Below are 72089 nucleotides of genomic sequence, written 5' to 3' on the forward strand. Positions count from 1 at the left end.
GACCTACAAAGACTTAGACTCTGATGCAATAATAGTAGGAGACTTTAATATCCCACCTTGAACTCAGCTCTGAACCAAGTGGACCTAATAGACATCTACAGAACTGTCCACCCCAAATCAACAGAATATACATTCTTCTCAGTGCCACATGGCACTTATTCTAAAATCAACCACATAATTGGTAGTAAAACACTCCTCAGCAAATGCAAAAGAACTGAAATAATAACAAACAGTCTCTCAGACTACAGTGCAATCAAATTAGAACTCAGGATTAAGAAATTCACTCAAAACCACACAATTACATGGAAATGGAGCAACCTGCTCCTGAATGACTCCTGGGTGAATAATGAAATTAAGGGAGAAAACAAGAAGTTCTTTGAAACTAATTAAAACAAAGAGAAAACCTACCAGAATTTCTGGGACACAGCCAAAGCAGTGTTAAGATGGAAATTTGTAGCACTAAATGCCCACATTAGAAAGCTAGAAAGATCTCAAATCAACACCCAGACATCACAATCTAAAAAAGCTAGAGAGGCAAGAGCAAACTAATTCAAAAGCTAGCAGAAGACAAGAAACAATTAAGATCAGAGCAGAATTGAAGTAGATAGAGACAGAAAAAAGCTCCAAAAAATCAATGAATCCTGGAGCTGCTTTTTTTTGAAAAAGTTAACAAAATACATAGACCACTAGCTAGACTAATAAAGAAAAAAAAGAGAAAAATCAAATAGACAGTGTAAAAAATGATAAAGGGAATATCACCAGTGACCCCACAGAAATACAAACTACCATCAGAGAATTCTATAAACACCTCTATGCAAATAAAATAGAAAGTCTAGAATAAATAGATAAATTTTTGAATACATACACCCTCCCAAGACTAACCCATGAAGAAGTCAAATCCTTGAATAGACCTATAATGAGTTCTGAAATTGAGGCTGTATAATAAATAAAATAAAGGGTATTCAAATAGGAAGAGAGCCTACCAAGCAAAAAAAGCCCGCGACCAGACGGATTCATAGCTGAATTCTACCAGAGGTACAAAGAAGAGCTGTTACCATTCCTTCTGAAACTATTCCAAATAATTGAAAAGGAGGGACTTCTTCCTAACTCATTTTGTAAAGCCAGCATCATCCTGATACTAAAACTGGGCAGAGACACAACAAAAAAAGAAAACTTCAGGCCAATATCCCTAATAAACATTGATACAAAAATCCCCAGTGAAATACTGGCACACTGAATCCAGCAGCACATCAACAAACTAATCCACCTTGTTCAAGTTGGCCTCATCCCTGGGATGCAAGGCTGGTTCAACATATGCAAATCAATAAACGTAATCCATCATATAAACAGAACCAAAGACAAAAACCACATGATTATCTCAATAGGTGCAGAAAAGGCCTTTGATAAAATTCAACATCCCTTCATGTTAAAAACTCTCAATTAACTAGTTATTGATGGAACATACCTCAAAATAATAAGAACTGTTTATGACAAACCCACAGCCAATATCATATTGAATGGGCAAAAGCTAGAAGCATTCCCTTTGAAAACCAGCACAAGACAAGGATGCCCTCTCTCATCACTCCTATTCCACATAGTATTGTAAGTTCTGGCCAGAGCAATCAGGCAAGAGAAAGAAATAAATGGTATTCATATAGGAAGAGGGAAGTCAAATTGTCCCTGTTTGCTAAGGACATGATTATATATTTAGAAAATGCCATTGTCTCAGCCCAAAAGCTTCTTAAGCAGACAAGAAACTTCAGCAAAGTCTCAGGAAACAAAATCAATATGCAAAATCACAAGCATTTTTTTTTTACACCAACAATAGAAAAGCAGAGAGCCAAATCATGAATGAACTCCCATTCATGATCACTACAAAAAGAATAAAATACCTAGGAATAGAGCTAACAAGGGATGTGAAGGACCTCTTCAAAGAGAACTACAAACTACTGCTCAAAGAAATAAGAGAGGGCACAAACAAATGGAAAACCATTCCATGCTCATGGATAGGAAGAATCAATATCATGAAAATGGTCATACTGCCCAAAATAATTTATAGATTCAGTGCTATTCACATCAAACTACCATTGATATTCTTCACCAGAATTGGAAAAACCTACTTCAAATTTTATATGAAATCAAAGAAGACTCCCATATAGCCAAGACAATCCTAAGCAAAAAGAACAAAGCCAGAGGCATCATGCTATCTGATTTCAAACTATACTACAAGGCTACAGTAACCAAAACAGCATGGTATTGGTATCAAAACAGACATATAGACCAATGACACAGAACAGAGGTCTCAGAAATAACACCGCACATCTACAACCACCTGATCTTCAACAAACCTGACAAAAACAAGCAATAAGGAAAGGATTTCCTATTTAATAAATGGTGCTGGGAAAACTGGTTAGCCATATGCAAAAAACTGAAACTGGACCCCATTCCTTATACCTTATACAAAAATTAACTCAAGATGGATTAAAGACTTAAATGTAAACTCTAAAATAATAAAAACTCTAGAAAAAAACATAGGTAATACCATTCAGGACATAGGCATGGACATAACTTTATGACAAAAACACAAAAAGTAATGACAACAAAAGCCAAAATTGACAAATGAGATCTAATTAAACTAAAGAGCTTCTGTACAGCAAAAGAAACTGTCATCAGTGAACAGGCAACCTAGAGAATGGGAGAAAATTTTTGCAACCTACCTATCTGACAAAGGTCTAATATTCAGAATTTACAAGGAACTTAACACATTTACAAGAAAAAACAACATCCCCATCAAAAAGTGGACAAAGGATATGAACAGATGCTTCTAAAAAGAAGACATTTACACAGCCAACAAAAACATATGAGAAAAGCTCAATAGAACTGATCATTAGAGAAATGCAAATAAAAACCACAATGAGATACCATCTCATGCCAGTTAGAATGGTGATTATTAAAATGTCAAGAGACAAGGTGGATGGCAAGATGGTCGAATAGAAACAGCTCTGATCTTCAGCTCCCAGTGAGATCAATGCAGAAGGCCAGTGATTTCTGCATTTCCAACTCAGGTGTCCAGCTCATCTCATTGGGACTGGTTAGGCAGTGGGTGCCGCCCATGGAGGGTGAACAAAAGTAGGGTGGGGCCTTGTCTCACCAGAGAAGCACAAGGGGTCGGGGAACTCCCTTCCCCTAGCCAAGGGAAGCTGTGAGGGACTGTGCCATGAGGAATAGTGTACTCCAGCCCAGAAACTATGCTTTTCTCAAGATCCTTGCAACCCACAGAGCAGGAGATTCCCTCTGGTGCCTACTCCACCAGGGTCCTGGGTTTCAAACACAAAACTGGGCAGTTGTTTGGGTGGACACCTAGCTAGCTGCAGGAGATTCTTTTCATACCTCTGTGGCATCTGGAATGCTAGGGAGACAGAACTGTTTACTCCCCTGGAAAGGGGGCTGAAGACAGGAAGCCAAGTGGTCTAGCTCAGCGGATCCCACCCCCATGGAGCTCAGCAAGCTAAGATCCACTGGCTTGAAATTCTTGGTACCAGCATAGCAGTCTGACATCAACCTGGTACACTTGAGCTTGGTTGGGAGAGGAGTGTCCACTATTACTGTGGCTTGAGTAGACAGTTTTCCCCTCACAGTGTGAACAAAGCTGCCAGGAGGTTTGAACTAGGTGCAGAACCCACCACAGCTGGGCAAAGCTGCTGTAGCCAGACTGCCTCCGTAGATTCCACCTCTCTGGGCAGGGCATCTCTGAAAGAAAGGCAGCAGCCCCAGTCAGGGGCCTATAGATCAAACTCCTATCTCCCTGGGACAGAGCACCTGGGGGAAGGGGCGGTTGTGAGGCTGCTTCAGCAGACTTAAATGTTCCTGCCTGCTGTCTCTGAAGGGAGCAGTGCATCCCCAGCACAGCAATTGAGCTCTGCTAAAGAACAGACTGCATCCTCAAGTGGGTCCCTGACCACCATGCCTCCTGACTGGGAGGCACCTCCTAGCAGGGGTCGACAGACACCTCATACAGGAGAGTTCTGGTTGGCATCTGGCAGGTGCCCCTCTGGGATGAAGCTTCCAGAAGAAGGAACAGGCAGCAATCTTTGCTGTTCTGCAGCCTCTGCTGGTGATACAGGCAAACATCGTGTGGAGTGGACCTCTAGCAAACCCCAGCAGACCTGCAGAAGAGGAGCCTGACTGTTAGATGGAAAACTAACAAACAGAAAGGAATAGAATCAAAATCAACAAAAAGGATGTCCACACAGGAACTCCATCTGAAGCTAACCAACATCAAAGACCAAGGTAGATAAATCCATAAAGATGAGGAAAAACCAGTGCAAAAAGGCATAACATTCCAAAAACCAGAATGCCTCTTTTCCTCCAAAGGAATACAACTCCACACCAGCAAGGGAACAAAACTGGACAAAGAATGAGTTTGACAAATTGACAGAAGTAGGCTTCAGAAGGTGGGTAATAACAAACTCCACTGAGCTAAAGGAGCATGTTCTAACCCAATGCAGGGAAGCTAAGGACATTGAAAAAATGTTAGACAAATGAAAAAATTGCTAACTAGAATAACCAGTTTAGAGAAGAACATAAATGACCTGATGGAGCTGAAAAACACAGCACGAGAACTTTGTGAAGAATACACAAGTATCAATAGCTGAATCGATCAAGTGGAAGAAAGCATATCAGAGATTGAAGATCAACTTAATGAAATAAAGCATGAAGACAAGATTAGAAAAAAAAAAAGAATGAAAAGAAATGAACAAAGCCTCCAAGAAATATGGGACTGCATGAAAAGACCAAACCTACGTTTGATTGGTGTACCCAAAAGTGACGGGGAGAATGGAACCAAATTGGAAAACACTCTTCTGGATGTTAACCAGGAGAACTTCCCCAACCTAGCAAAACAGGCCAACATTCAAATTCAGGAAATACAGAGAACATCACAAAGATACTCCTCGAGAAGTGCCATCCCAAGACACATAATAGTGAGATTCACCAAGGTTGACTTGAAGGAAAAAATGTGAAAGGCAGCCAGAGAGAAAGGTTAGGTTACCCACAAAGGGAAACCCATCAGACTAACAGTGGATCTCTCTGAAGAAACCCTCCAAGCAAGAAGAGAGTGGGGGCCAATATTTAACATTCTTAAAGAAAAGAATTTTCAACCCACAATTTCATATCCAGCAAAACAAATCTTCATAGGTGAAGGAGAAATAAAATCCTTTACAGACAGGAAATGCTGAGAGATTTGTCACCACCAGGCCTGCCTTACAAGAGCTCCTGAAGGAAGCACTAAACATGGAAAGGAACAACCAGTACCAGCTGCTGCAACAACGTACCAAATTGTGAAGACCATTGATGCTATGAAGAAACTGCATTAATTAAAGGGCAAAGTAACCAGCTAGCATCATAATGACAGGATCAAATACACACATAACAATATTAACCTTAAATGTAAACGAGCTAAATGCCCCCATTAAAAGACACAGACTGCCAAATTGGATAAAGGGTCAGTAGCCATCGGTGTGCTGCATTCAGAAGATGCATCATACATGCAAATACATGCAAAGGCTGAAAATAAAGGGATGGAGGAATATTTATCAAGCAAATGGAAAGCAAAAAAAGCAGGGATTGTAATCCTAGTCTCTAATAAAACAGACTTTAAACCAACAAAGATAAAAAAAGACAAAGAAGGGCATTACATAATGGTAAAGGGATCAATGCAACAAGAGGAGCTAACTATTCTAAATATATATGCACCCAATAAAGGTACCCAGATTCATAAAGCGAGTTCTTAGAAACCTACAAAGAGACTTAGACTCCCAAACAATAATAGTGGGAGACTTTAACAGCCCACTGTCAATATTAGATAGATCAATAAGACAGAAAATTAACAAGGATATTCAGGACTTGAACTCAGCATTGGACCAAGCAGACCTAATAGGCATCTACAGAACTCTCCACCCCAAATCAACAAAATATACATTCTTCTCAGCACCACATCACACTTATTCTAAAATTGACCACATAATTGGAAGTAAAACACTCCTCAGCAAATGCAAAAGAAAGGAAATCATAACAAACAGTCTCTCAGACCACACTGCAATCAAATTAGAATTCAGGATCAAGAAACTCATTCAAAACCACACAATTACACGGAAATTAAACAACCTGCTCCTGAATGATGACTGGGTAAATAACGAAATGAAGGCAGAAATAAGTAAGTTCTTTGAAACCAGTGAGAACAAAGACACAATGTACCAGAATCTGTGGGACACAGCCAAAGCAATATTTAGAAGAAAATTTATAGCACCAAATGCTCACAGGAGAAAGAAGAAAAGATCTAAAATTGACACCCTAACATCACAACTAAAAGAACTAGAGAAGCAAGAGCAAAAAATTCAAAAGCTAGAAAAGATGAGAAATAACTAAGATCAGAACAGAACTGAAGGAGACAGAGATACGAAAGACCCTTCAAAAAATCAAAGGATCCAGGAGCTAGCCAGACTAATAAGAAAAAAGAGAAGAATCAAATAGGTACAATAAAAAATGATAAAGGGGATATCACCACTGACCCCAAAGAAATACAAACTGCCATCAGAGAATACTATAGATATCTCTATGCAAATAAAATAGAAAATCTAGAATAAATGGATAAATTCCTGGAAACATATACCCTCCCAATATTGGTCTATTCAGGGATTCGACCATGAAGAAGTCGAATCCCCGAATAGACCAATAATGAGTTCTGAAATTGAGGCAGTAATTAATGGCCTACCAAGCAAAAAAAGCCCAGACCAGACAGATTCACAGCTGAAGTCTACCAGAGGTACAAAGAAGAGCTGGTACCATTCCTTCTGAAACTATTCCAAACAATAGAAAAAGAGGGACTCCTCCCTAACTCATTTTGTGAGGCCAGCATCATCCTGATACCAGAACTTGGCAGAGACACAACAAAAAAAGGAATTTCAGGCTAATATCCATGATAAACATCAATGTGAAAATCCTCAATAAAATGGCAAACCGAATCCAGCAGCACATCAAAAAGCTTATCCACCATTATCAAGTTGACGTCATCCTTGGGATGCAAGACTGGTACAACATATGTAAATCAATAAACGTAATCCATCGCATAAACAGAACAATGACAAAACCACACGATTGTCTCAATAGCTGCAGAAGAGGCCTTCAATAAAATTCAACACCCCTTCATGCTAAAAGCTCTCAATAAACTAGGTATTGATGGAACATATTTATGACAAATCCACAGCCAATTTCACACTGAATGGGAAAAAGCTGGAAACATTCCCTTTGAAAACCAACACAAGACAAGGATGTCCTCTCTCCCGACTCCTATTCAACATAGTATTGGAAGTTCTGGCCAGGACAATCAGGTAAGAGAAAAAATTAAAGCTATTCAAATAGGAAGAGAGGAAGTCATATTGTCTCTATTTGTAGATGACATGATTGTATATTTAGAAAACCTCATTGTCTCAGCCCAAAATCTCCTTAAGCTGATAAGCAACTTCAGCAGTCTCTGGATACAACATCAGTGTGCAAAACTCACAAGCATTCCTTTACACCAATAATAGACACACAGACAGCCAAATCATGAGTGAACTCCCATTCACAATTGCTACAAAGACAATAAAATACCTAGCAATACAGCTTACAAGGGATGTGAAGGACCTCTTCAAAGAAAACTACAAACCACTGCTCAAGGAAGTAAAAGAGGATATAAACAAATGGAAAACATTCCATGTTCATAGATAGGAAGAATCAATATCATGAAAATGGTCATACTGCCAAAGTAATATATAGATTCAATGCTATCCACAGCAAGCTACCATTGACTTTATTCACATAATTAGAAAAAGCTACTTTAAATTTCATATGGAACCAAAGAAGAGCCCATATAGCCAAGACAATCCTAAGCAAAAAGAGCAAAGCTGGAGGCATTGCACTACCTGACTTCAAACTATACTACAAGGCTACAGGAACCAAAACAGCATGGTATTGGTATCAAAAACATATATATACCAATGGAACAGAACAGAGGCCTCAGAAATAACTCCACACATCTACAACCATCTGACCTTTGACAAACTTGACAAAAACAAGCAATGGGGAAAGGATTCCCTGTTTGATAAATGGTGTTGGGAAAACTGGTTAGCCATATGCAGAAAACTGAAGCTGGATCCCTTCCTTACACCTTATACAAAAATTAACTCAAGATGGATTAGACTTAAATGTAAAAGCTAAAACCATAAAACCCTAGTAGAAAACCTAGGGAATACCATTCAGGACATAGGCATGGGCAAAGAATTCATGACCTAAACACCAAAAGCAATGACAACAAAAGCCAAAATTGACAAATGGGACCTAATTAAACCAAAGAGCTTTTGCACAGCAAAAGATATTATCATCAGAGTGATGATAGTTTTTTTGCAATCTATCCATCTGACAAAGGGCTAATATCCAGAATCTACAAAGAACTTAAACAAATTTACAAGAAAAAAACAACCCCATGAAAAAGTGGATGAACGATATGAACGACACTTCTCAGAAGAAGATATTTGTGCAGCCAACAAACATATGAAAAAAAGCTCATTATCACTGGTCATTAGAGAAATGCAAATCAAACCACAATGAGATACCACCTCATGCCAGTTAGAATGGCGATCATCAAAACGTCAGGAAACAAGAGATGCTGGAGAGGATGTGGAGAAATAGGAACGTTTTTACGCTGTTGGTGGCAGTGTAAATTAGTTCAACCATTGTGGAGGACAGCGTGGTGATTTCTCAAGAATCTAGACCCAGAAATACCATTTGACCCAGCAATCCCATTACTGGGTATATACCCAAAGGATAATAAATCATTCTACTCTAAAGACACATGCACAAGTATGTTTATTGCAGCACTGTTCACAATAGCAAAGACTTGGAACCAACCCAGATGCCCATCAATAATGGACTGGATAAAGAAGATGTGGCACATATACACCATGGAATACTGTGCAGCCATAACAAAGGATGAGTTCATGTCATTTGCAGGGACATGGATGAAGCTGGAAACCATCATTCTCAGCAAACTAACACAAGAACAGAAAACCAAACACCGCATGTTCTCACTCATAAGTGGGAGTTGAACAATGTGAACACATGGACACAGGGAGTGGCACACCACACATCAGGGCCTGTGGGGGTGTGGGGGGCTTGGGAATGGATGGATTTAGGAGAAATACCTAATGTAGATGACGGGTTGACCACCATGGCACGTGTACACCTATCTAACAAACCTGCATGTTCTGCACATGTACCTCAGAACTTAAAGCATAATAATAAAAAAATAAAAAGTAAAATAAAATATTAATGGCCTTCAAAGAAAAAAAAAGTCAAGAAACAATAGATACTGGCTAGGCTGTGGAGAAATAGGAATGCTTTTACACTGTTGGTGGGAATGCAAACTAGTTCAACCATTATGGAAGACAGTATGGTGATTCCTCAAGGATCTAGAACCAGAAATAACATTTGATCCAGCAATCTCATTACTGGGTATATACCCAAAGGATTACAAACCATTTTACTATGAAAACACATGCACACGTATGTTTACGGCAGCACTGTTTACAATAGCAAAGTCATAGAACCAACCCAAATGCCCATCAATGATAGACTGGATAAAGGAAATGTGGTACATATGCACCATGGAATACTATACAGCCATAAAAAGGAATGAGATCATGTCCTTTGCAGGGACATGGATGAACTGGGAAGCTACCCTCAGCAAACTAGCACAGGAACAGAAAACCAAACACCTCATGTTTTCACTTATAAATGGGAGCTGAACAATGAGAACACATGGACACAGGGAGGGGAACAACATGCACCAGGGCCTGTTAGCGGGTGGTGGGCAGGGGCAGGGAACTTAGAGGACAGGTCAATAGGTGCAAAAATTACATGTTTTTTAAAAAAGAAAAAAACTATATATGCACTCACATATTTTAAAAAAGGAAAGAACAGTACTCTGTGTTATATTTTCAGCATAGCTTATCACATAATTGTTCCTTGGATACTGTCCATTCATGTATAATATTTCTCTAGTAACCAGGTTATCTAACCAAAATGTTTAATTCCCTCACCATAATTGAGTAACAGTTTAGTTTACAAGTTATGATCATATTATTTTTAAAAATTTCAGTATCCAGCACAGGGGAAACCTGCAATCATTCTTTTCTACAGTTAATGGCTAATTTATTTTATCCCACTTTTTCATTTTTTGATCCCTTCCAATTTCCAGGAATTTAGAGGTTCGTTTTGATTTTAGAACGGAGAAACAGAGTTCATTTCCATGTGGTATTGATTTTTCACATAGGTAGTGGCAACATTTTACTACAATAAAAAGAGCAAAAGTCAGTAATAGATTCACGTAAGTGTTTAGCTAGAAAAATGAGACACAGCTAATGGGTATGTGTCGAAGCAATATTAGATAAAAGCAATTACAGAATAAAATGGTTCAAATCATAATTCCTAATGAAAAAATAGATTACTTCATCATAAATGTATCTCCACGAAATTTATTAGATGTACATCTCTTGGAGTATACATATCACTAGAAATTCTCTCTCCAGTGGACTTCTAAGATCGCTGAAATGTTACTAATCCCTTATCTGCCGGTGTTGTTCAAGAAGGCATCTCACCCCTTTTCCTTTTCACATTCCTTAGAAAGCTGGAAACAGTCCCAGTCCTCTGTGTGACAGTGAACCCTAAGGCTGCGAGTGTTTTCATTTACTGGGCTTGAATACCTGTTTTTAACTCCCTGGAGATATTTGCCACAAAATTCTCCCTCAAACACACAACCTCTTTCTACCTGGTTTCTTTATGCTTTTCGAGCTGGACTTGGAATGAATTGTCTGCAAGCCACCATCTGACAGCCTAACACACCATCTTAGGGTTTCCTCGGCTCCCCAGACTGTTGTCCTGCATCCTCAGAGATGGCTTGGGGATAAAAATGAGTTTAAAACAAAACTTTCTTTAGCTGGTCCAGCGGCTAAGAGCAGCTCTGATGCATCCAAGCACGCTGCCCTCTTCTCTTCCACTTCTGCTCTGTGCCCATGGAAAAGGGGGCGGAGGCGAGAGAGAAGACGAAGAGGCGGAGGTCACTCGTGCGCCCCATCCTTCCCAGGCTGCCAGCGCAGCTAGGTGCAGAGGGATCCCAGGAGCCGAGCGCGCCCGGCAGGTTCCGCGCTAAGGGAACGAGTGCGCGCAGGGGACGAGCGGCAGGACCACAGCTGGCGCCCGAGCAGGATCCCCGCACTGGGCTCGGTGGAACGAGGTGGCGGCGGCCCAGGGCGCCATGGCTCACCGAGCGGCTCAGTCTTCTCCGCAGAGAGCCCGGCTGGCGGCCTGGGATGACAAGGTACCACCTCTCCAGAGGCTGATCGCAACGCATGGGCCTCCGTATGATATCCAGTCCCAGGTTTAACCAACTCACCCCCTGGGACACCCGGCCGCCAGCTTCTGCCGGCTGCGCCTGACACTGAGTTTGGACCAGATTCCCCAAGCTAGGGAGACGCGTAGAGAAAGAAGGGTACTCGGGCTAACCCGTCCCCATTCTGAGCTGCTCGGGTGGGGACCTGGTAGAAAGGGTCTCAGAAGAGGGAAATCGGCAGAGATCCCGCTTCTTGCCGCTCGCTGCAGGGTTCCCTGCGGGCGGCACTTCGAGTTTCTCACCCGGGGACCTCCTCACGCCCCGTGCCAGGATGAAGGAGAAAACAGCCCTTTGGCGTTTGAGCAATGGCAGAAAGTTTCAGCGAGTTTGTTAGTTTGGAGAGGATGTTGTGAGACCAGGCCAAAGGGCGGCGGGGGTAGTAACGGGCGAAAGTCGAACTGTGAGTAAGACCTGGAGGAGGTGACCGTCCTGGGGTCAGCCTAGGCAGTCCCACTCCGGCTGGGCGCAGGAAAGGCTGGCTCCGGAATTCCCAGCCTCCGGGAAAGCTAGCTGCTCGGGAAACGCCAATCGAATTAGCTCGGAGCAGAGTGGCTGTGGCCATGTATATCCAGTGTCTGTGACTCAGGCTTCAGCCCCCTAGGGGAAAGAGCGACAAATAAATACTTCGCCTTGGATGTTGCTACTTTGAAGCCGTAATTGGATGGTATCTTGGCGGAGGTGCACAGTGAGCGTGGCCCGCCCCCTTCCCTATGGCGAATCAGAATTTCTGCACAGGGGCAGCTAGACCAGAAAACCTTCCTAGAGACTCACCACTCTGCTTTTCCTGGGTTCAACGTGTGTGTGGTTTGCTGTTATTTGATTTAGGCTTAGAAACATATTCAGAAAATCTACATTTAATATCAATGAACTTGCTAGTCTCCTTCCGAAGTTTGGAGATTGTTATGTCTGCCTGACAAGGAGGTCGTTCAATTGAGGAATAATCTGCAGTTTGGGGACAAAGGCTTTTTTTTTTTTTTTTTAAATAGACTTATGATTTTAAAAACCTTATTGGATTTAAATCTAATCTTGGTAGCAATTTTGTAAAACCTGAAAATTTTAAGGTGTCAGTGATGTGTCAGGGGCGCATACAGGAGGAGGTGCTCATTTGCAGAGGGGCCACAGAAGTTAACCAAGGGGTCTCAATTTCGACAGTTTCTTCACCTTGAAAATGAAATGTGGAACTGCAGGCAGCTATGAGCTGCTTTCAGTATGATGCAACCTTGCTTGTGACAGGCCAGATAAAACCTATCCCACCACGGGGTGCTGGGGCACGTCAGTCATAAACGTCAGATGAGCAGTAATGCGTTGTTCATAATTCCTCTCTCTTTAACCTACAGATGTCTGGACTGCAAGCTTGCACAGTTTTGAGAGGGAGATGACTTGAGTGGTTGACTTTTATCTCCACAACAATGTCCATGAACAATTCCAAACAGCCAGTGTCTTCTGCAGCTGGGCTTCTTTCAAACACAACCTGCCAGACGGAAAATCGGCTTTCCGTATTTTTTTCAGTAATCTTCATGACAGTGGGAATCTTGTCAAACAGCCTTGCCATTGCCATTCTCATGAAGGCATATCAGAGATTTAGACAGAAGTCCAAGGCATCGTTTCTGCTTTTGGCTAGTGGCCTGGTAATCACGGACTTCTTTGGCCATCTCATCAATGGAGCCATAGCAGTATTTGTATATGCTTCTGATAAAGACTGGATCCGCTTTGACCAATCAAATGTCCTTTGCAGTATTTTTGGTATCTGCATGGTGTTTTCTGGTCTGTGCCCACTTCTTCTAGGCAGTGTGATGGCCATTGAGCGGTATATTGGAGTCACAAAACCAATATTTCATTCTACGAAAATTACATCCAAACATGTGAAAATGATGTTAAGTGGTGTGTGCTTGTTTGCTGTTTTTATAGCTTTGCTGCCCATCCTTGGACATCGAGACTATAAAATTCAGGCGTCGAGGACCTGGTGTTTCTACAACACAGAAGACATCAAAGACTGGGAAGATAGATTTTATCTTCTACTGTTTTCTTTTCTGGGGCTCTTAGCCCTTGGTGTTTCATTGTTGTGCAATGCAATCACAGGAATTACACTTTTAAGAGTTAAATTTAAAAGTCAGCAGCACAGACAAGGCAGATCTCATCATTTGGAAATGGTGATACAGCTCCTGGCGATAATGTGTGTCTCCTGTATTTGTTGGAGTCCATTTCTGGTAAGAGCCTGAAATTTTGACTTCTGCTTTCTTGGGTTAATCCATATTCAATTCAAGGTTATCTTTTTCAAAGTTGTTAGTCTGGAAGTTTGGTCTTTTAAATGTTGAGAATGACCCCTACTCAAAATTTATTTCAGCACTCAGCTCTGGCTTAGAATTACATGGGATATGACACATATGGTTATTTTCCCACAAGCCCTGAAGTGAAAGAAATGTGTTGCTAAACAATTCTAACCATAGTGTTAGCTGCTTCAAAGCAGTGTAGTTCTAACAGAAGTTACATATTTTTAATATACTGAATATGATTATTTCTAAAATGTGAACAAAATGACTAACTATAAAACAACATTTGAACAGATTGCAGTAAGTCTTGATAGAAAGTCACATGGACTTTTAACTTGTAAACAGAGTATATTAGCTACTGGGTTCTCCTAAGCATGTATGACCAGAACTGCAAAGGGTGGTGCTGAATTGAGATAGCTGGATAGTTCAGGTGTACTGCATGGATAGTTCAAGTGAAGAAATCAGTAGTTCACTAACTCAGGAATAATGCCATTAGTCCAGGGAGTGGTACGTTTGGCAGGAAGGCCAGAGATTCCTCCCTTATTGTTTCATTCATTTAACATTTTAATTTAACCAGCATCTATATGTGATAGCTTGATAGTTTAATTTGCAAATGAAAGCTAAAGTGAAGCTATTAGAAACAAACATAAATCATATCATTTTCCAGATAGAAGACAAAAATCATATTTATCATAGATAAGTAAGACCTTAACTCTTTCTAACATTTTGCTTTATAATGTAAGAAGTGACAACATGCCATGAAAGAAAACAAAAACAAAACCCTCTGTAGCGAGCAAGTGAGGCAAAGATTTTCTTTTTTCCCTCGTCTGTAACAGTGGGGAAGTGGAAGGGCAATACAGGTGGGGTGGAAGTGAGGCAAAGTTAGAGGTAAGACAAAGGTAGTGGTTGTATCTTACCCGGTAGAATGAAGGTGCTTGTTACTAATGCAGTTTTCCAAGTCTCCAAACAGGCTGATTTCCCAAGAATTGTTGCTAGTGCATTTTTTTTTTTTTCTTTTTTGAGACAGAGTCTTGCTGTGTCACCCAGACTGGAGTGCAGTGATGTGATTTTGGCTCACTGCAATGTCCGCCTCCCAGGTTCAAGCAATTCTCCTGCCTCAACCTCCTGAGTAGCTGGGATTACAGGCATGTACCACCACACCCGGCTAATTTTTGTATTTTTAGTAGAGATGGGGTTTCACCATGTTGGTCAGGCTAGTCTCAAATGCCTGACCTCGTGATCCACCTGCCTCAGCCTCCCAAAGTGCTGGGATTACAGCCGTGAGCCACCGTGCCCAGCCCACTAGTGCAATTTTAATTAATGATCCAGATGATTTTGATACACATAAAAGTTTGTGATAGCTGCTACTGCAGACAGATTCTATGACAGAGTAGAGTTTATTTTACAAAGGGAGTTCTTCTTTTCTAATATTTTAAAAATTTCTATTCATATTACTGCCTCACAACCTGAATTTGGCTTCTTGAATTGTTAAGTCATTTAAGTATTTTTTGTGTTGTTCCTGAGTTGGCCAGGTCATAAGAGCTCACCCAATGGGAGAGTGGGTCTATCAATGGCAAGTCAACCTTTGGAGACCTGCTTATTGTCAATTGACAATTACTTGGGTGAACCTAGTAAGAATCTGATCTGTGATTAGAGTATAGTTGTGTGAATTGAATAACAGAAACCATTTCTAAGAACACTGGAACCACTTCATTGTTTATTTTTGAGGAGGTTAATGTATGTCACTTGACTAAAGAAATTTCCTGAGTATAATGCTTTTTTAGTTTTCTGTAGTTAAGCTTTGAAGTAAAGTAACTTAAAACTAAACAATGAGTCTGAATGGGTTGAAATGAATTTGGGGGTGGTGAAAGAAATACAAAGAAGGTGAGAAAAGAAGTGGCTAAAAATGTTTAAATAAACTTTTACAATGAAGGTTGTGTCTCTGGAGAATACATCAGACCGGTGAAATAGTAAAGCATTAATAAATGAGAGACATAATCTGGACAACTGAGATAATCACTTGTATTTTATTTTTTGTTTATTCTGAGGCAACTTAAAAATTCTATTTAGTTACTGGATTTCAACTTTGAGGAATAGGAGTCATAGACTTACTCCTGCAAGATTATGGAAGGAAGCAACATTTCAGACTCTTGGCATGGATGTTTTGAATGTATGTTTTCCTCTAATTTCTCCATTCCTGGATTTTTGGTTTGGTTTGGAATAAATATTACAATGTAATTCATATTTTGAACATATTTCCTAGTGGAAATAAAGTTTCATTTTTACAGAACATTTTCTGAGGTCCACTTTCTCTTTAACTATGAATTATTGATATATCTATGTCACAACGTATAAATACTTTTGGCATGAAAATTATTTCTGTGTTAGATGGATAGTAGATACACCACAGGTATTACCTAATGGGCTGATATTTTGAGTTATTTTAAGCATTCTTGGCTTCCTGGCTTCTTTGGTGGAGATCTGAGTCTTCATGAAAATTTCTGAGTAAAAGATTTCATCAGAACTTTGGTGTTCTGGACACAAGTGCCTTGGGGATTAAGTTAAGGTCCTCAGACAGGTATAAATAACCTTATAAAAATACAGGCTTGAGAATCTCAAAATAACATCCAGTACTAATACTTCAGTTGAAAATTTTCTCTTTTTCTCTCTCACACATCTAGGAGGATTTTAATAGATATTAATTACAGAGCCATCATTTTCCTGTCCACCTTGTATTTTATGAGCTTCTGATTCTTAGAAATCCCTCTGAAACCAAGCTTCTGGATTCCCACAGATGCACTGTAATAGTGACAGCTTCCAGGTCAATGCCCTATTTCATACCATGTGCCTTTTCTCTCTGATTAAGTGTGAATTGTTGGATTTGTGTTTGAATGAAAATCTGCACACACTCTTTGATCAGTGTTCACAGCCATTTTCAAGTCTCAAGCTGGAACAAAGGTAGAGGTACATACACTAAAAGGAGGAAAGGAGTAAGGTGGAGATGATGGTGTTTATGCTTGACAGGAGCTACTGAATCAAAACTTATCAATAGTGGCATAATTTCTAAAATGATTGAAATTTATAAATTGAAATTTATATTTAAGTTGATGTCAAAGGTGATACTTTATGAATTTGTTGAGTTTTAATACAAAGGTAAAATGATCACAATGTTTGAATTCTCTCTCATGTTAATAGACTCTATTTTACTTTTTTGAGTAGTTTTGGGTCTACAGAAAAATGAGTAGAAAGTAGAGAGAATTTACAAATACTCGCTTCCCCTCCTCCCACCCATCACCTTTATTATTAACATCTTGCTTTGGTGTGGCATATTCATTACAATCGATGAGTCAACACTGCTATGTTATTATTAACTAAAGTTTGTAGTTTACATTAGGGCTATCTCTTTGTGTTGTACATTCTATGGGTTTTGAAAATCTAGAATGACATGTGTCCACCATTACAGTATCATTCAGAATAGTTTCCTTACCCTAAAAATCCCCTGTGGCATTATAATGTGTTTTATTTTTCCAAAAGGGGAAAATGTGCTTTCCTCCTCCTAGCAATTGAAATGTAGAAATGTAGTACAAACATAACATTTGTTTAAGATATAACTTGTTATTTACTTAAATTTTCACAATATCTGGGTTTTGTAGTTTTAAACACAGTTAATTCATTCACATTCATTTAATTATAATGCTAACCAAAAAATACAGGAAACTACAACCGATGCTTATTATCTTACAGTTCCATTTAGCAACAAGTTAATTCTAAACATCTTTGAAAGTGAAACAGCAATTATAAAGTTGTCTCGTGTTCTTCCTAGATGAATCACTTTTCCTTAATAAATAAATCTTGAACACATTCTCCTGATGTCTCTATTGTGAAGGGGAAAAAAGAGATTTATCAGCACTTTTGAGAAACATTTTCTCAATATTGTTTTGTTTCTACTTTTATATGGGTAATGATTCTTTGTAACGCTCCACTTCTAGAATATGCAAACCTAAAAGGAATTAATTATTAGTGCTATGTGTAGTTCAACTATTTGGCAGAGCAACAAATACTTGTTGACTGGTTGACTGTAACTTAAGTAGTATGAATGTCAAAAGATTGGAAATGATTGACCAGTATATGGATTCTGAGTTTTGTAGGTTAACAACCAAGCAAACTCTGAAACCAAATGGTAATTTTAATCTGTTCCCTAATCACCAACGGTAGACCTGGGACGCTATTAAACTTCAGTTGTCTTTTACTGGAAGGCCATATGTTTGTTTTACCTTCTCTTCAGGGATACAGAATAATTTTGAATGGGAAAGAGAAACATAAAGTACATGAAGAGCAAAGTGATTTCTTATGTAGGTGAGTTTACCCAAGAAATGTGTTCTCTTGCAAATGTAGAGTTGGAGCTTGATTTTCCTAAGATTACTCTTATGCTAATATTTCTAGTCAACATAGTTAAACATTGTTTGGTCACTAAGGTGTTTGTCAGATATAGATCAAAGAACTGGGTGGCTAATTGAACTTTGCCTGAAATTACTAAAGGTATTGACTTCATAATGACCAGGTCTTAAAGGGCTAATGACAAATGATGGAGTAACATGACATCACAGCACATTTTGACTATTAGTGAAGATTATTTTCTTTGAAAGGCTGACCCCCATCATCATATTTAAGAATGGTGTAATGGAAATCTATGTATGTGTCTTGAGCACTTGCCTCAGTACCCAAAGGATGGTGAGTGGATGTATGTTTATATGTTTTAAGTGAAGAGATAATGCGGAAAATTGCACATGTACAATATAAATGTGTACATGTGTATTTGTAGTGTGTATATTGTTTATGTATTTAGGTACATACATAAAAGTGTAGATGTGTACATACATACCAGTGTGTGTATGTATATAAACAAATACACACATAAATGTTAAATTACTTACCAATTTAAAAAATTAACCAATTGCCATTGGATCAAATAAGAGAGATTCTAGTGGGTGGCATAGCTGTCAGATACTGTGTTCACTACTTGGGTGATATTAGAAGCCTAAACCTCAGTATTGTGCAATATACACATGCAACAAACCTGTACAGGTATCCCCTGACTCTAAAAACAAACAAACAAACAAACAAAATGGACTGTTCTATAGTCTTATATTAGATCTTGGAATGTAGATCTTTCAGGTTTAATCTTGGATTTCTGCTGATTTCAGAGGCAATATTTTCATAAATCATTTTAGCTAGTTTTCTTTGTGAAGAGGGAGTGTCCCTCTGTTTGGAATGTGGAAGCAGCAGTGATGTTGTCCGGATACAGGACTGATGACACCTGGGTTCTACTCCTGCGAAGTTTGTAACTTAGATCTAAACGATTCAAAATTCGTATCTAGCAGAAAAGACATATTTTAGAGATACGTTAATGTACTTTAATCACTGGAATTCAGACGGCTTTCTCACATTGGGGAAAGCATGAAGTAAGTGCCATGGGGTGAATGACCAACCACAGCTAGCAGAGGAGCTGTTCTGGGAGATCAGGGAGCACATTCCTGTCCCTGAGCCTTGGTGTTCTCCTGCCTGGAACACTCTCCTCTTGACATCCATGTGACTCTCTCCCTCTTTCTTCTCTGTTTTCTCAAATATTCCCTCCTCTAGCCAGGCTATCTTAAAAAGTTCCTGTTCTCTTTTCCTCTCTTCCTTTCCGCTGCTTTATCTCCCTCATAGGACCTAGTAGGATATGATAACATAATACACATTTCTCTGTTTATCTGGTTGTTGCTGGGCTTTTGCCCCTAGCACGCAAGCTCCTGAGGGAAGGGCCTTGCTGATTGTTCTGTGTTCAGCTCCTAGACCAGTGCCTGGCATATAGATGGGGTCAGTAAGGGTCTGTCAAATGAATCCTACGTAAAGGAGGGCCCAGTTGTTGACTACACTCATTTCCACTTTGGATTAGCTCTGCTGAGGAGGTCAGGACCTGGTTGATAGGCCCTGGGAATACTTCTAGTACTTTGAATTGTGATTTGAGCTGGAGAGGTCTGAGAGGGAGAAATTTTGTGTTCAGGAGTTCCCTAAAAATGTAAGTTGGAAGTAGTGTCCTGGAGAATCTTGCACTTTCTGAAGTTTGAGTCCAGAATGAGAATTAAGGAATTTTGTCAGCTTCTAGAGGAATTTCATGGATATACTAGGCTTGGTATTTTATTTTATGATATTACAATGATTTGTTTATGTGTTTTCTCTGTTATTCCAAATGGTGCTGGGTGGCTTTACTCTACCTTATTAGTTTGTTTTAATTTCAAATATAATGAGCCATTAATCAATATTTGTTGAATGAATAAGATAATGAATCAAGTATTTAATGGGAAGTATCAAAGGCAAAGGAAAATATTAGGTAATAGAAATTTGGATTAATTTCACCGCAGAGCCTTTAACACTGTTATTTTCTCTACAGCCACACATTTTTTTCATAATGTATTTTTTATTAGTATTTTATCTCTGAGAGAATCATGTCAAGGGACAAGAGGAGAACTTACTTTGAGGAAAGACCTCCAGATATTGCATGTTCCTTGTCATAAAATGAAAGCTCTATGGTAAATGTGGAAATTTGTCTGAAATGGGCTTGCTTACATCATGTCTTTACCAGCTGATTAAGTGAATGTATGTGCCTTAATTTGTGCTGTTACCAGACTAAAAGATAAGGTAGGTTTTATATTCACAGAGGATTAATTCTCAAAAAATGCCGACAGACCTTTTTAGCGGACACTGTGGTACTCCTCCCTGATCTTCCTTTTCTCAGGGAAAATTCCTTTAGCTGAAAGTAGCTGCTTTGTCCAAGATTGTGTCCCTGTCTCTTGGGGTCAGTCTATGTGCAGTGACTGGTGGATGTGAGGATACAGGGAACTTGTTCCTTTGCCTTGTTGGGATATTTCTGAAGGTCCATTCATGTTTCAGGACTTGCTGAGGCATCTGTTGAGGAGTTTCCTTGCAACTGCATTGCAGCTCTTCTCCTGCCCAATCCTGCTTCCTTCCCCACTTCACTCTCTCCCTGGGAAGCTTCCTGCATGCAGATCTCTGCCCCGAAGTCTATTGCCTCCACAGTCTACCTTAGGACAACCTTTCAGAAATCTATTTGTCCGTGTACTATCTGCATATAAAGTGCATTACACATTGGTTTACAGCATTATTTGATAAATATATGAGGTATGTATAGGCTATGTATATGGAATTGAGCTCATTTAAGTATAAAACTATCTCCCTCCATAAAAGTGTATGGTGTAAAATTGGCAAATGTCAACCCAGTTTTAAAAGACATTGCTAGGATGAGAATCTACACAAGAATTTGTTGCTTTGGATGAGCACAGTGATCTGGAATACTTTGTTATTTTAAATTTACTTACTCTTGGAAAAACATGACCTTTTTTTTTTTTTTTTTTAAGAAGAAAGACTTATAAAAATGCCCAAAGATATCATAGACATTGAGACGACACTTACAAACATTACTTGAATGACTTAAGTGTAAATGAATCAGAAACATGTGTATTAAATTTATACCCTCATGGATATAAAAATCTTCTGGCTTAAAGGGTTTTGGGCTTTTTATTAAGCTCCAAAACATTTGAAGAACAATTCAAGATGTTGATGTGTTCCAAAGCTCTTTGGGTTGCCAGTTTTAGCTTTATTTGCTTAAGACTTATCTTTATAGGAAGTATATAAAATGCATTCCATTTATATTTGTTTTGGAAGGCATGTATAGCTACCCCAGTTTTACCTGATACATCAGTGTCATTTATCTGTACTCAGAGAGGACTTCATCCAATAGGATAAATTTGTCTTGTGATACTTGTAAATATACCTTTCAGAGCTTGTGTAAACCTGCCTCCTGTCTGTCCTCTTTTCTGGGTGTAATACAGCTAATGCCATAGAAGAGTGAATATAGTTGTGGTTTTACATAGGCAGGGAGGTGTTTTTTCTCACTCCTCCTCAGCTATTGTATCCCAAATGAAATTCAGACTGTGGAATGCTGAAATGGAATGTGGCTGTGGTGTGATGGTGAAGGAGACAAAGATAATTGGATTATGTAAAATGAATTATTTTAGTTCTTTTGTGCATAGTCCCAAATCAAGGCTTCCTTTGAGAACAGTGTAGTTATTCAGAGTACAGGCGGGAAATATGGATCTCAGCCTCACCACTGCTTAGCTATGACCTTAGAGTTACTCTAAGACAATTGTGCATATCTGTGATTATAATCATAGTATACTCTGATGTACTGTCAGATTAAATAACTTGACTCCCCTAAAATCTCATCGCAGAGTGATTGGTGCATAGTAAATGTACAAGAAAACCAAAAATACTCAAAAAGTGTATTGGTATTAATGCTGCCCACCATCTCAATGAAAAATAATCATCTGTGTTAGTTCAGATGTTTTCCATTTTCTCTTCCATTAAGAAAGATTGGTTGCAGTAGAAAGGAAGAGAGGAAGAAGCTCATAGCTTCAGAAAACTTGAACGTTTCCACTCCAAGTTCCACATTATAGGTCCTTATTTCACTATCTCATGAGAAGTAAAGATGTTGCCTGCTAACCTCCTAAATATTCTAATAATTTGTAAGATATTAATTATTAGATCAGAGTTGTGAGTGGTACCAGGGAGTAAAGGATACAGATCTTTCCTCAAGGAACTTATAATTTAGTTGAAGCAAAGGACGTAAGATATTAGCCTTTGAAGAAGCAATATAGTGTAGTGGTTTAAGAATCTGGGTTCAAGTCCTGTTTCTTTCACTTCCTGGCCATGTGACTGTAGCCACTGTTTCCTCATAATTAAGTAGTAATAAAGCAAAGTAAAATATTTTAAAGTAAAATAAAGTGAAATAAGTAGTAATAGTACCCACTTTATAGGGTGGTTGTGAGAATTAAATAAATTAATGTATGTAAAGCACTTAAAATAGTGTTTGACATATAACAAGTACCATATGCTTCAGTTATTATACTATTCTCATTGTTGTTTCTGTTACTATTAAATAATAATTTTGCCTGCTAATCATTTTGTCAATGAGACAATCAAAGGTACTTTAAAATTATTTATTAAATGAATAATGAGACTTATAAAAGGGATTTGTCACTTCTAATTTGATGATCCATAAGTTATTATTTGTTTATTGATCTGACAAATATTTATTGGGCATCTAACATGTATCAGGCACTGTTCTAGATTCTAGAATAATAGTCTCTGTAATTTAACTGTTCATAATGTCTATGGCCTTAGACAATTGTACTTATAAAAAGAGAAGAGATATGCAGGAAATTGAAATATAATGATTCTATCTTTTGTTACAACAGAATAGCAGGTATTTTATTATGAATGTTTGTGGATGGGATTGTTTGTGACAACTTATGAAAAGGAAAAAAATTTCTCTGGGCTATCATTTACAAAGAAAAATTACTGGAAATAAATGTAGTTGAAAGTCAATTAATGTAAGCTGTATGAACCAATGAGAAAATAATGCATATAATTCCCAGAGACACAGAAGTGTGAAAATGAGAAGAGAAACTCTTTAGTATTTGGGCCAGGCTTTAACAGGATTAGAATACAGCAGGTTATAATAAGTTAATATTAAAAGAAAAATTTTTCAAGTAATAAAATATGAGTAGTAGGAAAATTAAGTCAGATAATACAAATTTAATAATTCAAATTAGTATTTTATACTATCTTTTGATAAGGAAAGTGACTCAGGATGTAGAAGAGAAATAAATTTTGGGTGAAATGAAGCATTACAAAAGCTCCTAACACTTTCTAAGAGTTCAAGGAAGTTTTAGAAATAAAGAAAAACAATTAAATCATTAAATTGCTGGGAACATGAGTAATAGGAAGAAAACCAAAAAGTTCATTTATGCTTTCATTTACTCATGAATAATTTACTCATTGATTTACTCTTTCAGCAGACTTTGCTGAGGAAATGGGTGGGTGTCTCTCCAGGTGGAGGGTAAAGGATAGAGACAGATACATGACCTGGGAAAATGTTCCTGAGACAAATTCTAAGACTCATGCTTTCTGTCTCCTTCATTTTGTCTGTGACTTTGCATTCTCTTCTCCAAACTCCACATGCATCCTCTGCCTACTTTTTCTACTTTTACTATGGGGTACATATAGCTATTTGTATTTTTCTGGCTTTGCTTTGGAGCAGGTCAGGGAGGTAATGTCTTAGTAATACTGAAGGAACCTCTGATCACAAAGGTGAATTAGTAAGTACTAAATACACAGCAAGAACATTGTTGTAGCAGCAATGGCAGCAATATTTGTTGTTATTGTTATTATATCATCCTTTATTTTGCTTCTTGCATTTATGACCGTGGCTGTGGACAAGAAAACAGAAGGAAAAATAAAAGTCACATGAGTGAAGGAGAAACAGAATGCAAGGGTAAAAACAAGGCAATTAGGGCAGCAGAAAGCTGGTGGTGTGAGGGTGAAGAGAGGCACTCTCATGTTTCAGGAACTCTGTTGGAAAGATGAAACCTCCTTTTATTTTCACAGGTATCTTCTCCTTTATTGAGGAATATTAAATTTCATGTATTATATTCCCCAAGCTATTTGAAAAAATATAGTATTTTCTTTAGCTATAAAATTTCATTGTAAAAAATTATAGCAAACTACACATTAAGTTTTTTTAAAAAAATCTTCCAAATCCCACTATCCAGAGATAGCTACTGTTAGTATTCTGGGTACGTCTATCATTTTACCTAGCTAATGGGGAAAATACATTATTTTAATTCTTTGATTAATAGAGTAAACATTTTTTATTACAGTTGTTGGGCATTATCCCTTTTATGAATGTACAAGTATTTGTATTTTTATAAATGATGTTCAAGAACTCTTTGGATAGCAAAGAACAGATAATTCTGATATATAAAAATATTTATGAAATAAATTGTTATAAAAGCAGTTACTTTTCCAGGTTTATTGTTTGCCTTTTAATTTAGTATTTGAGTTTACAACAGTAGTGAATTAATAATTTCTTTTGTAGTTACTGCTTTGTTTCATGTTTAAAAAATGCTTTTCTCAGGCTGAGATGATATCAGCATTTATCTCTTTTCTTCTTCTAGCAATTTTCCCCATTCATCATTTGTATTTATGTTTTAATACATTTATGACTTATTTTGGTTTGATTTACAAGTTAATGATCTGAATTTTCTATTGAATGGTTAGCCAGTTGTCCTCAAATTATTTATTGAATGATCTTCCTGCAAACTGTTTTAAATTCCTACATTTAGTATATATAACATTCTAACATGTGCTTGGATATTTTTGGATCCTTTATCTTATCCTGTTGATCTTTACATACAATTAGTATTAGCTTTATGTACAATTATCATCTTTACATTTTATTTAGACTTGGGTTCAATTTGTCAATTTTAATATAGAGTGTTTCTTATCTTGATCACAATCTATCTTATTATCGAAGTCATGTTTTGAATAAAAATTTTGTAATTTTCCTCATAATAGTGAGGCAAATTAGTTGTGTTAGTTTTATAACACTTTCATTCTAACTTTTTTTTTTTTTGAAATGGAGTTTTGCTCTTGTTGTCCAGGCTGGAGTGCAGTGGCGTGACCTTGGCTCACTGCAACCTCTGCTTCCCAGGTTCAAGTGATTCTCCTGCCTCAGCCTCCTGAGTAGCTGGGATTACAGGCACCCACCACCACACCTGTCTAATTTTTGTATTTTTAGTAGAGATGGGGTTTCACCACGTTGGCCAGGCTGTTCTCAAACCCCTGACCTTAGGTGATCCACTCACCTCGGCCTCCCAAACTGCTGGGATTACAGGCGTCAGCCATTGCGCCTGGCCTATTCTAACTTTAAAAAATTTTTTGTTTCTACTGTAAATATAACCATATTATTTTCTTTTACATATACAAGTATATAAGAAAGCAGTGATCTTGATGCATTTGTTGTTTATTGTGGTAAAATTTGCATAATATAAAATTTACCATTTTAACCATTTTAAGTGTACAATTCATTCACAATGTTGTGCAGTTGTCACCACCATCTTGTACAGAACATTTTTTTTACCCGCAAAGAAAATCCCATATCCAACAGTAGTCACTCCCCACACCCCAAAGTCCATGGCAACCACTAATTTCTCTCTTTCTGGGTTTGTTTATTATGGTTATTTTGCATAAATAGAATCTTACAATATGTCATCTTTTGTGTCTGGCTTCTTTTGGTTAGCATAAGGTTTTCAAGGTTCATGTACATTGTAGCGTGTATCAGTACATCTTTCCTTTTGTAGCTGAATGAATTCATTTGTAACAATATACCACATTTTGTTTGTCTTTTCAGAAGTTGATGAACATTTGGGCTGTTTCCATCTTTTGGCTATTGTGAATAATAATGCCATTTGTGTACAAGTTTTTGAACACCTGTTTATAATTCTTTTGGGTATACAACTAGGAGTGGAATTCTTGGTAATATAGTAATTCTGTTTAACTTCTTGAGAAACCACCAAACCTTTTCACAGCAGATGCAAAATTTTCCATTCCTGACAGCAATGTGTGAGTGTCCCAATTATTCCACATTTTTTTTGCCAACACTTTTTATTTTCTCGTTTTATTTTTATTTATATTTTATCATAATGGCTCTAGTGGATGTCATGGTAACTCATTGTAGTTTGAGTTTCATTTTCTTAATGTTGAGCATCTTTTAATGTGCTTGTTGGCTATTTGTGTATATTTTTGGAAAAAGTCGTTTTATTTTTTTGTGTAAAAAGGTTATATTGGTCTGTAATTTCCCTGTTTTATTTTATTCTTTTACTTTTAGTATTAGAATTATTCTAGTTTTAAAAACCAGTAGGGAAATTCTTATTTTTCCAGGTACTAGAATAAGTAAAGTAATTTGAATGTTAGTTGCTTTATGATTTGACATTATTTCAGCATTTTGTTTGACAGTTTTATTTTTTCCCTAGTGATTGGTTTGTTTGATTTCAGTACAAATTTGCTGCTAAATTTATACTCTCAAGGATACTGAGTATATTCTAATAAAATATAATAACCTAATAAATATAATAGCATATTTGAATACGATATAATATCTTAATATTCTAAGAATATGAAGTTCTTTTTGGCTAATTCCAGCATTTCTGTATCCTGGAGTCAGTCTCTGTTTGTTCTCTTTTCTTTTGAGAGCAAGTCACTGTTTCCTGTTTCTTTGTTTATTGATCATTATTGAATTGTATCTTGGGCATTGTGAATGTTATGTTAGGGAGACTCTGCATTCTGTTATATTCCTCTGAAGAGTGTTAATATTTCTGTTTTAACAGGAGATTAACCTGACCAGACTCAAACTTCAAACAGCCGCTGAAATACCAGTTATTTCATCCTTAACTAGGTTACATGGAATCTACCCTAGACATGCATGGTTCAAAGGTCAGCCCAAGATTTGGTCAGAGTTTATATATAATATTTGGGGCTTTCCCTCTCTGGCTCTTTTGTTTCCAGGAGAACTCTGTCCTCTGGTTCTTCAGGCTGGAAAGACTGTGGGTTTAGTATCAGAGTTTAGCTACTCTGCATGGCACAGACTGGGGTGTGTTTTCAGACTGGAAACTGTGGAATAGGAAACTCATCCTTTTTCCCAGAGAATAATTGATTATTCTCTAGAATTTTCCTGCTTTTGGTTATTCTCCAGGGTCTTCAGGTAGTGTGTTTGTTTTTGTTTTTAGCAGAGTTTATAGCTATTGAGTGAAGGTTGATTCCATAGGAGCTTATTTGGCTGTACTGGAATGAAACAGCACATTTAGATTTTAGATTTAAATTGTTATTTTTTAGAAAAATTCTAAAATTTCCATTTTAGAAATTTAGAAAATTCTCCATTTTCTAAAATTATTTTTGACATTTTTGGAAGTTCCATAAGAATATTGTCTATGTCTGCTTTGCTAATCATTGTATTTGCAGAGCCTAATACAGGACATGTCATACAGTGAGTATTCAAGAAAATTTGTAAAATGTTGAATAAAATAAGTTTCATAACCATACTATAAACAATTGAAAAATTATGTAGAATTTGACTGATTTTTGTTTTATTGGCTTTGTTATTGCTGCAATTTCTTTTTGATCATACTGTCTCCATTCTAATGTTTGATATTTTGATTGATTTCTAGATTGCTGAAGTATAAAATTAAACTCTTAATGTGAAGAATAAGGATGAGGCTTCAAACTAGAATGTTCGAAAATGTACTTATCTTGGTCAATAGTTTTGCTGATTATTGAGTTGTTATATCAAAATTATTTTCCCTTAAAGACCTTGCTGACCTTATTCCATTTTGTTTTCTTCATTTACTTCTATAAAGAAGGAGTTTGAAACCAATTTAATTCTTTTCCTTCCTGTGTGGTTACTTATCTTTGGAATTTGTTTCAGTGTGGGAAGACTTTTATTACATTTTGCTTGTACTCAGGATACTTTTTTAACCTGATTTTTTTAACCCCACAGAAGTGTTCTATTTTCTTTTTTTCTGTTTATGCTTCTGAAATACTGAAGCTTCTGAAAAACAAAGTTTTCTACTTGTTTTTCCTTATGAAATACTTATTAAAAGTATATCAAAGCTTCTTGATTTATTACTCATAACACTTATCTTTTCATGCATCATTCATATATATATATATTTATTCTTTTCTACAAAAATCGCCTAGACAGATTTGGTATTCTGTTTTTATTGCATTCATTATATTTTGAAATTTAATAATAGTATTTTTCCTCTAGTCTGTAGCTGGAAACTTCATGGTTTTGCCGAACAGCTTCTTTTCATGAGTATTACTGTAGTCCAAAGTTACCTGAGGCACTGCTCTCTTTGGAGTCATCATGCCCTTCATTAGGAGTGTGCAGCTGTCATGACCCCCTTTACTGCACCAAGTACAGCCTAGAAATGAATGTCACTGTCTCCATAGCAAGTGCTAGCTCCCTGCTGTGCACCTCAGCGAAATTCATGTGGTTCAAACTCTCCCTTGACTTCTGTCTCTGACCCACTCTCAACAGTCTGGCCTGCCTTTGCCAGCATTGGTGGGTATATGTGTTGTTTCTAACTGAGTTGTTCAAATGGGGATTTGGGCAGGAAGAATGCAAAATGTAAAGGTAAAATCATCTCTTCTTAACTCAGAGAGATCATTATTACTTTAAAATGCATATTTCTCATAATATTCTGTATAAATTCTAAAGGCAAGCCTGAAAGTAGAAAATTAATCTAGTACATAATTTTTGTCCTTTCAGTCATTTTGGCCACAGGATACTGATATGAATGTTACAGTCAACTCTTTTTACTGAGGTGATTTTCAAAATTGAATTAGTGAGATGTTTGGGTACTTTGGTACAGTCTAAGGAATTTTAGTGCCATTCTTATTAATGGAATATAGGCCATCAAATTCGAACAGACCGAATAGAGATTTTCTTTCATTCTGTCTCATGCTTGCAGTACCTCTTGGTTGGACTCCAGAATTCTGATATTAAAAAAATTTTAACATGGAGAGTAACTTTACTACTTACCTTCTCCTGCCTATATTCTGGTAGCTGTTTCAGTTCTACTAAATCAGAAAGGAATCAGTGGATGAAAGAGTATAGCTAAAATCCACTATAGAAGGTAGGCCCATTCTGCCTAGTGCCAGGAATATGATGCTGACAGTGGTGGTCATCAAAGCCTGTAATTGGCCTATCCCTCATCCAGACCTGTCTAGTTGTGGTTTGGAATTGCTCAAAATCTGTGCATTAAGAAGAAACTTCTTAGAATATTTCTCCAACCTAGCATATCCTCTCTGTCTGCTTACATTAGAAATGCACCTTTTGGGGAAATGCTGGACTAGAATTGCATATAAAGAACAGTATGAGTGCTGTCTTGTTCCTTATTTCCTAGTATAAAAGCTTATTTTCAAATTGCAACAAAAAGCAACTGATATCTCTATCACTATGCTTGTATTCATTGTGGTGAAAAGATAGTTTCTGATACATCTTAATTTTTAAATGTTTCTATAATGATGCTTTTTTTTTGTTACTGAAATCTAGCTTTCCTGGATAGCAGAGAAGACATCAATCTATCTAGGAGTAATTTCCATTGTGTGCTATGGACTTTCTGTTAGTTGCCAAATTTAGATTGCCTGTATAAATTAAATGGTCATAATATAAAAGCTAGCCTGCTTATTTATATAGTTTTACATTTATGTGGGTTTCCAATTCATTGATTTAGGAAGCCATTTTATGTTTGGTGGTAAAGGTGACTGAATGACCTGTTTTACCTATATCAACACTCTCATCTTAAACACCTCCCTCAGGTATGAATTGACATTAGAATGTAACCACAGCATTGGTGCCACTTTTCTCTTGGACTTCTTGGGTTGTTTTACATGGTTGCTAAAAATTCAAACTTAAATCAGTTCAACTCATGCAAAGATTACCTGCTAAATGATATAAAGAGATAAGCAGCCACCAATTACAAATCATGCATTACAGTGATACCTCTGAAAGATGTCCTGTTCATTCAGGTACTAACCCAGTAAATCCTGAGGGATTTCTCTGCTGTCCCTCTCTTCTAGAGGGCCAAAGCACTCTTAAAGTACTGAGCATGCAGGATGAATGCATTAGTGCATTTTTGTATGACTAGAAGGGAATTATTGAAACTGGGTAATTATGAAGAAAAGAGGTTTAATTGGGTCATGGTTCTGCAGGTTGTAGAGAAAGCATGGTGCTGGCATCTTCTCAGCTTCTGTTGAGGTCCCAGTGAGCTTTGACCCATGGCAGGAGGTGAAGTGGGAACAGGCACATCACATGGCAAGACAGAGAGAGTAAGAAAGTGGAAGGGAGGTGCACACTCTTTTAAACAACCAGATCTCATGAGAACTCAGAGTGAGATCTCATTCATTACCACAAAGAAGGCACGAAGCCATTCATGAGAGATCCACTCCCAGGATGCATTCACCTCCCACCAGGCCCCATATCCAACACTGGAGATTACATTTCAACATGAGATTTGGAGGGGACAAACACACAAACAATATCATTCCATCCTTGGTCCCCCAAATCTCATATCCTACTCATACTGCAAAATACAACCATCCCCTCACAGTAGTGCTCAAAAGTCTCAAGGCATTCTAGTGTCAACTCAAAAGACCCAAATTCTTGACTATCATCTCTGTCAGATTCCTTCCATCTATGAGCATGTGAGCACAAGGAAAAGTTATTTACTTTCATGATACAATGGTGGTATAAGCATTAGGTAAACATTCTCATTCCAAAAGGGAGAAATAAGCTAAAGAAAAGAGACAACAGGCCCCACACAAGTCCAAAACCCAGGACATCAGTCATTGAATTTTAAAGCTTAAATAGTCTTTGACTCCATGTCCCACACTCAGGGCACACTAGTGTAAGAGGTAGGCTCCCAAGGGCTGAGGAAAATCCATCCCTTTGGCTTTGCAGGGTGCAGCCACCATGGCTGCTCCCATGGGTTGGAGTTGAGTGCCTGTGGCTTTTTCAGGCTTATGGTGCAAGCTGCAACTGGCTGTACCATTCCAGGGTCTGGAGGGTGGTGGCCCCCTTCCCACAGCTCTACTAGGCAATGCCCCTTTGGGGACTTGGTATGGGGGCTTCAACCCAAAACTTTTCCTCTGCACTTCCCTAGTAGAGACTGTCTTTGGGGGCCCTGCCCGTGAAGTAGCCTTCTGCCTGGGCACCCAACTTTCCCCATATATCCCCTAAAATTCAGGAGGAAGTCACCAAGCCTCCTTCAGTTTTGCATTCTGTGCACCTATATGTTTAATACCATGTGGAAAATGCCAAGACTTATGGCTCATGCCCTCAGGTGTGGTGGCAGGAGATTTACCTGAGGCCCTTTGAGCCATAGCTGGAGCTAAAGCAGCCTGAACATGGCGAGTAGCATTGTGAAGCTGCACAGGTCACTGGTGCCCTGGCCCTGGCTCCTGAAACCATTATGTCCTCCTAGGCCTCTGGGCCTGTGATGGGAGGGAGATGCCTCAAAGACTTCTGAAATGGCTTTGAGGCTTTTCACTCATTGTCTTGCATATTAGCACATGGCTCCCTTTTAGTCATGCAAATCTCTCTAGCAACTGGTTGTTCCCAGCCCACATAAATTCCTCTCCTGAAAAATGCTTTTTTTTTTCTCTATCATGTGACTAGGTTGTGATTTTTTCAAACGTTTATCCTCTGCTTCCCTTTTAAATAGAAGTTCCAACTTTAAGTCATTCCTTTTTCCCTGTATCTGATCATAGGCTGTTAGAAGCAGCCATGCCACATCTTGAACACTTTGCTGCTTGCTTCTTCTGCCAGATATCCCAGGTTATTACTCTTAAATTCAAATTTCCACAGATCCCTAGGACATGAACACAATACAGCCAAGTTATTTGCTTGGGGGTAAAATGCATGACCTTCACTCCAATTCTGAATAACTTCCTAATTTCCATCTGCTACCTCATCAGCCTGGTCTTCACTGTCCATATTTCCATCAGGTTGTGATTTTGGTCACAACCATTTAATCAGTGTCTAACAAGTTTCTAACTTTCCCTCATCTTCCTGTGTTCTTTTGAGCCCCCCAAACTCTTCCAACCTCTGCCCCTTTCACAGTTCCAAAGCTGCTTCCACATCTTCAGGGATCTTTATAGCAATACTCCACTCATGGTATGAATTTTCAGTGTTAGCTCATTTTTTATATTGCTATAAAGAAATATCTGAGACTGGGTAATTTTTAAAGAAAAGAGGTTTAATTGGCTCGTGGTTCTGCAGGCTGTACAGGAAGTGTGATGCCAGCTGTGCTCAGCTTCTGGAGAGGCCTCAGAGAGCTTTTGCTTATGGTCGAAAGTGAAGCCAGAGCAGGCACATCACAAGTGAGAGAGGGAGCAGGAAAGGTGAGGGGAGATGCTACACTTTTTAAAGAATCAGATCTTGCATGGACTCAGAGAAAGAAATTACTCATTACCATCTTGCTTGAACTCAGAGTGAGAAATCACTCATTATCATAAGGAGGGCACCAAGCCATTCATGAGGGATCTACCCCTATGACCTAAACACCTTTCTCCAGCCCCTACCCCCAACATTGGGTGATACGGTATAGATGTTTGTTCCTTCCAAATCTCATGTTGAAATGTCATTCTCAACATTAGAGGTGGGGCCTGGTGAGAGGTGATAGAATCATGGAGGCAGATTCCTTACAAATGGTTTAGCACCAACTCCTTGGTAAGTGAGTTCTCTCTCATGATATCTGGTTATGATATCTGGCATGATATCTGGTTGTTTCAAAGTGTGGGACCTCCCCCTTCTCTCTCCTGCTTTTGCCATGTGACATGCCTGCTCCCCCTTTGCCTTCCTTTATAACTATGTGCTTCCTAATGTCCTCACCAAAAATGGGTGCTGGCACCATGTTTCCTGTTCAGCCTGTAGAATCTCGAGGTGAAATAAACCACTTTTCTTTATAAATTTCCCAGTCTCGTCTTGGCTATTTTTTATAGCAATGTGACAAAGGACTAACACAGAAAATTTATACCAGGAGTGGAGTGTTGCTGTAAAGATCCCTGAAGATGTGGAAGTGGCTTTGGAATTGTAAAATGGGCAGAGGTTGGAAGAGTTTGGAGGGCTCAGAAGAACACAGGAAGATGAGGGAAAGTTAGAGACTGATTACATGGTTGTGACCAAAATGTGGATAGAAATATGGACAGAGAAGGCCAAGCTGATGAGGTTTCAGATGGAAATGAGGAAGTTAATGGGAACTGGTGTGAAAGTTGTCCATGTTATGCCCTAGCAAATAACTTGGCTGCATTGTTTTCATGACCCAGGGATCTGTGGAAATTTGAATTTAAGAGTGATGGCCTAGGGTATCTGGCAGAAGAAATCTCTAAGCAGCAAAGCATTTAAGAAATGGTGTGGCTACTTCTAACAACTTATGATCAGATAGAGAAGCAAAGGAATGACTTAAAGTTGGAACTCATATTTAAAAGGGAAGCAGAGGGTAAAAGTTTGGAAAATTTGCAGTTTAGTCCTCTGGAAGGGAAAGAATCCAAGCAGTCTGTGGAGCAATCACTTGCTAGAGATATTAGCATGACTAAAAAGTAGCCATGTGCTAATATCCAAGACAATGGAAAAAAGGCCTGAAACCCATTTCAGAAGTCTTTGAGGCAGCCCCTCCCATCACAGGCCCAGAGACCTAGGAGGACCTGCACAGCCTTGCAATGCTGTTTCCCACATCCAGGGTGCTCTGGCTTCACCTGTGGCTCAAAGGGCCTCAGGCAGATCTTGGGCTGCCACTGTCAAGTGTGTAAGCCTATGGCCTTACATCTTCCATATGGTGTTAAGCCTGTAGGCACACAGAATGCAGAAGTGAAGGAGGCTTGGTGGCTTCTACCTAGATTTTAGAGGATGTAAGGGGACAGCTGGATCCCCAGGCAGAAGCCTGCTGCAGGGGTGGAACCCCCACAGAAAGCCTCTTCTTGGGTAATGCAGAGGTACAATTTTGGATTGGAGCCCCTACACAGAGAAGTCCCCAGAGAAGCACTGCCTAGTGGAGCTGTGGGAAGGGGGCTACCAATCTCTAGACCCCAGAAAGGTACAGCCACTGTGTGCTTGCACCCTGTGGCTTAAAAAGGCCACAGGCTCTCAGCTACAACCTGTGTGAGCAGCCACAGGTGGATCTTCCCAAGACCTTGGAAGCTCACTCCTTGCATCAGTGTGTACTCTGGATGCAGGATGTGGCATTAAGGGAGATTCATTTAGGAGCTTTAAGATTTAATGACTGCCTGCTGGGTTTAGCACTTGTGTGGGGCCTGCTGCCTCTTTATTTTGGCCTATTTTTCCCTTTTGGAATGGGAAAGTAAACCCAATGTCTCTACACCCTTGTATCTTGGAACTAAATAACTTGTCTTTTATTTCATAATTTTATAGGTGGAAGAAACTCATCTCCAGATGAGACTTTGGACTTGGGACTTTTGAGTTAATGCTTTGGAGGACTATTGCAAAGGCATGACTGTATTTTGAAATGTGAGAAGGACATGAGATTTGGGGCCCAGGGGTGGAATGATATAGTTTGAATATTTCTCCCCTCCAAATTTCATGTTGAAATGTGATTCCTAAAGTTGGAGATGCGGCCTGGTGAAAGGTTATTGAATTATAGGGATGAATCCTTCGTGAATGATTTAGCATCAATACCTTGGTGATAAGTGAGTTCTCACTCAGTTAGTTCATATGAGATCTGATTGTTTAAAGAATCTGGGACCTCCCCCTTCTCTTTCTTGCTCCCCTCCTCACCAGGTGATGCACCTGCGCCCCCTTAACCTGCTGCCATGACTGTTAGCTTTCTTAGGCCTTTACCAGACACAGATGCCAGCACCATGCTTCCTGTACAGCCTGCAAAACTGTGAGTCAACTAAACCTCTTTTCTTTATAAATTACCCAGTCTCAGGTATTTTGTTTTATAGCAGTGTAAAAATGGACTAACACAATGGGGATCACATTGCGATGTAAGATTTTGAGAGGATAAACATCTAAACTATATTGATAAAGTTTTCTCTTTTGGAATTAATCTCATTTTTCTGTCAATTGAAGCACACTGGAATGTGTGGGAAACAGTCAGGAGGCTTCTTTGTGGTGGGTAGAGGGAGAAAACTGGTTTTAGGTTTCCCTACTCAATGACTGGCCTATACCACCCAACCTGAAGAGGGGAGGGGGATTAATGTGCTATCATGACTTTAAGAACAGGTAAATACCATTTATTAACTGATTATTTTATAATTAAAATCAGAACACTCAAAAATGAATACTGGTTAAGTAACTAACATTTTCCCTCCAAATTTTCTTAAAGAACGTCCAATATTTTGTAAATGAAATGCCAAAATTACATGGCTTCACATAAAGTATAGTCAAATGTATATGTGACTGGTGGCTAAAAATCATCTCTCTAAAAAGAATATGTTACTCTAGCACATTATACTGATTGAAATCTGAGTTTTTTTAATTAGAGAAATTACAATTCTGGACACTCTTTGTCTTTATTTACACATGTAACATTCTCCAAGAAATCTGCTGTGATTTTCTACCTTATATTTATCTCTCTTTCTGTAGATAAAATATAGTAGCATCTAATTCTATATGATTATAGATTTTGTGCTGTTTGTTTTGTGACTAATCTAATCTGTCAAGTGGCTAGAAAGCTCCTCAGTGACAGAGTGAATTTCATGTTTCTACTCTGTTTCCTATGCTGCCTCACACACTACTTGGAAAAGTTCAAGAAAAATGTAGCTCATCCTTTAGGATCCTTTAGAATCCTTTCACCACGAATAAAATTGCTGAATAAAACAACATCCTTTTAGGTGTGGTTATGAATTGCATTTGAATGTCACATAAGGATTTTATTTTTAAAATGCTATTTCTTGTAAAAAGAGTCAAGTTTTTTGAAATGTAGCTATAAAACTATAATTGTGATGATCATTTTAAATTTAAAGTTCTTGCTTAAGAATTTTTCTGTAAGAACCAATCAATTTTTTTTAAAAAAAAACCACATGCATAACTCCTACTACATGCCACACAAGATTTTAAGTGCTTTACAGATGTTAACTCACTGAATCTTCAAGACATTTTGTAGAATGTAGATTTCCTTAGATGTGGAAAATATTTATGACTATGTATGTTCAGAGGGTTTACCTAAGGGATGCAATCATATGATACAACATCATGAGCAGTTGCACAACATTATTGGCCATATATTATATTTGAAATTTTAGTTAAAATTAAAATGTCTTCAGATTTAAGTCAACATTCATGGAGAAGAGCTCTGACATGAAGAAAACACAAAGACATGAAGGTGGTTGTGATATGTAGAGATAAGTAAACATTAAAGGGAGGATGATTTTTGTACTCTGTTGTTATGCTGACACAGGGCTGACTGAGAGCAATCTTCAAGCAAATTTGCTAAACAAGGGCCTTTAATAATGTTTTAAAAGTAATTTTTGCCTCTCTTCTCCCTTCCAAAGCATTGACAATGCCCTCAGTCTCATACCCTTTTCTGTCTCCAACTTAAATAGGTATTAATTTATCTGAGTAAATTTTAGAATTCAAAATTTAAAAAATGGACAGCTGTGTTAGTTGGCAATGAGTATTAAAAATAACCTTGATTTTGTACAAATTTTTTTTTTTTTTTACCTTGGAGAAGTCGTTTTTCTCTCCTATTCTGTCATTGAAAGGTTAAAACCACATCCAGGGAAGAAAGAAGTCACTGCTGAGTGTTGCGAGGAACCAGTCATCAGGCTTTGATTAAAATCAGAGGGTGCAAGAAGGAGCCAGTTCCAGAATGTTGATGACAACAAAACAAACTTTTGTCTTGAAAATGTGTTCATCTCTCACTGAGCAGCCTGTTTATCCTAAGTGTCTTGCAAAATCTGATGTGTTTGCTATCAGAACACTACTGTTTGCAATCCTACCTAAGCATATTTGCAGCTGCAGGATACCATAGTTCTTGATTTTTAAAGAACCAAAGATAAATGTCCTTAGTAAAAATTCACTATATGAAGGCACTTAAAATATTACCATAAATACCATACCTAGACACTTAAAATATACCATAAAATGTACCATAAATGAGTTTAGAAATACTCATTCAATTATTCAATAAAAGATTTTATCAGTGCCTTCCATGTGTAAGATACTGCTCTAGATGCTAGGGCTATGGTGCTGGCTATGTTACTGGACAAAGCAATATCCTTCTCTTATGGGTCACATTCTTCTGAAGGTGGTGGTTGAAGAGGGGTAAGGATGGTTTGGAAAGGGGTAGATAATATGTAAACAAATAAATTTATAGGATGATTTCAAAGAGTGATAAGTGCTGTGATTGTGGGTGGGAATGGAACTATTTTAGATTAGATATTCAAGGATATCCTCACCATGAGCTTAGTCCTGGGTGACAAAAAGGAGCCAGCCATGGGAAATTATCAGGGCAGGGTGGTTGAGCAGAGGGAAAATCCAGCACAAAAACCCAATAGCAGGGATGGACTTCTTGTAATGAGGAACAAAGCAAAGGTCATTAACTGGAGCAAGGGGAGCATAGATGAAAGTGGTAGAATTTGAGGACACAGAAGAAGGTAGGAGTCAGATTGTCTAGGACTTTGGAAGCTATGGTGAGTTTCAATTAAAATTTTTTTGGAAGCCATTGGAAGGGTTTTTAACAAGGGAAAGGTATGATCTAATGCATGATTTAAAAAGATCATTTTGGCTGCTTTGTAGAGAATGGATTATAATGGAGCAGGATATAGCAGAAAGTTTTATTTTAGAAACATTTTTTGTTAGAAATTTCATTTAATGCATGAGTAATACGTGATTGCTTTTCTGGAATTTATATTAGGAAGTAAGACAAATAATAAATTACTATTATGCCAAGATTAGTTTGTAAATAACAAAGAAAATGCTTTCAACCTAGATGATGGGTTGATAGGTGCAGGAAACCACCGTGGCACATGCACACCTACCTAACAAACCTGCACATTCTGCACATGTATGCCAGAACTTAAAATACAATAAATTGAAAAAAGAAAATACTTTCAAAATAATTTTCCTTATGGCTTAAAACACAATTATGTTTTGTGGAAAAATTTTAATGGAAACATTCAGATATATCTTATCTATTCTACTTGGTTAATAATCTCAATATAACTTCTCTGTTAGTTTAGCAAAGAACATTTTGATAGACATTCATTTGGCTGAGAATATAAAGTTATGCATCTACATTTTTCTTTTTTTGAGGTGGAGTTATTTGACTCTTTTTATTACTCTTTTATTATTTCTTTTTGGCTTTGGCTTTGCACAGCTTTGTACACACAAAAAAAATTAGGCACCTCCATGTTTTAGCTACAAATTGTTCTATTTTTTTGACCCTAGAGAAATCAGTTTTGAAGTGTCCTAATAATTATTTTAATACAAAAGAGAAAGGTTCCAACACTACAGCATTTGTCATTACAGTATGAAAGACACACACACACATGCATTTATAGCAGAGCATGTATTCCATGTTAGATGGACAATGAACTAGGAATTTAGACACCCTTATTTGGGATTCAGTTAGGGTTTAATACTGGAATTTAAAAAAAACCATTTTTTTCATGATTGATTTTAATATCACATCTCCCATTATTTCAAATGTGTAAAACATGAGCAGAGGTTATCATTTGATTTTGCAGAGCTTTTCCATAAGGCCTTAAAATATTTTAAAAATTGAGTACCCTGCAGAAGCAAGTCTTTCTGAGGAGCAAAAGAGACAGCCCCACCGTAGCTAGCCTCAGTGAATTCTGACTTGTCTGAGTCAAGATGCTTAACTTCAGCTTCAGCTTCAGCTTCAGCTTCTGTCACTGGGAAAAAGGATCAGTATTCATTCCCAGTTGAATAGAATTCCTTGACTTGGGAAACTGTTTAGGTTTCCTAATTTGGCTCTGAAATCGCCTATCAAATATTTATAAGGCACTTACTATATGCAAAGCTATCTTGATTTTTGTCTCTATTAATAAGCATCTTCATCAGTGGCTACTCCACAATATGTGACTACACTGAAACCATCTCTGAGAGTGAAAAGTTTATCTCCCAAGTCTATACTTGAGCCTTTCCTTCTAATTATATAAGTTCATATAGCCCATTGTAGCGTGCAGAAATTTCTCATTACCTGAGTTTGAACATAGTAGCCATGTGTCCTTTGGCAAATTATTAAGGATATTTGTGAGCTTCAGTAAAATATAAATATTAGCTAATAGATAATAACCTCTGTAAAATATAGGTGATATTTTTGATTCTATCACTGATTTAGTCAGGTAACAGTTTTCACATGATATCTGGTAAACATCCAGTGAAAGGTGCTGTGTGATTGTTACTGTTACTATTATGGCCATGATTCCATTTGGTACTCTAGTAAAACTCAGTAGTAACATATGAAAACGTTCAATGAGTGGCTACTACAGGCCTGTGCACATGTGCTACAGGGTATACAAACATGACTAAAATGGGATACTAACCTCAAAGGAATTTGTAGTTTATTTGGGGAGGCATGAACAAAACCAGTTTTGTTACAAAAGAATCCTGTGAACAAGTGCCCTTGGCCTTCCGAGGAACAGCTTTGCTAAGAAACTTCATTTATGTTTAATCTGTGCCAAGCAACTAAAAGAGTTCTGGACCAAAGGGCTCCTGAGTTCATATACATTGTGGTGTCTGGTGGTCTCTGGGCGTAGTGGAGTAGGTTCTTACCTACCAATTATGAGAATGGATCCTCTTCTAAAATTGCAACTCTTCTCTTTTGACTTAATTGTTGATTTATAAATTCCCTTTTTTCTTTTTTCCATGGGTTAAATTATCTCATCTTTTCTTCACACTGATTTCTTTTCCATGAACTTGTAGTAAATGTCATTTCAGGTTTATACCACTTCCTTTCTTTTCATGCTGTGCTTCCTAATATGAACGTGTTTAATAAGGTCAATTCTCCTCCAAGATGCCAACCAGACACGATTACCTTTTGGGATTTTGGGCTTGTGCCATTCTGAGTTAGGGGGTTTTGGATCTTGTGTCTTTCACTGGTTAAACAACCAGAGAAATCTTAAAGTTAGTTCAGCCCATCTTCCTTATGAAACAACTTACCTGAATACAAATATATACTTGTTGGTCGTATATATTTATCTCCTCTTATTTCTTTAAAAAGTCGTGTTCTTTTAAGTGAGGCCATTTTTGTGGTATTATTTGTAAAACCTCTTAAGATTACAATATCTTCCATATAACCACAGAGAATGGGTTTGGCTTTCTGGCATTGGAAATAATACCACAAAACTTGGTAGCTTAATGGAAAAAATAAGAGAATTTATATACTGGAAAGAGAATTGTGGAATTGGAGCTAAAGTTTTACAGCAGTGCAATAAAGAAATTTCCGGAGCTTTTGCTGACAATCTCCTAAGAGCAGGACAGTCTTTGGTGGTCATTTTCAGATCTACTCTTCGGATGACTTAGAGCTTTCTTAGTTATGTGAGTGAGTCATTAGTGTAATTTGGTGATGATTTGCCATCGGTTTGGGATCGATCATGGTTAAAGTATACAGAGAATGTCTCCATTGCTTATCTTGAATGTGTTATAAAGTCAAAATAATTTGATCTAGTAAGCTGTTTTTTATGTTAAAATTCACCTACCACTGTGATGGACTTTGTCAAGTACTTGTTAGGTAGGTAGATATGTTTTAATTGCTGTTTTTTGTTACTTGGGGTGTGAGAATTAGTTCCATGAGGGACTTATAACCTTGTCATTTCATAATTTGAAGGCAAGTAATGGCAAGGCCCCCAGCATTCACATGCTTGCAACAACTCTGAGCTCACACAGGGGAGGAAATCTGAGCTACACTTTTTAATCTTGTCTGCTCAGGTAGGATAGTACTGTCACATGCAGGCCGCCAGGCTGGCTCCTCTCTCTTAATTTCCCATTCTCCAGCTCTATAGACACTCTACTCCCTTCTGTACCAGCTGTGATTTTTGCTCACTGCAACCTTTTAAGTAAGCCATCTTGCCTTGTTGCTTTAATTACACTCCAAAGGAATTACTTTCCTTTTCTCCCGACTATGGGAGAAACAATTATTGAGAGAAATTCTTCTTGGCAAAAGTGGGTAGCTAAACTTTGCCCTTCCCAGTGATTTCAAAAAGAGAAATATAATAATCACTTGACAATGATAAGAAACGATGCTCTTATTCATCTGGTACATACAAATATGGCTGAACTACTTGATTATTGCCTGTGCCATTCTGATTGATCGATAACAATGTTCTAAATATTTTGATAATGATCATTGATAGGGTGTGTACCTACTAACAAAGTTATATGTGTTCATTATATAAAATTTGAAAAATACAGAAATAATTGTTTTATTTTATTCTATAGTTGGTATTGTTAGCACAGAGAAGTGAGTTTGAGTTTTCTAAGCTGGTTATATATTCAGCAGCAGGTTGAACTCATTGGTTTCAATTGTTTATTGAGTCTAATCACTTTTTTAGGTAACGGAAGTTTATCTCTTTTCTCCTCATTCTTATACTTCATTTTTTTTCCTCATAGCATTGTCAATACTATGTTAAACGGTAGTAGTAATAGTGGGCACCCTTGTCTTGTTCCAGATTTTAAAGTGCATCTATACTTTCTCCATTAAGTGTAATGGCTGTTGTAGGTTTTTGATCTACTGTATAGAAATTTCACTGTTTCCTAACTTTAAATCACTCATAAGTACTGTATTAGTTTTCTATCGCTGCGTAACAGAGTCCTATAACTTGGCAGCGTGAAATAGTGCTTATCTTATCTCACAGTTCTGTAGGTCAGAAGTCTGGGTGCATTCAACTGAGTTCTCTGCTCAGGGTCTCAACAAGTGTCTGAGATGAAGGTAGGAGCAGTGTTGGGCGGTTACCTAGAGGCTTGGGGGAAGAATCATTTTCAGAGTTCATTCAGGCAGAATCCATTTCCTTGTGACTGTGGATCTGAGGTCCTTGTTTCCTGACTGGCCCTCAGGTTGGGGCTGTCTTCTGCTCCTAGAGGCAGCTTGCATTCCTTCTTCTGTGGCCCCTCTATGCACAAACCAGAAAATGTGCAAGGAATTCTTCTCCCACTGGGAATCTCTCTGGCTTCTCTTACTACCAGCTAGAGAAAGTTCTCTGCCTTTAAAGGGACTCATGTGATTAAATTAGGCCCACTTACTCACTATCTTAAGGTCGGCCATGCCGTATAATATAACACAATCATGGGAATCATATCTCATTATATTCACAGGTTCCAGAGACTAGGTTGGGCATATTAAGGGGGTCATTTTTGAAATTCTGCCTAACACAAGTACATACCCAACTTTTGTTATGTACTGTTATATTTTTGTTCATATTCTTCTACTCCTTTCTCAAAGCATATACACATGTATTAGAGAGGCTCTATCAAGCTTGCCCAACCAGACTTATTTTGTTATTGTTGTTCTATTTTGTTTTGTTTTAGGCTTTTAGCAGCCCGAAGCCATGGTTTTTAGCCTCTGTCTCTAGTGATAAGCAGAAAAGGGGGATGAGGAAGGGGCTTTACTGGCCCAACAAGAAACAGAAACTAAGAACCCGTGACTATTCTCTCCCGTGGACACCCCTGCAAATCTACTTTTTCTAAAAAATCGGTTTGACTTGGTGAACCCAATTTATCTTTGCTATCTGTTTGGCCTTACTCAGGTTAATTAACTTCCTTTTGTCTCCTTTTCCTTATCATTGAAATGGGAATATTAGTGGTACCTATCTCAGAAAGTACATAGGAATTTTGTAGTAAGTCTTAGCTATGTAATTATTACTATGTTAACCAAACTAAAATACTATTACTTTGTAATCTTCTTTATTTTCTTAACTACATTATAATTATTTTCCCTTATGTTCAAGCATTCCTAGGTGACATCATTTTAATGGCTGCAAAGTATTTCATTGTGTAGGTGTACTGTAATCTCTTTTTATAAATCCCTGCTTGTTGGAGATTGCTTATATAATTTTTCGTTTTATAAACTACACTGAGATGAACAACTTGTAGGTTGTTGTACGCTATTTTTATTTGATTCCTTAGAATAAATTCATAGACATGGAATTGATTTAAGGAGAACTGGCTTACAAAGGATTGTGATATATTTTTCCAAATTGCCCAAATTGCCCTATAGAAAGATTGAACTAATCTGCACATTTCCTTCCTCTTAGTCCCAGAAATATCATTTACTTTTAATGACACTTTTTATATTATAGAATAATATCTTTAGAGACTGAGTCATAGGTAGTCAGTACTTTGGGACAGTGGAAGAAAAAGGAGAAATAATTCAAGTCAAAACTCATGGGGGAAGTGGTCATGAAAAGAAGTCTGAGCTGAAGAATAAGTTTTGTGGGAAAGGAGAATGTGAAAAACATGTATAAATACTTTTGAACTAACCAGGAAATAGGAAGTCTGGCACAGGTAGGGTGGATAGGATCTACATGTAGCTCTCAGATATGACAAAGGTTTTGGTAAGGATTACTAACACTGCAACAGAATTTTATTTAGTTTTTATACATGGCACGATATTTTAAACTAGCTTATATAATAAAGAGATGCCACATTATTATGGTGAACTGTATTCCCGTATTCTGTGGTTTAAATGATAACTTGTAAATGAGTGATGTTTTAAAAGTTTGTTAGGTCTGTCTGCATTTCATTGTTTAAAGAAGAGACCCAAAGGGTTTTTCAAGTACTCTGGTGATTACTTAATTTAAATGTTGAATGATACACTCCTAACTTTTGGGAACTATATACCTAGCATCTAATCCAGCAAATATCTCAGTACTAGATTTCTGAAAATAAAAAAGTGAAATTTCAGCAACTCCTTTGGAATACAAAGATCTAGTGCAACTTACATAATACAACAATGTGTGGATTGCTTAATCTTAATGGTGCCTTTTGGGCAGCTGGTGTAGTTGCTCCTATTGAGTATATCCATTAGCTCACTAGAAAAGAATGACATCACATGATGAGGGCACTTGTTCAAGGGTGTGAACCTGTCTCTATCCCTGTATGCATCCTTCCTCTTTAAACCCCCATCCCTTCCACACCATACTCAACAACTGCACACGCATAGGGCTTGATGAGTTGGTTGGCTTCACAATGCACTGGAGCAAGAGTAATCCATTTGGTATCAACAAAATGAGGAAGAGGATAAATACATGTTATCTGGAGGATTACTGGACTTTTATTAGTTCTTGAAGTCACTTCAGAACCAAATATCTAGATTTGATTTATAATAGATGCCTTATAAGTGCTTCTGGAATGAATATTTGCATAGGCCAACTGTTCAGTTATGTAAGTCAGCAAAAAAGTTAAAAAGACATTAAAAGTTCTATTTGAATGACCAATAAAAGAAAGGCAAGACGTTTGATTACATCCGGCATGCTTTCTTTCTCACTGGCAATACAACCTGATCAGAATGTATCTACCTTAGCTAGCGAACAGTGTCCTAACTAAAGGAGCTTGGGAATCACAGTGTAATTTTAGATGTTATAGATCTGACATAGTCCCAGCTCTGATACTAAATGGCTATTATCTTGGGCAAATCACCTATCCCTCTTGCCTTGGTTATTTTTTCTCCTGTGAAATGAACATATTAGACTACACAATTTTTATATTCTTTCCAGTTCTAACCTTTTATATCTTTCTCTAATAAAATATTTGTCTTATACCAATAAGAGGGAAATGTGGAATAACTTCATCTAAAGCTCTACACTTTGGACAAATGCAAGATTTTTTTTTTTTTAACTGTTAATGTATTTGACCTAAGATAACCACCTTGGCTTAATTAAAGTTCCCATAAATCCTCCAGCTGCTTCTTAATAGTATGAAAATTGTTACCCCATCCCCAATTCCAACATGTCAGATGAGTATCGGGAAGCCTAAACTGAAGCAGCCCAAGACTATTGTAATACTTCCAGCCTTACTTAACCTCTGTCATACTGCCATGCTCAAAGATGTAGCAAGGAACCAGCAGTGCAATTCTGACATTAACTACATGGACTTAGTTCAAATTTCACAGATATACAGCCGGGTCCCCCACAACACTGCCCTGACTTCAGACACCATCTGCAAGCCTGGGAGATTCCCAACCACCTGCACCTCTGAGAAACTGGCTACAAATTCAGTTTTCCCACTATCCTCTTGCATTTGATGATTTACTAGAACTACTTGTAGAACTCAGGAAAGTACTATACTTACAATGTTATTATAAAGGATACAAATTAGGACCAGTCAAAAGAAGAGACCCCCATGGCGAGGTCTGGGAGGGTCCCAAACACTAAGCTTCCATGTCCTTAGGATTAATACACCTCCTACTGTATTAATGGGTATCATCAACCAGGGAAGATCATCTGAATTGTGGGTATCCAGGGTTTTTAATTAGGTTTCAGTCTGTAGACATAATTGAGTGAATAATTGATCATGTGACTGAACTCAGTCTCTAGAAGGTCAGGCTGATATCATGTGGTTCAAAGCCCTGACCCTCTAATCACATGGTTGGTCTTTCAAGTATGGCCAGTCCTCATCCTGAAATTCTTTAGGGTTCCACAATGAGTCACCTCATTAACAGAAATTGAGACATGGTCCAAGGTGTCCACCAGAACTAATAAAGACGCTCTTATCATTAAGGAAATTCCAAGGGCTTAGAGACTCCCTTCCAGGAACCAGGGACAATGACTAGTCAAAGTCTTTTTTACACAGTAAGACTTAAAAGTAGTATCAGAATATTTTATTTGTTTTAAAATCTTAGAAACTGTTCCAATTGGAAGTAGTCTTCTGGAATTAGCATATTCTTATATTAATAATTCTTCACATAATGATCATACCAAGGAAACACAGTTGATTTTGGTTGATTGCTGAGACTTGTTTGTACTAGATTTACAGCATGCCTTTAAAAACAAAAACAAACAAGTGAAAGAAAGGTCCTACCCAACACTGCAAGAATTATACACAATTTATGTTATTGACTGGGACTAAAAAATTATTGCTAGATCTTTATTTTAAAGTGGTCTCCTATTCAGCAGCAGAAAATTGAAGATAATTAATGCTTTCTTTATGAGGGACTGTGGAGTATGGGATTGCTGTGGCATCAAGTTCAACACACTGAGAGCTGAGACATGATGCATTTCTAGAGATAGTGTTAAATGAAATGACTGGATCCTGCTAAGCATTTTCTAGTGTTCTTTTGCTATATGTTTGGTGTCATTCATCAGCAGGGAATGGTTGAAATGTGAGGCATAAATTGGCAGAGTAGAGAGAACCTATGCATTTTAATACCATAGCCACAGACATCCAGGGCTCCTAACATTTTCTCCTAGATCTTCCTGAACATGGAGGGCAGGACAAGAACACCAGTGATTTTATTGGAATGAAGCCAAGACAATAACATTTTTGTATGCTCTTTATAATATAGCTCTGAAGAATGAACAAATAAAAAGAATAGGGTCACCATGTATATCATTGTTTGGCAAGTGACAAGTGAGACAGTAAGCAATCCTCAGTCAGTAGCATGACAAGGAAATACTCAAGACAGACACTGACTGTATTGTGAATGAGGTGCCTTGATGAAGCAAAGGTTTGGGCTCAATAGTGAGTCAAGGAACCATTTTAAAGATGGGCTACAGTCACTCATTAAAAGGGATAGAACACAACTGTGCTGATTGTAGAATTAACTGTGACTTGTCCATACAATAGATGGAGGATGCAATCTGTTTTATAGAAGGCATATCTTAAAGGGCCTTGTAGCTTTGTTAAGGACAGATGATAGTCAGCAGGCTGAAATTTTCTCTCTAGTAGACCACTTTGATAAATTCTCAAGGTTTTATTTGTATACATTACCACAAGACATAGACTTCAGTTACAATGGCAGCAAATATAATATGTACTACCGACTATGAATTTTTAGGTAAGATAAAATGCTTCTTAAAAGATTGTTAGTCAGAAATCTGGAGATTGGTACTTTTTTTCAGAAAGAACGTCAGCTCAACCTAATGGCTGTATACTGCATTGTGACATTTATTTTTATTTAGAAGTTGGATTTTTGTGATTTAAAAAAGTAATGCAAATCTTCATTTAAAAGTTTAAATGGCATCAAGACAGCCAGTTTTCATATAGTAGTAAAATTGTTTGAATTTTAGACAATGATTGATGGCCTCTCTTGACTGTATCTTAAACAAAAGGACTTACTGTACTTTTTTGATTATCAGTATTATGCAAATATACCAGTAAACAACTGCTTTCTGAGATCTTAGGGAAGTAATGATTAATGAAGCATAAAAATGTAATTGTAATTGTATCACCCAAATTATGTCAATGAGATACATTAGTGACATATGCTAAAAAAAAGAGAGAGAATAAAAGACTCCCTCTCTCCCCAAATCTTACAACTCATTAAATCTGTCTTCTATTGCATGTTGAACATAACAGTATCAGGAACTTGATGAAAGTTGGTTATTCATTTATGATGATGATGAGGCTGCTGAAGCAATTGGTATAGTTTTGTGCATTACAGAGAAGGTTGTATGCCAGTTAACAAATAGACACCCACTATGTGCCCAACACATAGGGAAATAAGAGTCATAGTTTGTGACCTCCATGGATTCTAACATTTCTTCTCATTAATTAATTCCTTCACTTGATATTTACTGAATGCCGGTATGTACCAAGTATTGACCATGGCACTGGGAATAAGGGTGTCCAGAAGACAAAATCTTTTTCTTGATGGAGTTGACGGTTTAATGGAGTCATGGCATATGCTTCCGAAACAGTTGAAGGATGAATAATACACAGAAAATTGTCAGGAGAAAATTATGTGGGGTATAACCATTATACCAGATTGTTTTGTAGAGGAGAGAGATTGGCACTGAACTTTGTGGCTAATATTTTAGGCCATGAGATAGGAAATATATTCAAAGAGCTGGAAATTACACGGGAGAGAGTATCAGAGATTTAAGCCATAGGCTATTACCTAGAGAATGCTTGGGTATACATTGACTTATAATGAAGAAAGATGAATTTCAATTTGTTGCTTTGGTATGTTGAAGAAAAATTAAAAGTGTAACTCCAGAGAAGTAAGTTCAGAAAGTTAACCAAAAAAAAAAAAAAAAGCACAACACTCAAATTGTCTTATCCTCGTGACCAAACAACCAGATTGACTCAAGTGCCACAATTACACTGAACTAATTTTAATGAAATTGACTGGATTATCAGGAAGGGCTGACTTTTTTGTCCTCACCAGAAGTATATATGGATTTTATCTTTAGCTAGACTCATAGTATGCTTTAGGGTTAAATAGACATTTTTTATTAATTCTGGCTCAATTCTTTTCTGTGTGTTCCATGTGCCTTAATTTGTTGGTCTTCTAGTATCTTTGCATTTGGTCTATAGGTTTAGATTGGCTTTTCAAAGACTGATTTTCTCTAAAATGTATGGGTATCTTTTATTTTTGAAAGGACACTCTTCTCATTAAATTTTTCCACCAAATAAAATAGGTAGATGCCAAGGCACAGGGAACAAGCACATATATTTCAGTAAAGAGCTAGATCCTCAAACAGTGAAGCAACAAATGCATTTTATACATAGATGTCCAGGCACAGTAAGCAACACACACAAACTTCAATGAATAAGTAGATGCCAAGCACAGAAGAGCAACACATACATTTCAATAAGTAGTTGGATGCTGAGACTGTGAACTAATACACACAGTTTCAATAAGCAGATAGAGGCTGAGGCACAGCGAACCAACACACACATTTCAATAATAGATAGATGCCCAGGCACAAAAAGCCTATCCACATTTCAATAAGTAGATAGATGAGAAAAAACATTCTCATTAAATAATTAATTATTGTACTATAACTTTGAGAATGCTTTGGAAAATCTTTCCAAACTACTGTAACAACAAACTAAAGGGCCAGTTGGAAATTTCTTGCTGGAAAAAACATAATGTGTTATAGGAGGGATGGTTTACTGAAACACCTAACTGGTACAGTCTGTTTTTGCTATTAAAACAACGTTGCCAGAGGTCAAATAAAGTAGTCTCTTATTCCTGAATCATTGTACCTCCAATATTACAACTAATTACTGGACTAGCTTTTTCTTTAATTCATAGATGAAACACTAATAATTACTTCAGTCATGATAAACATTTTTTATTAGGATGAAAATGTCTTATGCATCTATTATTACCAATATTTGGAGCATAACTGATATTTTCTTAGTGTAACTATATGTTTGATGTAGGTAATCATATCTGGAATGAGCTAGAGTTTATGATGATATTACAAGCATGAAGTAAAATGCCTCAAATTCCTTTTGTGCCAAAGCAAGGCATACATACAAATATAAGATTTCATAGATGTGTTTTCTTCTTCTAAGACTTTGAATTTACCTACTGAGTTTTTAATTTCCACCACTGCCAAGAAATAGAAATTATAAAATAAGGGTAACTCTTGGGTGAATACAAAAGTTTGGATTAAAAAAGTAAAAACAAGGTCCAAAAGGACATCTGAATATTAGTCTAAAGCAGGGGTCCCCAGTTCCCAGGCCCAGGCCTTTTAGGAAATGGGCCGCACAGTAGGAGGTGAGTGGCAGGTGAGCAAACATTACCACCTGAGCTCTGCCTCCTGTCAGATCAGTGGTGGCATTAGATTCTCATAGGAGCACAAACCCTATTGTGAACACATGGGAGGGGTTTAGATTGCACGCTCCTTATGAACATCTAATGCCTGATGATCTGAGGTGGAACAGATCCCAAAACCATCTCCATCTCCAAGGAAAAATTGTCTTCTATGAAACTGGTCTCTGGTGCCAAAAAGGTTGGGGACTGCTGGTCTAAAGAATGAGAGAAAAAGAACTACTGAAATGAAAATCATGCCATTCATCATGGGACAGATAAGAAGAAGGAAGATAAAAGGCACTGAGCATTGTTTTATTCCATCTATCACTATTAGTGAATCTATTAGTGATACTTTTTTACAATTACCTTTTCATTCTGGGACAGATAGCTGTCCTCTGCACATTCATTGTTTTGACATCCAACTTTCTGAAGGACACCTTGGTTACGTGGTGTTTACTCATTTGATTTTTCTATTGGTTATATCTGTTGTTGTGGGCACAGGAGATTTGGAGCAAAACATTTATTAGCACCAGATCCTAATTTTTTAAAGAGATGCTAGTAAAAATATAATCATAGAAATATTTGATGAGAGAGTGCTAGAATCAGCTTGAAAGACAACTAGACATACGCAGATGAAGCTAGAATCATAGAGAATTAAAAATGAGCTCTCCTAGTGCCACGGAGGCTCACATACAAATCCTTAGTCATCATCTCCAACTATTCAAATCTTGACTCCACCACATTTTTGTTTGGCTTGACCTAGGGCAAGTTAACCTCTCTGTACCTCAGCTTCATCTCTCAGAGGTGTTAGCAGGATTAAATGAGACAATAGATGTAAAATATTAAAACAGTGCCTGAAACATACTAAGTAATAAATGTTAGTTTTTAAAATCATCTTATTCGTAAATAAAACATAGCACCACTGGCCTCATTACTGGGAATGGTGTAGTGGAAGACAGACTTGGAATCCAGATAGACTTGGGCTGAAATTTTGCCTTTGCCACTTACCAGTAGTGTGAACTCGGGCAAGTTAATGTGTCTGTGACTTGGCTTTCTTTTTGGCAATATCAGAAACATAGCAACCACCTCTGGGGGTTTTAGGAGGATGAAATGGGTTCATATATATAAAGTGTTAACACAACTTTTTCCTTCCCTTTCCTCCTTCCTTGAAGACACACTGGGGTAAAGAAATTCCATGATCCCTGCTGTGCCTAAGCCACACCAGTGGACCTGGTCTTCTTGCACCACCCCTGTGGCTGGAGGTTTGAGACACTGAAATGAAAGTCATGCCATTCATCATGGGATAGATAAGAAGAAGGAAGATAAAAGGCACTGAGCATTGTTTTATTCCATCTATCACTATTAGTGAATCTATTAGTGATACTTTTTTACAATTACATTTTCATTCTGGGACAGATAGCTGTCCTCTGCACATTCATTGCATATACTGACAGGTATATTTGATGGCCAGCAGTAGGTGGGTCAAAGCTTTAAAGTTGAATCAAATTAATTGATTAGTCAGTGAGTTTGATTTAAAAAGATTGAACTAACAACCTATTATGCAGTGGATGCAGGGATGGCAGAGTTTCTTTAAACAAGAGCAAGTCCTCTAAGACAGAGACGTCTCTGTTGTAGCACCTTGAATCCCACCACCTCCATCCCAGTTCCCAAACTCTTCTGGGATCTGGCTCAGGTAGGAGTCTCTGCACCCCTGCCTCCTTCTCTTCACCTGTCCCAGTGATCTTCAACTGTGGCCCTTCCTTAAGAACAGCAAAGGCTTATGGGGAGATGTAAGGTTTATCGCCATAACAATTTTAAAAGTTAAAAGTCACTTTAACTTTACCAGGATTTCTTATCTTGAGTAAATAGAAACTTCTGTGCAGACTAGAAGTTAAAGGTTACAGAGAATCTGAGGAATTCCTTGAAACAAAAGTTCATATAAGTTTTCTTTCCATATATATATATATTTTTTTAACCTTAAATCCACCTTGACTCTTTGGACCTGAGGTTGCCTGGCCTGCTTTCTGTGTAACCCTCCTAACTCCTGTACTTGTAATTGCGTGTTTCTTCTTGTCTTCCCCAATTCAAGTGTAGGAGTCTCTTCCTAAAGATGTTGTACAAAGCAGAGGAGAAGGATTTGAAAAAGTTAAAGACATAGTTCCTACCCTCAAGACATAAGGGACTATTATACACATACTGACATCTCAATTCAATATGTTCTACATATTATACTGATACTATGTTTATCAGTGTTAAAGGAGTGGTGTCACACACAATGGCTGTATAGAATGAGAGATTATTCAGCTACAGAGAGATCAAGAAAGGTTTTCTGCAGAAGATGGGACAGGAAGGATAGGAGGATTTAGATAGGTAATTTTTAGTGAGGGACGGGCAGGAAAAATGGCATGTTTTTGGCATTTGCAAAATATTCTGTAACTAGAGTAAACAAAATGAAATAAGAAGAACAAATAAATAGAGACTAGAAAACCACTTAGGAGTCTATAATACTATGTTTGCTTTTAAAGCGATAAGACACCTGAGTGTCGAGAAAGGACAGAAAAACAAGGTGTGGGTTGAGAGGCAACATGAAAGTGGATCAAACAACTTATATATGGGTGCTGGCTCAGATGTGATATCTGAGGCTCCAGAATTGGAAGTTTATGCCATCAAGTAAATTCATGTGTGTGTGTGTGTGTGTGTGTGTGTGTGTGTGTGTGTGTGTATATATATATATATATATTTTTTTTTTTGAGACACAGTCTCACTCTGTTACCCAGTCTGGAGTGCAGTGGTGTGATCTCTGCTCACTGCAACCTCTGCCTCTCAGATTCAAGTGATTCTCGTGCCTCAGCCTCCTGAGTAGCTGGGACTACAGGCATGTGCCACCATGCCTAGCTAGTAAATTCATTAATATCAAGTCACAGATATGTCACTGTAACTCCACATATGTATGTACAAATATTTATATATCCATATTTTCTAAGTATTTGAATAATTTGAAAAATAAGCAGGGAAAATTGAAGCTTGTCTTACTCTACATATTCACTGAGTAAAATTATTAAGTTAAGAGAGTATTTCTTGTAATATAATATGAACTGGGATCAATTCACAAGGGAATATGCGAGGGAGAAAGTAGCTAATGTAGCCCTGGAGGCACAGATAGGAGTAGTTTGTCCAAAAGGAAATGATAATCCATTGAACTTTGTAGTTATTGGACCATATATAGAGTTAGTTTGTTTCTGTCCAATGTATTTTCTTCAAGAAAGATTGAGAAACTAGAATATAAGAGGTAGGGGTTTGCAAACCATTTTGTATGAAAAGCACTTGAAGAAATACAAGACTAGTATTATTTTAAGATATGTGAAAGGCTGACATTTAGTAAATGGACTGATTACCCATGATGCTCTAGAAAACAAGATTAAAATATGTTGAGTAAATTTTAGTTCCTGGTAACAGAAAACATTCTACAACTCATACAGCTCAAATGGAAAAGATTTTTTCCTGAGTAGTGCTGAGACTTTCTTCTCACATACTTAATGGCATCCCTAAGTAATTTCTGCTTTGTATGGAAGTCTGGACTAGATAACATTTTCCTGCACTCTGTAAGATTTGTGATTCTGTCTTCTCATGAGAGGTGATGTAGACAGTCCTCTATGTGCATAATAAATGGAGCCCATTTTGTTCCCTTCTGTTCTCAGAATCCCCTCAGTTACATTTCTGTTTTATTCACATTAACTTGGGTCTTGGTGGTAGTGCCATCTAGCACAATGCCTAGATACAGTAGACACTCAAAACTACTTGCTGCTGGATTGATTTACATTTATAAATATGCAGAGGAATGGAAGCATAATTATCAAATTTACCATGGCTTTGAATAGTAAACAACCACAGCGCCTGACTCTGGCCAACACATGTACAGACATGGGGGAGAGATGATGGGATAACATCCAGAATAAACCTTAGCAAACATGAGCTCTATTATCTATGAGTAAAGTAGCCTGGCAGATTCATTAACTTTGGTAACCTTAACAGTTGATAGAATTGTTTTAGGTGGCCCAAATGAATGGAGATCCATTGTATTACCAACTATTTTGTTCTTTGCAAGCTGGCAATAAACATATACTCTCCTTCCTCCAGGCTTCTTTGACCTCATTATTTCACTTATGTTAGTATCCAGTGTTTTACAGTTATCAGGTGAATTGATTAATTTTTTCATAGAATATTCAAATACTTTGTCCTGTCTACTTCTCAGAACTCTAATCATCAACAAAGATATACAACTGTAATGTGCCAAGGTTCGCAGGAAGATATTTTAGAAAATAACCCATATTCCTTTAGTTCCATGTACCGGGTAGCTCTTGGAAACTCTATGAAAGGCTGTGTGTATGATGAGACTCTGTACATAAGTGTCTGGAGTACAAGTGCTGGTGGGACAGACAGATAATAATGTTCTCAAGGCTTGTCAGGAGGCTGTTGCCAGAGACCAGAGAAAATGGCTTCCGACTGCTTTTGTCAAACCAGCTTGCAGACATCCTTGTTCTGACCCCAGTTCCCACATGTCCCTTGCCAGTCTTATCAGGGCTTCAGTCTTCCGGACATTCTGTGGTAACTTCAGTGCTGCTCTACTCACAACCATAGAGATGTACGCAAATAATCCACATCAGTTTTGATTCTTTAGTAAAATAGTATATTTCCACACATTTCTTAGGAAAAAACATAATTTATAAAAGTAATGCATGATCTATGTAGAAAATTAGTGAATTTGAGACAAACAAAACGAGGAAATCAAAAGTCTCTGTAGTTCTGCTGTCTAGAGTTAACCAATGAAAACAATGACATACACTCTAGGCTTTTATCTGTGCACAAAATTACATATTTGGGATTTTTTCAAAAATGGAACCACATAATCAGTACAGTTTGGCAATTTGCTTTTTAAAAAGTTAACACCGAATCACAAACATTAAAGTCTGCCTATATTTCAATTATGTGAAAGTACTATAATTTATCTTCTGTTGGATACTTAGGTGGTCCTGAATTATCAATATTATGAATGTATTTGTTATTACTAATATACTAATGATAAACGATATTTCTTTTACAGAAATACTCTCCCCACATTTATTGGTGGCTAAATGATTAGTGCTTCTTCCAAGTCATGCTGCAGAGTAACCCCTTTCCAAGGCTGGGGTTGGGGGTTAAAGGTGGGGAGAGAGTAATGATGAGTGCTTGGGCAGTGCCCTACTGTTCTGGGGAGAAACCTGGGCACTGGGCTCCCTCAGAAGAGGACTCCATGCCTTTCCACATCTGGTGACCACACTGCTGTTTATAGGGGAGAGAGGAGAAGCAGAGAAGTGTGCACCATGTAACTCAAAACAAAAGGAGTTACACAAACAAAAACTCAGAAGGGCATGGTGCATCTGGGACAGATGAGACCTTCACAGTGGTTGTATTGTAGGGAATTTGCAGGGGAGATGAGAATATAGAAGTAGCCTTCAGATGCATCATCAAGAAGCTAGCTGAGGAGTTTGTACTTTATTGTGTAGACAAAGAAGGTTTTGATAAAGATCTTCAACTATTGGTATCATCGGGTCAAATTAAGATGTACATTTCTTTCTAATAATGGGTCTTGATTTTCTTTTTACTTGTGTTTTGGTCTTTGTTACATCATCTTTTAATGGTGGCAAATTGACCCAAGTTTCACTTTTCAGTTTTACCCTTTGTTTATTTATTTCTTATTTGTTTGTACATCCAAGATGTTTTCAAAGCCACCTTATATATTCCACAACTGTTTGTTTGGAAGTCAAAGCTGGGACCAGTGATTTGCTTAGTTCTAACATGTAGCTGGGACAATTTTATAGAACTGATTCCATGAAATGATCTCTTCAAAATCTTGGGTGGTCAGGAAATGGACACATGAAACCACGAAATACATTGTTACTGTTAAGTCACAATGGTAGTGTAGAGAGAAACTCCTTTCCTCAAAGTCCTTAGAAAATTCCATTGCATACTTTCTGGAATGTTTTAGCCAAGTTAAGGCTAGGGCAAAGAGATGTAGAAAAAGAAATATAAAATTGAAGAGAGTGGTATCCTTGTAGTTAACAAGCAGAAAATCTAAAAGTAACATTTGTCTTATACCATTTACAAATTAATATCAGATGGTCTAAATTCGTTTTGTAAAACTATTTGTTAGCTTATCTATAATTTATTTATTTAAAAATACTTCATTAAAATAAAACAGATGTGCATTGGCTTTGCATTTACTATTCTCAGAAGTATGAGAAGGTCAGTTACTGATATCAATGTTTGTCCTCCCTTAGGTGATTCTGTTTATGCATATTTGACTTACTATAGAAGTTATCAATTTTGTAGTTCTAATGTCAATTTGAATTCAAATGATTCAATTGTCTCCATGAGTGTTTATGCTATCATTCATTTCTTTCTATCAGTATTTTGCACAATAGCATCACTCTGTGGAAAGTGAAATGAATGTCATCTAGCATAGCTAGTTAAGTTTTAAAAAATTATAGGATTGAAAAAAAGGCTGCATCAACTAATTTCCCTGTTTTCTTCTTTTCTAGGTGACAATGGCCAACATTGGAATAAATGGAAATCATTCTCTGAAAACTTGTGAAACAACACTTTTTGCTCTCCGAATGGCAACATGGAATCAGATCTTAGATCCTTGGGTATATATTCTTCTACGGAAGGCCGTCCTTAAGAATCTCTACAAGCTCGCCAGTCGATGCTGTGGAGTGCATGTCATCAGCTTACATATTTGGGAGCTTAGCTCCATTAAAAATTCCTTAAAGGTTGCTGCCATTTCTGAGTCACCAGTTGCAGAGAAATCAGCAAGCACCTAATTTAATAGGACAGTAGTAAGTCAGTGTAGGGCTAGAACAAAATTAAGACATGTTTGGCAATATTTCAGTTAGTTAAATACCTGTAGGCTAACTGGAGAATTCAGACCTCATCATGTAGTTTGAAGATACTTTTGTCAGATTCGTGTTTTGAAATTTGTCAAATAAACAGTATAATTGTACATTTTTCACTTGTTTTTGCCAATGGGAGGTAGACACAATGAAATAATGCCATGGGAGTCACACTGAAAGCAATTTTGAGCTTTATCTGTCTTATTTATGCTTTGAGTGAATCATCTGTTGAAGTCTAATGACTTTATTTGGCCTATTTGCCAGAGAATATCTTATTGTGGCCTGCATAGTGAAATGGTTATTTTGAGATCACTGCTCTGTAGCTAATCCTTATAAATTAGGCTCAATAAAATGAAGCACTCTTATTTTTTGATCTGGCCTATTTTGCCTGTCATTATGTAGCCTCAATTAATACATGCATGGTCATGACACCTGGAATTCATGACGGTTTATTGTAACAACCTCTGCATATTCCAGGTCTGGTGGACAGGTTGCCTGATCTTGCAATCCTATCTAGAATGGGCCCATTCTTGTCATATTTGACAAACAGGACTACTTACATTTATTATTAAGAAGGTCGATTGTTGTTGGAAGTGTTTTTTGATGTCACAGACTAGTGATTTTCAAATAATCATTTTTTTCTCTGAAAATTTTGTGCATGATTGCGCAATAAATAATTTTTAGAGAAACAAAGGCTCTATCTCAGCCCATTGATGGACAACTAGAATTACAGCAGTTTCAAAACTCTACCATGGATAATGCAAACAAACAGAAGCTACATGCCAGTGATAGGTGCAAAGAATATTGGCAAAAGGTGCTTTACCTTGAGCCATTATTTGTGTTAGAGAACTTTAAAAGAAACATAATCAATATACAATATTCAAAGACTATCTGCAGCTAGTGTGTTTCTTCTTTACACACATGTACACACAGACATCAGAAAATTCTGTTGATAGCAGGTTCATTAAATTTGTAAGATGGCATATTCTAAAGCCTGTGCTACCAGTACTAAGAGGAGAAGAGTGGCATTTTGCCAAGCACTTGGGGATTATTATAACGATTAACTAGGCGATCAAGAGAATCTCTCTCCAAATTTTCCAGTAATAATTGAGACTTTTTCTTTGCTTGTTTGTGTAATTCAACCAAAAGAATTTCAGTACTCATTCAAATTGTCCTAGATCTATCAGAAATAAGGGTAGGCCATCCTGCTTTATAATAGGGAAATGCATTTCTGTATAAGAGTTATTTGCTTTCATTAACTTGGATTCATTTAAAAATTAATCTTCTCTGTTAGGCTGATTTCAGATTCTCTAAGAAATCTGTGTAATTCAATGAGACTTAAATTATTATGCTCGTAAATATCTGCTTTTGATTGGTAATTTACATTGGAAGTCATGTTAACTTTTAGTGATGTTTTTGTAAATTCCCATAAGTAAATTAAAAGGAATTAAGCAAATAGCGTTACTGAAGATTTAAAGGCAATAATTTTTCAGTAAGTTTAAAGAAGAGAAACACAAACATATTGGCACATGATATTCTGATTTTAAGGCCAGTAAATAATTAATAACACAAATTTAGGCTATTCTTATTTATAAAGCACATAGTAGATGCTTGGTAAATACTTGCCAGGTTGAACTACAGACAAGAACCTCTTGGTGCAAAATGAACACAGAATTGCAAAGTTTTGTGCAGTTTTAATTTAAACTGACGGTTATAGATTTTTGTAGTATATATGAGTGTATGTATGTATATACACAAATGAATATGTGTGTGATATGTATTTCTATAGTACATATACTTTAAAAAAAAGCTGCTGCAATTAGTGACTGTTATTACATTACATAAATGCTCTCATTTGTTTCAAGAAATCTTAAAGCCCAGAAGATCTTTCAGATGGTTTATTTGCTTTCAGAGGAGAATTTATTTCATACAGTTACTTAAGAGTGTTGTTATCTTGTGAACAGAGACAAAGAACCATTCTCCATCCTTCCTCATCATGCTAGGTACAATGCTTCTATGAATATTTCCATGTATTTTGACTGGGGAGAGGCATGGAGAAAGAACTCTCATTTAGGGGCTCCTTCTCCTTGAGGCTTCTAAATAAATGGCAGAATTCTTGCTGTATTGCCATGATGTCACCCTGGCCATGTGTACTGACTTGGGAGATCTTGCAACATGACCATGTGTGAGAATGTATGAGCATGCAAGGCTTTGAGGAGTGAGAGAGAAGTGTACATATCACAGGAGGGTTATCTATGTTATCTGAGCATAGGTTCGGGTAACCAAATTGGTGTTAAAAATGATGTTAAACCCAAGAAGTAGACATCAAAAATTTAAAACAAAAATGTTTTCATTGTTTTAAGTTTTTCTTCTGAGTAAAACAAAATTAAAGAAAACAAATGCAACAATGTGTACATCTGACTTCAGAGTTTTATTTCTGTTATTATATGTGTTGCATGTAGCTTGGCAATTTACTGTATAATGTATAATAGACTGGAACATCTACCAATAACTTTCATATAATGTTCAAAGTAGAAGTATATTTGTTCGGGTTTCTGGAAATAAATAGTAAAATAAATAGTACAAATAGTTTCAATAAATTTACCAATTTGAGTGTTTTCAGCTCTATTTCAAAACTCATAACTAATCTTCAGAGTTACTGAATTTCCTTTTGAACTGGGTAAGGCATTATCCAAGCAACTTCACATGCTATTTAAACATGATTTCTGGGTGGTTATATTATTCTGGACAAATAACCTAAACATGTCAGGATTTTTACAAGTGTTAGTGAATTTTTCTAAAAAGATGAGACAAAAGCAAAAACATCACACATAGGTTTTAATTACTATGAATACAAAGATAGATAATGCTGATTCACAATTAGCTATGGGTGCATCCAAACCGGCAGACATTTTACTGATGGGTTTAACTAGGTGATAGAAATGTGCCCTTAATTTTTTTTCCTAGAGGCAGAAAGTTGCTTCTAATTATCTATATAGCTAAAATGAAAAATATCTGAAAGTTAATACACACATATGTAGATATATTTGTGTTATGTGATAAATGTTTCTTTTTTGTACACTTTTGGACTTGAGAAATCTGCTTTTGTTTCGTGCCTACTCTGAGTTTAGAACCCAAATAAGAGCACTTGTTAAATATAGAGTGAACTTTTTGTTAAAACTCTTGCTAGCTTCACCTGTATACCATCATTGCTCCAAATTAAATAACTGTTTTGGGTCAGAATATAAATGCTGGGAATATACATTTTGTTACTTCTTAATCTAGGTGTCAAAGATTTTACCACCTGGTAAATAATGTTGGACTTCAACTTGTTACTGGCACATTTTAATAGTAGACGAAATGTGTTTTTCTTTGTTGTGTGAATAAATGTATGTTGTGCTATTCATACTTGTTGGATTGTATAGAGATTAAATAGTGATATGTATATATTGTTGTTTGCTTTGGTATGCAATTCATGTAATTTCAGTGCTTTGACTAGCTTAAAACTTCAAATAAGTAGTTTTATAATAAAGTTGGACTAATGTTTTTCAAGAGTGATTATTTTTAGGAGGGCCATAGAAAACTTGAAACGCTTGAACCTAAGCTCCCGTTTTATCTGCTACTGGATGGGAAGAATTTCAACTTGTTTTCCATTATTACCTTTTGCTCTCCCACCCTACCCACTCTTCTGTGATATCTTCACTCTTTACCTGTGTCTCAACTTACCTAGGCAAGTCATAATTTAGATAGAAATCTGATTATTTCCCAAACCTCCAGGTTTAGGGTATATGATTCAGAAAAGCCTAGATATGTCTGTAGTGAGAAACAACCTCCAAATTACAGCGCCGTAAACCTCACAAAGGTTTATATCTCACTTATGGCTCCTGTCCACTCTGAAAGGGAGCTCTGCTGCCGTAATCACTCAGAGAACTCAGGTGACAAAACAGCCACTATTATATGTGGCTGTTCCTCATGCTACAGAATATGGTGAATCACACACAGGCTGTTAGAATTTCCATCTGGAGGCAACACACATTTGCATACACTTCTCTGGCTAACATAAATAATGTGGCTTTACTAACTTCCCAGGAGGCAGCTAAGTGCAATACTATGATATGTTAGGAGGAAAATGGAAACTAATTTGTAGACAGCACTAATGATTTCCACATTAGGTAAAAAAAAAATTTTCATTCTTGTCTTCCTAATAGCATTTAAACAGAAACTATTTTTAAAAGTTGTGTTTAACATTTAAGAACATCATGGCATAAAACATTTGGGACTCACTCTTTGTAAGTACTGACAAGCATGGTCTTGTAATCTGTAAAGATAAGGTAGAATAAATGAACTAAAAGAAATTTTAGATGACTAAAAGGACAATATAATAGAAAGAGGGAAATCTTGGTTCTTAAAAATTCAGACAATTGAAACATGTCTGTACAATATGAAGCGTTGTTTCAGTATTGTCTGAAATGGATGCTTTTCTAATAAAAGAAAATGACTAAAATGTATTTTGCCTTTGCACTTTTAGCTTCCCTATAATAGCATATATTTACCTTGATATAAAGGTAATTCACTGAGTTCTATCAAATTATTGGAAAACTTGAAGTACAATCACACTAGAACAAGATAAAAATGTAAATTTCTTTTTTTTTTCTCCAAGTGGGAACAGTGCCTTCATTTTGAACTCAAGCATGACAGTACATGAAGTAAGTCAGAAACTTGGTAAAATTAAATCATAGCAATCTTGAGATGGAGGTTCATATAAACCAAATGTTCTGTTCTAAGCCTCAACTGAAAGTTATTGCACAGAATTTTTGGTGGAGCTGTTTTTCTGCCCTTCATAAATATCAACTGAAAGCAATATGATGAAGATAAGATATGTGATTATGAGAAAGTAGTTTGAAGTTTTTATGCTATTAGTCTCATATTTGCTAAAGTATATTTTCAGTAAACAATCTAGATAGTTTATGAGAAAATCATGAACATTTCACTTTATATTTATCTTATAATAAAGAAGAGGCAGATTACTGAAATCCAAAGGAACCGTATCTTAAGTTTGAAGTGCACTTTAAATTTTAACAATGATCTAAACTCAGTCTTAGTGTTCCATATTTAACTTGATTTGAATTATTTTCAATGCCTGATCTGCAAAACCCCAAATTAACAAAATGCATTGTGTTGTTGTAGTGCTAAGTTCTATACTAAATGAGGTAATCTTGTACTAGTATATAGTTACATAATTTTAGTTTTAGAAAGTGAGGCCATGCTAGACATACTGTTGTACTGAAAATGTTTATTTCAATAGTCCATGTCAGTACATAAAAGTATTCTTTTCAACAGCTAAATAGTTGTACTAGTCCCTTTTCATGCTGCTGATAAAGACATACCTGAGACTGAGAAGAAAAAAAGGTTTAATGAACTTACAGTCTACACGGCTGTGGAGGCCTCACAGTCATGGAGGAAGGCAAGGAGGAGCAAGTCACATCTTACATGGATGGCAACAGGCAAAGAAAGAGCTTGTGCAGGGAAACTCCCATTTTTAAAACTCATCAGATCTGGTGAGACCCATTCACTCATGAATAGCATGGAAAGACCTGCCCCCATAATTCAATCACCCTCCCACTGGGTTCCTCTCAGAACACATGGAAACTGTGGGAGTTAAAATTCAAGATGAGATTTGGGTGGGGACACAGCCAAACCATATCAAAAATATTACATAACATGAATGTATCATAATTTAAATAGCAATTTTTGTATTGATGGAGAGTTGTTTTTATTTATTTCCAGTTATTTCCTTTTTTCTTGTTTTTTTTTTTTTTTTTTTTTTTGAGATGAAGTCTCTCTCTGTCACCCAGGCTGGAGTGCAATGGTGCAATCTTGGCTCACTGCAACCTCTATCTCCTGGGTTCAAGTGATTCTCCTGCCTCAGTCTCCCAAGTAGCTAAGATTACAGGTGTCCACCACCATGCCCAGCTAATTTTTTTTTGTATTTTTAGTAGAGATGGGGTTTCACCACATTGGCCAGGCTGATCTTGAACTCCTAACCTCAAGTGATCTGCCCACCTCAGCCTCCCAATGGATTATAGGCATGAACCATTGTGTCCAGCTCCCTCTTTCAAATAATGCTATTTCAATACATATGTTCTTATATTTCTATCTATTTTTGAAGTTTGCAGAATCACCAGATTAGACATGCTCATTTTCAATGTCTATATGTACTGCTAAAATATGTATTGTGCACTCCCATTCTCTTCTAAGAAAAAATGCTTGATTCTTGGTATCACCCACTGTGTATTTTAGCAATCTTTCTGTTTTTACCAGTTTAATAGACTAAAATTAAATCATATTTAAATCATACTTTATGTTATTTGTATTTTCCATCGCTAATAAAGTTGAGGCATCTTTTCATACATTGGTGAGTCATTTATACCACTTCTATGAATTTCCTGTTCTTGACTTTTTTCCATTTTTAATGTGTTTTTTGTTTTTGTTTTTGTTTTTTTACTTGCAGTAAGACTATGTATATTAAGGATATTTACCTTTTATTTTTTATATATGATATTGTTTGGCTGTGTCCCCACCCAAATCTCATCTTGAATTCCCACATGTTGTGGGAGGGACCCAGTGGGAGGTAATGAAATTACAGGGTCAGGTCTTTCCCATGCTGTTCTCATGATGGTGAATAAGTCTCAGGAGATCAGATGGATTTTAAAAGGGAAATTTCCCTGCACAAGCTCTCTTTGCCTGCTCTCATCCACAAAAGATGTGACTTGCTCCTCCTTGCCTTCCACCACGACTGTGAGGCCTCCCCAGCCATGTGGAACTATAAGTCCAATAAATCACTTTCTTTTGTAAATTGCCCAGTCTCAGGTATGTCTTTATCAGCAGTGTGAAAATGAACAAATACAACATATGTTACAATTTTTTTTCCAGGCTGCCATTTTATTCTGCAGTGAGGGTGTTTTGTTGGTTTGTTGTTTACCACGTAAGAGTTTTACAAAATTTTACAAAGTTTTAAGGAAGACTTATCTTTTGCAGATTCTTTGATTTGTTTCTTGTTTAGAAAATATTTCTCTCCTCAAAGATTATAAATATATTCCCATTGTCATTTTCTACAATTAGAGTTTTATCTTTAGATTTTCTAGATTTTATGGAATTTATTTTTTTGTGTCTCATGTGAGTTAGAAATTTTATTTTCCCCTAAATGTATAGTCAATAGACACTCCAATAGTTTTTAAGTTACATTCTTGAAATCTTACTTTAGGTAGTATATTAGTCCATTCTCTTATTGCTATAAAGAACTACTGGAGACTAGGTAACGTATAAAGAGGTTTAATTGGCTCACAGTTTCACAGGCTATAGTAAAGCATGACTGGGGAGGCCTCAGGAAACATAGTCATGGTGAAAGGGAAGCAGGGATGTCCTACATGGCTGGAGCAGGGGGAAGAAAAAGAAGGGGGAGTTGCTACACACTTTTAAATAACCGGATGTCATGAGAACTCACTATCATGAGAACAGCAAGGAGAAAATCTACCCCCAAGATCCAATCACCTCTCATCAAGCTCCTTCTCCAACACTGGGGATTAAATTCAATGTAAGATTTGGGCAGGGACACAAATCCAAATCATATGAGGTAGGTTTTTGTGACAGTCACTATGGGACTGAACAAAGGAGGATGAACGCCACTTGTGACAGTTACTACAGGACTGAATGAAAGAGGATGAACACAGAAATGAAAACTTAAGACAAAAGAATCTGTTTAAAGAAGGAGTCAGGGGGCTTCTAGTGAGCAAAGGCCTTGAGCTTCCACAGCCTTCCATATTTATTGGGTAGAAAGAGCAGGGAGGAGGAGGTAACAATTGGTCAGCTGCTTGGTTGACCACAGGTTCACATTATTGCTAACAGGCTTCAGATGTGCCTAATCACAAGAAACACCTGCACCTGAGGCATGACTGCCCTCAGCACCCACTGGACAGCAGACGTAGTTTGTCAGTTTGCCAACATTCTGCATTTATGAGAACAGTTTGCTGTTTACTCATATAGCCTCCAGTGGCATACTGAGCTGATCACGACCCTCATTCTTTTGGCCTCCAACAGGTTTCCATTCGTCTTTTTGAAATACTGAATTTATCTCATCTGGCCTGTTATTTACTCAGATTGGGAAACACTAGTAAGACCATAAAATAATAAAAATAATACTACCCTTAGTATTCAACATTGACCTTAAGACCTATCATGAGTTTTTCTAGTAAAGAACATACTTTTATGCAACACCATTTTCCCTTTTTGCCAGATGTCTGCTATGACCAACAGCACTGAGTTTCCAGATGGCTAAGTGGGGGTAGTTAGGAGCTGTATTGGGTTGCTAGGGGTGCCATAACAAAGTAATGCAGACTGGGGGTTAGAACAGAAATTTATTTCCTTACAATTCTGGAGGCTAGAAGTCTAAGACCAAAGTGTGGGCAGGTTTGGTTTCTTCAGAGGCCTGTCTCTTTGTCTTATAGATGACTATCTTCTCCCTGTGACATTATATGGTCTTTCCTGTGTGTGTGTGTCTATGTCTCAATCTTTTCTTCTTACAAGAACACCAGTCACTCGATTAGGGCTTAGTCTAGTGGCTTTATTTAATGAATATCTCTATAAAGATCCTACTTCCAAAAACAGTCATATTTGGAGGATTTGGGATTAGAACTTCAACATATAAATTTGTTATATGGACACGATTCAGTCTGTAACAAAAGTATAGTTAGTGATGTTGACATAAAGCTATGCTAACTGGTCCACACAGGTACTGAGTCTGTTAATTTGGGTTTATTGGCCCTACAGCTAATCTAGTTGCTCTCACACATTAGCATGCATCTTTTTAGATGGAAGATTTACTAAATCAGATGGTTGGGCCCCACATCAGTGACTTAATTCAGTTGGTCTAGGGAGGGGCCAGATAATTTACATTTCTAACCAGGTCCCAGACAATGCTAATCTTAGGAACAGACTTTGAGAACGACTGGTCAAATCAACTAGGCTAAGCAGCTATATGGCATGATAAGAAATATGTAATAACCATGAAGATTTTTTTTTTTTTGAGACAGGTTCCACTCTGTTGCCCAGGCTGGAATGTAGCGGTACAATCATGGCTCACTGCAGCCTCAACTTCCAGGGCTCAAGCCATCTCCCACCTCAGTCTCCTGAGCAGCTGGATATAGGTGCACACCACCATGCCTAGCTAATTTTTAAAAAGTTATTATTTATTTTTTGTAGAAACACATCTCACTGTACTACCCAAGATGGTTTCCTGCGCTTGAGCAATCCTCCCACCTTAGCCTCCCAAAATGCATGAGCCACCTTGCCCAGCCTCATGAAGCTTTTTGATAATGCAAAGTTGCTCCACTCTTTTAGTACTGCCAATTTTATCAGTTTCCTAAATTGTATTTTTTGCCTCAACACCAAACCATTTAGACCTGAAAAATGTAAAAGCTGTGCAGAAAGGGACAAGAACATGAGACGATATCAATTGAAAGTAAAAAATGAAAAAAACAAAACACATAAGTGAGTCAAGGGTTAGCTGGTCTAAAATCTCTTATTGGTTTCAAAAGGATTATTGTCATCATGTAGACAGGCAAAATTCCCATAGTCATCTCTGGGAATACTGCTTATATTCTATTATTCTAACCAAAGCTTTTCTTCTTTTTAAAAATTCCAGGTCTTTTGGATGAATTTTACATTTTCATTCTTACACTTTCAATGTTTATAATCTTCTTTGATCCTTGTATTTTCCACTCTTGTTTCAGTCCAGTTGGTCTTAAGATAATTTCCTACTCTAGTAAAATAAGTCTTTAATAAGTTGTTGGCTCTCCAGGGGATACTGGGCATTTATTTTCCAAATAAAATACAATGCTAATCCTTTTCTTCTGGAACAAGTAAATTATTATAATGGATTTTATTCAAAATAATTAGAATGACAGTTGAGAATAAATGAATCAAAACCAAATAAAAATACTTGGATACAAAATGCCACTCTAAAGACATTACAAATACAGGGTCTTTTATGCAATTCCAAACAAATGGTATTTCAAAGGTAGGGAAAAACAGAAAAGCTAACTGCAGAAGCAAAAGTCCAGGCTATGCTTTTTCAAGACATAGTTCCATCCAGGAAAGTTTCTCTCCTTCCTAAGAAGAATATGTCATTGGCTCCTATGAGGTTTACAAAGAATATTAAACATAAACACAGATTTAAATGTTTTAATTAATCATTTTAAATGTTATTGTTCTGAAATATCCATGTAAAGTATCCTAATTCATAAAACTGGAACTATTCAAGGAGCTGAAAATGGCAGTAGTATACAGTTTTTTGAAGATCGTGACATTCGTCATCACTTTCCGATTTGGGTTTTATAAGATTAGTGATTTCCTCACAGAGCTACTCAAAAGAAAATATAAAACAGAGAGCTAAAAAGTGTCCTGAGAGTTAAAGAAGCTAAAATTAGATGTATTACATAGTTATTTGCTTTCCAAATTGTGGTTAGGCAGATATTAAAATTTTGCTTTAGTGATGCTTTCAGTGATGTCTTAGGAAATAATGGCATTTTCCGTGAGGTAGAATGCTCCAGAAAATATAGCTATGGCTCCCGAGGCTCTTACCCTTTTTCTGACTTGTGGCACACTTCTTCCACCCCTTATTAATCACACTAATCAGAAACTTGCGATACTCAGAAAAGGTTTTACAAGACCCTATGTGCCAATGCCCAGAGGTGCGATGGAGCTTAGAATTATGTGATGACGTGCTTTTGGGTTGTAATATAGTCCAACTGTAGAATCAACTTGCTTTTGCCTTCTATGTTCCCTAGTCATGTTGTTAGCTCAACATCTGTGCCTGTGAAGGTAGATAGCTAGTCCTCTACTGATTTAAGCTGATTTATGGCTTATGTCCTACTAACTTGTAAATATATTTCGAATCAGCTGACCCTTAGCAGAAGAATCTACCATGGATTGTAATTCGATTCAGAATTAAGACAGCAATTCATTCTGACCCAATGAGGCAACATCAACCACTGGGCTGGCAGTGCTATCACTCACTTGTACATGTGTTAAGGAACTTTCCAGATCCCTGGAGGAGGATAAGTATGGGGAAAGATAGGGGGAAGGATTTTAATGTCTGTAGTCTCAGAAGAAAAACTTGCAGATTTCAAGAATAGAAGATGATCTGTCATTGTATTACAACATTGCCTTTGGAAATAATTTAACTCTCGTAAGTATTACTAGTAATTCTTTAGAAGATTATAACCACCCCCTGAAATTCAACTTTCAGTTGTAATTCTGAGTAAATTTTGGAAGTAGGTAAGAGTGTCATTATCAAACTTTAAAATGTTGACTACATCTGAAAAAAATGCCTGTGGTTAGACCTCTGCTTGACTAATGACATATTTTTATTTAGCGACACAAGCCCTTTGCTCTAATAATTAAGAGATGGTAGATGGTTATTGAGTTCCAACATGTGAGCTTCTAATTTTGCTTCATTGCATTGGTCACTGCAGGCAAAGTATCATCATGCTTTAATTGATGTAAAGCTGTCTGGGTGTTTTTTTTCCCCTACCTTTTTGTTCCCCTTAGGGTTACCACTGAGTTTTGAATTTTCTCCTAAAACATAATTTTGACTGTTGTACTTACCTGTTTGGAATTATTTTTATTTTTCATTGTCTACAGAATAAGATCCAAACTACTCAGCATGATAATCAAAGATCTTCATTATCTTGTCTTTAGTGGATCCTTTCTGGAGAATCTAATCAGCCTATAAATCATCCTCCCCTCTCTGAGATTTCTGAGTCTTTTTCTGTTATGATCAGAGGTGTTTACCAGTAACTATGTTTATACCCTGTAACTGCCTGGATTTGACCATGTTTACACCTCTTCATCAGCCATAAAAATAAGATTCTCTTGCCTGGAAGTTTTAGATTTGCAACCTTCATAATTATTTAATTTGATCCTTACTGTGGTATTATTATAACACAGTATTATTATGTCATTTTAAATAGACAAAAACACTATAGCTTGAAGAAACTATTTGCTGAAATCCCAGAGAAAGGATTAAAAGGTCAGCCTCTTAAGATCCGGGCTACACTGCTGCCATGAAAAAAAACCTTAAAATATGGTGGTATAATTAAAAAGCCTAATTTATAGGTTGGACACTGGTACCATTATTAAGAATTCCATTTGTCTAATGTTATTTAAAAGTAACTGGGAAAGCCTAGCCAGAGCAATCAGTCAGGAGTAAGAAACAAGAGGCATCCACATAGGAAAAGAAGAAGTCAAACTGTCTTTCTTGATAGATAATATGATTTTATACCTAGAAAACCCTAAAAACTCTACCAAAAGGCTCCTAGATCTGATAAATGACTTCAGTAAAGTTTTAGGATACAAAATCAGTGTAAAAAAACCTAGCATTTCTGTACACAAATAATATTTAAGCTGAAGGCCAAATTAAGAACATAATCCCATTTACAATAGCCACATACACAAAATAAATCACCTAGGAATACATCTAGCCGACGAGGTGAAATATCTCTAACAGGAGAACTACAAAACATGCTAAACGAAATCAAAGATGACACGAAGAAATGAAAAAAAAAAAAAACATTCCATCCTCATGGATTGGACAAATCAATATCATTAAAATGGCCCTAACTGCCCAAAGCAATGTACAGATTCAACACTACCCCTATAAAACTACAAAAGTCTTTCTTCATAGAAATAGAAAATAACTATTCTAACATTCATATGGAACCAGAAAAGAGCCCAAATAGCCAAGTAATCTAAGCAGAAAGAAGAAAGCCATAGGCATCACAGTACCTGACTTCAAATTATATTGTAAGAGTACAGAAATAAAAACAGGATTGTACTGGTTTAAAAAAAAAAAAAAAGACACATAGACCAATGGAAAAAATAGAAACCCAAGAAATAAAGCTGCATACTTATAGCCATCTGATGTTTAACAAAGTCAACAAAAATAAGCAATGGGAAAAGGACACCCTATTCAATAAATGGTGTTGGGTTAGCTGGCTAGTCAAAAGCAGAAGATTGAACCTGCATCCTTATCTTTCACCATATACAAAAATTAACTCAAGATGGATTAAATATTTAAATATAAAACCTCAAACTACAAGAATCCTAGAAGAAAACCTAGGAGACATCATTCTGGACATAGGCCTTAGGAAATAATTTATGACTAAGTCCTCTAAAGCAATTACAACACAAACAAAAATTGACAAGTAGAAGCTAATTATATTGAAGAGCTCTGCAAAGCAAAATAAACGATCAGCAGAGTAAACAGATAACCTGCAGAATGAGAGAAAATATTTGCAAACTATGCATCCAGCAAAGGTGTCATATCAGGAATCTATAAGGAACTTAAGGCAACAAACAAGAACCAAATAAACGCATTAAAAATGAGCAAAGAACACGAACAGACATTTCTCAAAAGAAAACACACAAGCAACCAACAAACATGAAAAAATGCTCTATATCACTAATCATCAGAGAAATGCAAATCAAAACCACAATGAGATACCATTGCACACAAGTTAGAATAGGTGTTATTAGAAAGTCAAAAAACAACAGATGCTGGCAAAGGTGAAGAGAAAAGGAAATGCTTATCTTACCAGATGGAAGGTCTTGTCTGCGAGTTGTCCAGGTTCTTCGTGCATCCAACAAAGAGTTGAACAAAATGCAAAAACAAGGCAATGAAAGAATGAAGCAATGAAAGAAGCATCATCAAAAGTGCAGACGTATCGAAATGAAAGTACACTCCAAAGAGTGGGAGCAGGCTTGAGCAAGTGGCTCAAGAACTCCGATTACAATGTTCTTTAGGGCTTTCACTAAGCTAAAAGAATTTGGTAACACTCTTAAGTGCCCTTTAGAGGCCTCTAATTGGTTACACCCTATGAAGGATTGGCCAGTGACCAATCAGAGGCTAAGTAGAGACTTGGCCTGTGGTTAATCAGAGGCTGATGTGGAAAGTTCTGTCTTGTTATACAGGAGCAGCCTGTCTGCTGCCTAAATTCCTAGAACTAGATGCACCTGCCTAAATTCCTAGAACTAGATGCACCTGCTGTTCTTTCGCTTCTACCTTAACCTTGGTTATCCTAATTCTCTATTCTCCTACCTCACTTACATATACACTGCTGGTGGGAATGTAAATTTGTTCAGCCCCTGTGGAAAGCAGTTTGGAGATTTTTCAAAGAGCTTGAAACAGAACTATCATTCCATCCAGTGATCCCAATACTGAGTATACATCCAAAAGAAAACAAATCATTCTACCAAAGGACACATGTGCTCATATGTTCATTGCAGCTCAATTCACAATAGCAAACACATGGAATCAATCTAGGTACCCATCAACAATGGATTGGATCAAGAAAATGTGGTACGTATACACCACAGAATACTACACAACCATAAAAAATAAAATCATGTCATCTGCAGCAACATGGATGCAACTAGAGGCCATTATCCTAAGTAAATTAACACAGAAACAGAAAACCAAATACAAAATGTTATTGCTTATAAGTGGGAGCTAAATGTTGGGTACACATGGACGTAAAGATAGGAGTAATAGAAACTAGAGACTATTAGAGGGTGGGGGGAGGGAAGGGGGCCAAGGACTGAAAAGGTAATGTTGGGTACTATGCACAGTACCTGGGTACCTGGGTGATGGGATCATTTGTAACCTATACTTCAGCATCACACAATATACCTAGATAAATAAACTGTACATGTACCCCCGAATCTACAATAAAAGTTAAGAAAAAAAAACCTGTATTTTATGTTTAGTATACTACCGCAAATACTACTCATTAAATTTTTTGTCTTTCCAGGAATATGCCTAGCCATGTTATCTCTGCATTTTAAACCTATTAAGTAAAAAAGTCAAGGTAAATGTATATGTAAAAATATTTATTTCCAGTTCATAATTAGCTTTAAGAAATTTTTGAGCAATAAAATCACTTGACATTATTAATGCAAGTATACTTCTATACCAATTGCAAGAGGCAGCTGGGAACGGGAGATATGGATACGTGTTTGTAAAAGGAAGAGGGGTGGGAAATATATTTTAAAAGTATACTCTATCCTAGTTATTGTACGAGGTGTAATTTCTTCATCCTCAAAAGAAAAGAAAAAAAAAAACCACCGAGACAGGTATTATTATCAGTATTTAACAATGAAACTGAAGTAAAGTGTCTTGTACATTTCTAAAAGGATTTTT

At 37.1% G+C, this 72089-nt stretch overlaps 1 protein-coding gene across 1 annotated transcript; it reads left to right on the forward strand.

The window, feature by feature from the left end:
* Window positions 1–11192: 11192 nt before the first annotated feature.
* PTGFR (prostaglandin F receptor) lies at window positions 11193–59412 on the forward strand. Its single transcript, XM_033225389.1, has 3 exons — window positions 11193–11413; window positions 12823–13692; window positions 56483–59412. The coding sequence occupies exons 2-3, from the start codon at window positions 12895–12897 to the stop codon at window positions 56762–56764; spliced, it is 1080 nt and encodes a 359-aa protein (XP_033081280.1). The 5' UTR covers window positions 11193–11413; window positions 12823–12894; the 3' UTR covers window positions 56765–59412.
* Window positions 59413–72089: the final 12677 nt, after the last annotated feature.

This window comes from Trachypithecus francoisi, unplaced genomic scaffold (genome assembly GCF_009764315.1).
Source record: "Trachypithecus francoisi isolate TF-2019V2 unplaced genomic scaffold, Tfra_2.0 Lachesis_group12, whole genome shotgun sequence".
NCBI classification, from domain to species: Eukaryota; Metazoa; Chordata; class Mammalia; order Primates; family Cercopithecidae; genus Trachypithecus; species Trachypithecus francoisi.

Bases quoted from the DNA above. Each gene is read 5' to 3' on its own strand.
- PTGFR (XM_033225389.1), top strand. From the start codon at position 12,895: ATGTCCATGAACAATTCCAAACAGCCAGTGTCTTCTGCAGCTGGGCTT. The intron at 13,693-56,482 runs GTAAGAGCCTGA...CTTCTTTTCTAG, and splicing joins TTTGTTGGAGTCCATTTCTG to GTGACAATGGCCAACATTGG.